The 56010-nt window shown below is 59.4% G+C and overlaps 1 protein-coding gene across 1 annotated transcript; it reads left to right on the plus strand.

The window, feature by feature from the left end:
• The first annotated feature begins 10381 nt into the window (after positions 1-10381).
• Positions 10382-40659, plus strand: MUC5AC (mucin 5AC, oligomeric mucus/gel-forming). Its single transcript, XM_049096253.1, is given in 51 exon segments — positions 10382-10479; positions 11633-11704; positions 12325-12375; positions 12528-12789; positions 13065-13179; positions 13454-13544; positions 14215-14324; positions 14415-14628; positions 14724-14849; positions 15029-15146; positions 15410-15548; positions 15758-15868; positions 16553-16622; positions 16697-16834; positions 16930-17094; positions 17363-17457; positions 17960-18086; positions 18276-18531; positions 18610-18662; positions 18964-19064; positions 19239-19390; positions 19547-19685; positions 19789-19902; positions 20004-20183; positions 20886-21005; positions 21007-21126; positions 21332-21488; positions 21974-22102; positions 22321-22483; positions 22933-22976; positions 23066-23254; positions 23746-31045; positions 31574-32670; positions 32973-33181; positions 33598-33772; positions 34115-34365; positions 34459-34642; positions 34967-35174; positions 35477-35655; positions 36000-36087; positions 36194-36297; positions 36486-36517; positions 36864-37035; positions 37434-37535; positions 37786-37823; positions 38341-38463; positions 38546-38644; positions 39002-39121; positions 39317-39380; positions 39481-39595; positions 39979-40659. Coding segments are annotated over 51 exon segments (14973 nt in total). The 5' UTR covers positions 10382-10406; the 3' UTR covers positions 40298-40659.
• The last annotated feature ends 15351 nt before the right edge of the window (positions 40660-56010 follow it).

The following is a 56010-nucleotide window of genomic DNA, read 5'->3' on the forward strand; positions in this document are numbered from 1 at the left end:
GATCTCCAGCAGTTATGCTCTTGGGTGTTTGTCCCAGACAAAAGCGAATGTTCTCACAATGTCTATAGCAGCTTTATTTCTGGAATAGCTGAGAACAGAAAGCGGCTCAGTTGTCCTTCCACAGGTGATAGGTTACACAAGCGGTGGGATGTCCATACCACCCGATGCCACTTGGCAGGAAGAAGCCACAGCTCTCAATCCACAAAACAATCTGAGGTGAATCTCCGGAGAATTATGCTGGATGAAAAAGCCAATCCTTGAAGATTGGGGACTATTCTTGAAACAACAAAATGATCGAAATAGAAAACGGAGGTGTGGTTGCCAGGGGTGGTTATGTAGCTGGTGGGCGTGGGTAGGGGTTCGGTAGAGGAACGGCATGAGGGTTCCTTGTGGGGTTGGCAAGGTTCCTTGTCCTGAGTGTCAGCGTCAGAGCCTGGCTGAGACCTCCTGCTACGGTTTTGTCACCATGGGGAGAAGGTTGGGTAGAGGGGACATGGAACCTCTGGATTATTTCTTACAGCTCCATGGGAATCCACAATTATCCTTGAATAAATGGCCTCACTGAAAAAAAAAAACGTTGAAATATCTTAACCTGTCTTTTCAGCAAATGGTGTGGAAATAATTGGACATTGACGTGTAAGAGAAAGAAGAAAGAAGGGAGGTGAGACACAACTCCAGCCCTACCTCACACCACGTTCACAAATTCCCTCAACATGGACCTGGACCTAAATATAAAACCTAAAGTCATAAACTTCTAGAAGATCTTGGTGGCCCGGGTAAGGCAAGGTCTGTTAGCTGCATCTCCAGAAGCAAGACCCATGAAAGGAGTCTGGAAACAGCCTCCTCGTGGTGAAACCTGCTGCTTCTTGGCTGGGCCCGTGAAGCGGATGCAATGAGCGGCCATTGACGGGAGACGTTGTTGACGGGTCTCAGATCTGGGAAAGAGCTTGGATTCAGAAGCAAAGATAAAGCCAATGGCTCAATTTAAACATCAGCAGAAGTTTTGATGGAGGCGTCAACAGAGAAAACATGCTCCTTCTGGAAGCTCAGGGGAACCTGCCCCCTGCTCCACCCATCTCCTGGAGGTGATCGTGTTCCCTGGCTTGCGGCCTGTCCCCCATCGGCACCCCCGTTGATGGGTCTTCTCCCCCCGACCTCGCTTCCCCCACCTTTTTCCTGCTGCTTCCTTTCAGGTCTTCCTGCCTCCTTCATATAAGGGCCGTGGACCTTGTCACACTGAGATCCTGAGACCCTCCAGGGAAACCCCATGCCCCATCCCATGAGCTTTAATAACACCTACAAAGTCCCTTTCACCCACAGGTCGCATGGACTGGGGCCTGGGTGTCTTTGGGGTCAGGATCCAGCCTAAGACTGTCAACACACAGGAAAGTATTCCCCGACAATAATGCTGAAACCAGCGACTGGAAATTAGCGCTAAAAACTCTTCAGATATAGGGCATCTGGGGGGCTCTGTCTGTGAAGCGTCTGCCTTTGGCTCAGGTTATGATCCCGGAGTCCTGGGATGGAGTCCCACGTGTGGGCTCCTTGCTTCTAGGGGAGACTGCTTCTCTCTGCCCTTGCCTCCCACCAGCTGTTGCTCTCTCTCTCTCTCTCTCAAATAGAAACTACAGAACACTTCTGAAGGAAATGAGGAAGACAAAAAGAAATGGAAAAATATTCCATGCTCATGGATTGGAAGAATTAATATTGTGAAAATGTCAATGTTACCCAGGGTAATTTACACATTTAATGCAGTCCCTATCAAAATACCATGGACTTTCTTCAGAGAGTTGGAACAAATCATCTTAAGATTTGTGTGGAATCAGAAAAGACCCCGAATAGCCAGGGGAATATTAAAAAAGAAAACCATAGCTGGGGGCATCACAATGCCAGATTTCAGGTTGTACTACAAAGCTGTGGTCATCAAGACAGTGTGGTACTGGCACAAAAACAGACACAGAGATCAATGGAACAGACTAGAGGATCCAGAAGTGGACCCTCAACTTTATGGTCAACTAATATTTGACAAAGGAAGAAAGACTATTCACTGGAAAAAAGACAGTCTCTTCAATAAATCGTGCTGGGAAAATTGGAATCCTCATGCAGAATGAAACTAGACCACTCTCTTACACCATACACAAAGATAAACTCAAAATGGATGAAAGATCTAAATGTGAGACAAGATTCCATCAAAATTCTAGAGAAGAACACAGGCAACACCCTTTTTGAACTCAGCCACAGTAACTTCTTGCAAGATACATCCACGAAGGCCAGACAAACAAAAGCAAAAATGAACTATTGGGACTTCATCAAGATAAAAAGCTTGTGCACAGCAAAAGAAACAATCAACAAAACCAAAGACAACGGACAGAATGGGAGAAGATTATTGCAAATGACATATCAGATAAAGGGCTAGTTTCCAAGATCTATAAAGAAGTTATTAAACTCAACAGCAAAGAAACAAACAATCCAGTCATGAAATGGGCAAAAGACATGAACAGAAATTTCACCGAGGAAGACATAGACATGGCCAACAAGCACATGAGAAAATGCTCCGCATCACCGGCCATCAGGGAAATACAAATCAAAACCACAATGAGATACCACGTCACCCCAGTGAGAATGGGGAAAATTAACAAGGCAGGAAACCACAAATGTTGGAGAGGATGTGGAGAAAGGGGAACCCTCCTGCACTGTTGGTGGGAATGTGAACTGGTACAGCCACTCTGGAAAACTGAGTGGAGGTTCCTCAAAGAGTTAAAAATAGACCTGCCCTACGACCCAGCAATTGCACTGCTGGGGATTTACCCCAAAGATACAGATGCAATGAAATGCAGGGACACCTGCACCCCTATGTTTATTTTTATTTTTTTTAATTTATTTTTTATTGGTGTTCAATTTATTAACATACAGAATAACCCCCAGTGCCCGTCACCCATTCACTCCCACCCCCCGCCCTCCTCCCCTTCCACCACCCCTAGTTCGTTTCCCAGAGTTAGCAGTCTTTACGTTCTGTCTCCCTTTCTGATATTTCCCACACATTTCTTCCCCCTTCCCTTATATTCCCTTTCACTATTATTTATATTCCCCAAATGAATGAGAACATATAATGTTTGTCCTTCTCCGACTGGCTTACTTCATTCAGCATAATACCCTCACCCCGATGTTTATAGCAGCAATGTCCACAATAGCCAAACTGCGGAAGGAGCCTCGGTGTCCATTGAAAGATGAATGGATGAAGAAGCTGTGGTCTATGTATATAGTGGAATATTACTCAGCCATTAGAAATGACAAATATCCACCATTTGCTTCGACGTGGATGGAACTGGAGGGCATTATGCTGAGTGAAATAAGTCAATCGGAAAAGGACAAACATTATATGGTCTCATTCATTTGGGGAATATAAAAATTAGTGAAAGGGAATAAAGGGAAAGGAGTGAAAATATCAATGAAGGTGACAAAACATGAGAGACACCTAACTCTGGGAAATGAACAAGGGATAGTGGAAGGGGAGGTGGGCAGGGGGTTGGGGTGACTGGGTGATGGGCACTGAGGGGGGCACTTGGTGGGATGAGCACTGTGTGTGTTATGCTAAATGTTGGCAAATTGAACTCCAATAAAATTTTTTTAAAAAAATTAAATAAATAAATAAATCTTTAAAAATAAAAAACTTTCCAAATACTTAGGAATAAATCAAACAAGATATATGCACGATCTCTCTGGAAAACCACAGGGCATTGCTGGGAGTGACCTCAAAGGAACACAGTAGATGGCGAGACACATCACGTGAGCAGACTGGAGGACGTGGCGCTGGTAGGATTCTGCTTCCCCTCCGACCCGTGAACTCCGTCCTCATCCAAATCCCAGCTGCTTTTTAGGCCTCGACAAGCTCGGTCTAGGGTTTGCTGGGCCACATAGAGACCTCGCGCAGCCACGGGAGCTTCAAAGGGCCACCCTGAGGAATTACCACCATTCCCTAGACTTTGTTAATCAAGATCGAGGGACAGGGGTAGAGAGGCAGACCACAGGTGGGTGGGACAGAGGGGCCCAGAGCCAGACCCACGCACGCGGCCACTCCATCTATGCCAGACGCACCAGGAATGCCAGCAGCGCTGGGGCAATTGCAGGTGGGACACACGTGAGGCTGGCATCTGTGACACACCACACGTGAGGAACGTTTCCAGGCGGGTCGCTGTCCTACATGCAAAGTGCGTGGTATAACTTGTAGAAGCACTTCTGGGAGCATATCCTTAGGACTTTGAGGCAAAGGCTGCCAAGCAGGACACAGACACATCAATTACAGAAGATAAAATGAATAAATTTGGCTCCATCAGAATTAAAATTTCATGAAAAGATGCAATGAAAAAATATTCACGGTGGAAACTTAAAAAAAAAAATTATTTACTCAGGCAGCCCGGGTGGCTCAGTGGTTTAGCGCTGCCTTTGGTCCGGGGCATGATCCTGGAGACCCAAGATCGAGTCCCACATTGGGCTCCCTGCATGGAGCCTGCTTCTCCCTCTGCCTGTGCCTCTGCCTCTCTCTCTGTGTGTGTCTCTCATGAGTAAATACAAATTTTTTAAAGATTTTATTTATTTATTCATGAGAGACACACACACACACACACACAGAGAGAGAGGGAGAGTGGCAGAGACACAGGCAGAGGGAGAAGCAGGCTCAATACAGGGACCATGATGCGGGATTCGATCCCAGGACCCAGGATCACACCCTGAGCCAAAGGCAGATGCTCAACCGCTGAGCCCCCCCAGGCATCCCACAAACTTCCGACAAATAACTTGTATCGAGTATATAAAGGCATCCCTACAAATTGATTAAAAAAAAAAAACCCAATCTAAAAAAATCCAAATGCCACGGACACACAGAAGTGCTCAGTCTGAAGGTCACCAGGGTGTCTCGAATGAAAATTCAGGACCCCACCTTGCTCCCACCAGAGTGGCCCAAACCCAAGCCTGATGGGAATGCAGTTGCCCAAGGGGGTGGACTCCATGGGTCCCAGGACAGAGCCCCTGGAGCTTCCTTCTGCCCAGGCCCATGGGTGTCGGCAGGGTGGGCTGGGCTGACCTGCCCCACTGGAGCCGAGGGCCACGCGTCTGGGTCCTGGCCACCGGCTTCAGAGCAGGGGACTTCTCCCGAGGTCCCCAGTGCCTGCCTGCCCGGCACCTCGTGGCTTTCTGTGTGGTCGGCATGAGTCCGCATGAGTCCCGTGGGCAGGGCCAGGGTGGCTGGCTCTCCTGGGTCCTGGGGAAGAAAGAGAGTCCTGGGACTTTCAAACTGAAAATTGGGGCAGCCCCAGGCAAAGGGGAACTGTTGGCATCCTGGGGGAGCCGAAGTGTGGAAGGGGGAGCGCATAGGGTCTGCCCCAATGTGGGCTCGTTCCCCCCCCAACTGGAGGCCAGGTGGAGGGAGGTGGGGTATCACAGCCCAGCCGTGGTGCAGCGTGGGGGGCGGGTGCCGAGCAGGTTGGCACAGAGCACCGGGGCTGTTCGCCCTCAGGGACGTCCTCAGGGTCCCGGGGCCTGGTTTGCTGAGCGGGAGCCCCAGGCAGGGTGGTTCCTCAGCACCTCCAGGCTTCTAGCCCTCACGGAGGGTGCCCCAGGGGCGCTGGTCCAGCCCCCAGCCTGGCTCAGCAACCACCAAGCCATTGCTGTTGTGAACATACCCAGAGACACAGCCTGTTTATTTGTATTTTATACAAACCTGGGCAACTGGGGCAGCCGAAGCCCCTCTGGCTAGGACGGCGGGAGGGGCCGTGGGGCAGGAGGACCCCTGGGCTCCAAACAGGCTCGGAAAGTTTGCTGCAAATGCCTCCTTTAGATCTGCCAAGGTCTACCTACATTACTCACGGGTGTTTTCTCAAGGCGGGGATTTTGCTTTAGTTTTTATTCCAATTAGAAAAATCACGCGTAACAAAATGTACCGTCTTCACCGTCTCTAAGCCACAGCTCAGGACCACTATGCACATTCACACTGGTGTGCAGCGTCCCCACCATCCGTCTCCAGGACTATCCATTGTCCCAAACGGAGACTCTGGCCCCCTGAGACACTGACCCCTATCTGTTCCCCGGCCCTGTGACCATCGTCCACTCTCTGTCCCTAGGAGATGCTGACCCCATCCCTCCCCTGGCCCTGTGACCACCATCCACCCTCTGTTTCCAGGAGACACTGGCCCCCATCCCTCCCCGTGACCACCGTCCACTCTCTGTCCCCAGGAGACCCTGACCCTGTCCGTCCCCCAGCCCTGTGCTCATGGTCCACTCTCTGACCCTGTGAATCTGGAGACTTTAGGGACCTCGTGTGGGTGGAATCCTGCAGGATGTGTCTCCCGGTATTTGGCCCGTGTCATTCAGCATCACCTCCTCCAGGTCCACCCACACTGTGGCAGGTGTCAGCGCGTCGCTCCTTGTTCAGGCTGAGTGACCGTCCAGCGTGTGGATGGCCAGGTTTATCCCCTCCTCTGTCGATGGACACTTGGGCTGCTTCGCCTCTTTGCTGCTGTGACTAATGCCGCTTCGAATGTGGGTTGCAAACATCTCGAGACCCTGCTTTCAAGTCTTTTCAGGACATACGCAGAAGTGGTGCTTTAATTACTGCAAATACGATTTTATACTGAGAAAAAGACTTTTTAAATGTGCTGATAGTATTAGACGGACCCTCGCCCCCACAGCCCCGTGCAGCGCTGGTGTTCTTCTAGTCCTCACATCAGAGGGGCTGACCGGTGGCCCCCGTGCCCTGGGGAGCTGCGGAGAAGGATGTGAGGATGACAGTGCATTCTGTCCCCGCTTCCTGTGACCAAGTGGCCTGGCAGGTCCCCGTGCCCGGGGTTGGGTGGGGGACAGCACTGCCAATGGTGCTTGGTGGGGCTGGTAGTCCCTGGGGGCAGAGGAGGGGGAACGTGTGAGCCTCTCCCTGACCCCTAGGACACAAACATGCTTGCCTTCGGGGAACAACCCCAGTGGGTGGTGCCCCCTGCACTGTCACTGACCCCTGGGGCTCTGGGGTTAACGGGGTGGGAGTGGGGGTGCGAGGCCCTCACCTCACCGGGCGTGGGGGTGCAGGGGAAGCTGGTCCTTGCGGGCCAGCCCAGCTTTCTGGAGGAATTCTATTTGTCCAATGATTCAGATAAATAAACACACGCACGAAGGTTTCAAATCAGTGCGGCCCCACCGTAAAACCAAATTTACTCTCCGCTCCCTTTCTCTCGCGTGGAGAGAGCACGCCCCTGACCCCCAGCCCATCGGGCTGTGAGATTCTCACCCTGTCAGGCCCAGGACGCTGACCCCCACTGCGGGCATTGCCCGATGCCTCTCCTGGGGCCCCCAGGGCAAAGCAGGGACGGCCGGGGTCGTCTCTGTCCTTATCAAGGAAGCTCCTGGCCTGGAGACAGCGGCTCAAGCCTGCCCTTTCTGTCAACAGCACCCATAGATAATCCGGCCTTGGTATCAGCGGCTCCCAGAGCCCCAGCCCACTTCCTCTTCACGGCCTGTCCCTGCTGAGAAATCCTTCCCTATCGCCCGGGACGCGCGGTAACCCTCCTCCAGTGCCCATTTCCCCATCTGTGACGCCAGCGAGCATAGCACCCGCTCCCTGGGTGGGGGCTGCCGGCGCCCCACCCGCACCCTCAGGACATCCTGTGCAGCAGGCTCGGCCGCAGGCGGGGCCGCAGGTCCCTGAGTGCTGGGCCGCCGTGGGCCGGGAGCTGCACAGTGATTTAGGTACCGCCTGTTTAACCTCCACAGTGCAGGGCGTGACATCCTTCGGGGGTGCCACCATCCCACACTCATTAATGTGCAAAAGTCCAAGAAATGACACAGCACAGGGTTGTCAGGTCGTTTCAGGGATGAGGAAGTGGGAGCTCGGCCAAGGCCCTGCTAGCCCAAGTCTCAGGGGCCGGGCTGGGGTGGCGGGCCCACGGGGCAGTGGGGACACTTCTGGGGACCAAAGGAAGCCGAGCGGATGCTTCTCTGATTCACGTCTCTGAGCAGCTGGTCCCGTGGTCATTGTTTCCCAGAGGAGGAAGCTCAGGCCCAGGGAGGGTGACGTGCAGGCCTGGGGCACACAGCTGGGGGGTGACCACCTTCTCCCCAAGTCCAGATCGCCAGCCCTGGCCAGGTGCCCCCCACCTGTGTCATCCTCAGAGTCGGGTAAACACCTCCTGCCACGCTGCATGCTCTCCGTGTGTTGGAGCAGCCAGCCAGACTTGGGACCACCCGAGAGGGGGCTGGTGAGCAGGATCCTGTGGTGTCTGAGACGCTCTCCACTCCCCTGCACAAAGTGGGAATGTGACCAGCTCTGCTTTGAGATCATGGGAGGTCTGGCTTGACTCCTGGGGGGAGAGGGGTGCCGACTTCTGGGTTGGAGGGTGGAACTGGGGTGTTTCCCCACAGCAGTCCCTGGAGGGCACCAGGCTGTGGAGGGAGGCCTGGCTCCCAGCTGCCTGGGCGCCCTGGCAGGACTGTCTGTGCTCACCTCCTTGTCCTGGCGGGAGAACACCAGCCCACGGGGCCCCAGTGGGGAAGAGCTGTGAAGCTGCCCCCTTTCTTGCCCAAAGCTGGGCCTGGACAGAGCACCTGCTGAGGCCCCGTGGAGAACGGCTGGGGAGCAGCCGCAGGGGTGCTCTGAGTGACTAGAACCGAGTGGGTCACCTGCTATGGGGCCCTGGCTGTGCCCTGAAGGAAGTGACAAGCCCAGGGTAGGAAACCCGACGTTCCTAGAAGGGGGGACAGGCAGCATGGAAACCAATGTCCTCTGTCCTGGTCACCTTGTTTGAGACACCTGGGCTGGGCAGGGGCGGGGTTGGGGTCAGGCCAGGGCTGGGTGCCCAGAGTTCCAGGACCGTGGAGAAGTCAGCTCCAGTACCCAGCACCCTAAAGGACCCAACGCTCACATGCGTGTGGCCTGGGGCTGGGTGTCCATGACACCACCCTGCCTCTGAGCCCTCTCATTAGGGCGATTACTGGGGTAAGCCAGTCAGCAGCTCCCTAGCCCAGTGGGTGCGGCCACTTGCACCCCTGGTGGCCATGGGCTGGCCCGGGGCTGCCACTGCCCATCTGCCTGGGTGACTCAGCCCAGCCTTGTCTGTGCAGAGCATGTCCCAGAGGGCCAGGCTGGTGACTCAGAGGACCTAGGGTCGCGTGTCCATTCAGGCTTGTGTCCAGTGCTGGCAGGGCACTGCTTGACCGGTTGCCTCCCTGCCTTTCTGGGTGTGTGAGGAGGGCAGGCCTGTGTGTCCCTCACCCTCCCCTACCAGGGTCTCGCCCACGGCCTGTTTCCCACCGTTCACTCTCCTGACCATCAAAGAAAGACCATCACAGTCCTTTGGAGCCAGACCTGTCCACCCTGCCTGTTCCTGGGGACCCCCCCACCAGGCTTTCCCCTTCCAAGGCTGAGCAGGGAAGCCTGGTGGGCACACTCCCCCCCTCAGGCTCCTGCTCCCACACGATCCATCACTCATAACCCCACTCCCCATACTCCCCCAATGCACACACGCGGTGCTCTCTTCTAGGTTCCAGGGCCAAGCCGGGGTACGGGGAGGGGATAGGTCAGAGACAGAAAATCAGGTGACCATGAGGAGCTTGGGACAGGCCCCCAGAGCAGGAAACCGGTGCTGGGAATGGCCCGGCCCAGCTGCTCCCACTCCCTTTGCAGCTCCCCGCCGTGCCCGGCTGGGACTTCCGGTTGGGCTGCTCGCAGGCAGTGGAGCTGCTGGTCATGGTGGGTGTGTGGCCTCCCTGTGGGGGAGAGTTCAGTCCAGTGTCCAGCACCCCTACAGACCCGACCCTCATATGTCCGTGACACCACCCTGTCTTCTCAGCCCTCTCATTGGGATGATTTCTGGGGTAAGCCAGTCAGCAGCATCCCAGCCCAGTGGGTGCAGCCACTTCCACCCCTGGTGGCCATGGGCTGGCCTGGGGCTGCCCACTGCCCATCTGGAGCCAGGAACTGGAACATGGCTGGGTCCAAGGCCAAGCTGAATGGAGGTCAGGGTCCTGTCACTGGAGGTGCTGCCCCCTGAGCCCATGTCCAGAGAGGGGGTGGCCCTGGCAGTCCCAACAGCCCAGGGAAGTCCAGGCTTTCGAGGTATGGGGATCTCAGGGGTCCGGCCACACAGAAGCCGTCCAGGGGCATGGCATGGGGATCCCTCCAGGCCAGGCCTCAGGAAGCCCTCGGGAAGCCAAGCCCACCTGGCAGCTATGCCCGTCTCTGCCAGTCTTGGGCTGCTGGCCAGCCCCGGGTGAGTGCCCACTGTTTACCTGGGTGGGGGGAACGGCAGGCCCCGCCCCACCCACCCACTGGGGCCTGAGCCAGCTCTGAGGCTACAAAAGGCTCCTGCCCACTCAGGTCCTTCTTCAGACGCTGCCCCTGGGGACCGCTCTCCTCCATCCGCAGGATGGGTGTCAGCTGGAGGAGGCTGGCCCCACTCTGGGCCCTGGTCCTCACCCTGGCCTGTGCCCGGGGCACAGGTAAGGCTCCCGCTGAGAGGCTTTCCCAGGCTGGCCGGGCCCTGCCCTGGCCTCCCTGTGGATTCCCTACATCCTGGGGCAGCTCTGGCCCGGGGAGGGCAGGAGGCAGCTCAGAGTCCTGCCCTGGCCTCCAGACGAGCTACAGCATGTCTGGGAGCGGCTCCTGGCTGCGTGGCCCCTGGCCCTCACATCTTGGGGGTTCTGGCTTGTGGGGCCGGGGAGGAGCTCTCGGGGCTGCAGGGGTCCGAGGTGGGGCAGGGACCCCTGAGGTTGGGCTGCTCCCCTGATGTGGAGAAGCAGGAACCTGGTGTCTCCAAGCCCTGGCCTGCCTTCCCAGTGAGCAGGCTGGCCTCCGGCTGACACGTCCATCCACGTGTGTTTTCCAGCTGCTCGCTGCCTCTGCCCCCTGTTCCGAGCAGGTCCTGGGGCCCCTGGGCCAGCAGAGCTGCCCACCTGACCCTGGGAGCCTCTCACCACGTGTCCCCATTGGGGCCTCAAGGCGGGGCTCCCGGGGATCTCGGGCTTGGGGGAAGGTGTCATAGTGAGGTCCATGACATGAGGAGGCAGGGAAGAGGCTCACAGACCCTCTGAGGTCCCTTACCACCAGGGTCTGCACCTTGTGGCCTCTGCGTCCCAGGGGACAGCTGGGTCCTGGGCAGGTGTTGGGGGGACTGTGCCCCAGGGGATGCTGCCTGGGCCGAGGGGGCACCGTTCCCGAGGTGCTCAGCCTCCAGCCACCGTGTGCTGGGGGGTTCCCTGGGCACCTGCGTCAGGGACAACTGTAGACAGTCCCTGCAGGGCCAGGCTGTGGGCCAGGCCACCCCTCCCGCTCCACACTCTCCCCCAGAGCCCTGGTGACGGGTCGGCTGACACGTGGCAGCCAACCCATTGCTTTTACCGTCTGATCCCCCCATGGGCTGGGTCTCCCATGTCCCAAGTGGGGAGATGTTCAGTATGAATGAAGATGGGAGATGCTGTGACAGGGCCGCCAGGCAAGCTGGGGGAGCTCACAGAGGGTCGTGGCCCTGACACGGGCAGTGTCCCCAGCCCTAAACAGACAGGACCCCCACCTGCCCCGACCCTTCCATCTGCCCATCCTTCTGTCTGTGCCCTGTCCGCCTGGCTCAGGCCCCGCATCCTCTTCTTCCCATAGGCCGGGCCCAGGACAGCTCTGCGGAACATGGCAAGTCCCAAGTCCTCCTTCCCGGCCCCCAGGTGCCTGGTGGTGAGTCGATCCCCACCTGTCAGGGCTGCCCTGCCCCACTCCCCGGGGGCCAGAGTCTGGGGGGCCGGAGGACACCTCAGTCAGTCACCTGGTCACGGTGCCCCCCTGAAGGCTGCTTGTCTCTGCATCGCAGCTTCAGACGGGCAGACAGGCGAGAGGCCCGCTGACCTCACAGCCATGTCCTCTCATCTGCCCACGACTCCTGATGTTGTGGCCACATATGCGTGCTCTTGGCCTGGGCGGGGCTGGCGGGGTGGCCTCCCCAGGTGCTTCTGTGCCACCACGCTGGGCGTGCCGCTCCAGGAGAGTCATTTCCCCAGCTGGGCTCGGGAAGGCTGGCATGTGCCCAGAACCCCAGGTGTTGTCCTGAGCCCCTGGAGTTGCCTCAGGTGTTTCTGAGACTCTGGATGCAAGGACGGTCCACGAGCAAGGAGAGTCCCGGGCCTGAGGGCTCACAGCCCCTTGGGGTGCCTGGGAGGGGAAGCTGCTGCCCCTGTGGACCTGATCCAGACTCGGAGCTGGGCCTGCAGCCAGCAGGGTTGGCGAGGGCGGTGGAGATGCCCAACTGCAGCCGACACTGGGCGGGCAGGTGCTGTGACACCGTGTCCCTGTTCCCACAGGCCACTCGCTCCACTTCCTCCCCCCGTTGCGGATGGCCCCCGTGGTTCGAGGTGAGTGAGGGTCCGTGAGGTGAGGGGGCTGGTAGCGCAGCCTGGAGGGGTCCCCATTCCCCGGAGCATCCTCCCTAGACGCCCAGCTCTTGGGTGGCAGCGTCCCTGGCGTGGGCACAGGGCAGCACTCTGAGGACCACCTCGGCCCGCAGCCCTGAACCCAGCGCACAACGGGCGAGTGTGCAGCACGTGGGGCAACTTCCACTACAAGACCTTCGACGGGGACATCTTCCACTTCCCGGGTCTGTGCAACTACGTCCTCTCTGCACACTGTGGGGCTGCCTATGAGGACTTCAACATCCAGCTCCGCCGCGGCCTCGAGTCCAACGCCACCACAGTCATCAGAGTCACCATGAAGCTCGACGGCATGGTCATCCAGCTGACCAAGAATGCCGTCCTGGCCAACGGGCAGCTGTGAGTCTGGGGGATCGTGGGGGGATGGGAGGCTGTCCCCAGGCCTCTGTGCTGGGCCCCCGGCCCCTGCAACGGTCCTCTTCCCAGGCCCTCATGATACCCGTGCTCCAGGGTCCCCTGTCCTTCTCACACCCGCTGGCACCATCCGAGGGCACAGTGGTCTTGTCCCATCTGCCTGTAGGCGCCCCCCCCATGCCTGCCTCCAGCCAAGGGTCAGAGCTCCATGGCCCATCCCTGTGAGCCCTCGGGGCCTCAGTTGGACCCTCTCTCCACAGAATTCAGCTGCCCTTCAGCCAGTCCGGGGTCCTCATCGAGCACAGCAGCAACTCCCTGAAGGTGGTGGCCAGGCTGGGCCTGGTCTTCATGTGGAGCCAGGACGACAGCCTCCTGGTGAGGCTAGGGCCCAGGGTTGGGGTGGGGGGCACTGCCAGCCCCACAGCCTCCCCAGAGAGGGAACCAAGTGCACTGGGCAAAGGTGGGTGGGCCAGTGAGGAGGGGTGGCCCAGAGGCTGGGGGAGAACTAGGATCCCCCACCCCCACCATGAGACCCCACAGGCATGCGGTGGGGAGCGCGGGGAGGGGTGGAACATCCCATACCTCGTCCGTCCTCCGCATCCTGAGATGTCTCTGTGGGGTCGGCGTCTGACATGGGCTCTCACTGCAGCTGGAGCTGGACGCCAAGTACGCCAACCAGACCTGTGGGCTGTGTGGAGACTTCAATAGCGAGCCCGTGTTCAACGAGTTCCTCTCCCATGGTAGGCCCCTCGCCATGGCTGCCCAGTGGCTCCTGGGATGTTATGGGCCCACGTCCTGGTCAGATGTCCCCAGCTTACATGCTATGCACACACACACACACACACACAGAGCTGCACACGGACACTGTAGACATGCACACAGGTACACACAGAGGCACCTGCACCATCCCCGTGCACACACGTACCCACCTGTACACTTGGCCACCAACCTTGACGCACGGCCTTTGCATGGCCTCCTGTTCCCATCATGACCACACATCCCTGTGGGGAGTGGCAGTCCCGCCTCCAATCATACCCTGTCACTGTGTCCTGGGCCTCTGGTCTTTGTGGCCAAGACGTGGCATTTCATGTGACCCACAGCAGCCCAAGTCCCCAGCCCCATCCCCTTCACCTGGCCCGTGAAGCCCATGAAGCTCACCCATAAGGCGCTTTTAGCCGTGGGGGAGTGGACCTGCGCAAGTGTCCGGTGGCCCTGGCCCGGCAGGCTGGGCTCCAAGGGCTGCCTGCCTCAGTTACCAGGCCTTAGGCCTCTGCCTGCCACCCCTTGTGGCCACTGGCTAGCCCCGCAGTGTGGAAGGTGTGTGTGGGGGTGCGGTGGACAGCCCAGGTGTCTTGGGGGATGGTGCAGAGGGGCTGGGAACCCAATGGCCTGACATCGGGCTTCCCGCAGGTGTCAAGCTCACCCCAATCCAGTTTGGGAATCTGCAGAAGATGGACGGCCCCACAGAGCAGTGTCAGGACCCTGTCCCTGTGCCCATGATGGACTGCTCACCTGGCTCTGTAAGCCCTGTAGTGAACGGGCGCCTGGAGGGGCCAGACTGGGTGGGGCTGAGTCCAGGACTCAGTGTGGACTCCCGGCTCCGCCCCCAGAGCATCTGTGAGGAGATCCTGAGCAGCAGGCTGTTCTCGGGCTGCAGCGCCCTGGTGGACGCCAGCAGCTATGTGCAGGCCTGCCGGCACGACCTCTGTGCCTGCGAGCACGCCAACCCAAGCAGCTGCATCTGCCACACACTCGCCGAGTACTCCCGCCAGTGCGCCCACGCTGGGGGGCTGCCCCTGGACTGGAGGGGCCCCGACCTCTGCCGTGAGTGCCCGAGCAGGCCCCGGCCCCGTCGTGTCCCCTGCCCTGGCCCGGAGGCGGGGGCAGGACATGACGTGGCCCCGCACTCTGCCCTGCAGCCCAGACCTGCCCCCTCAACATGCAGTATCGGGAGTGTGGCTCGCCCTGCGCCGACACCTGCTCCAACCCAGAGCACTCCCAGCTCTGCGAGGACCACTGCATGGCTGGCTGCTTCTGCCCCGAGGGTGAGAGGAGCCCCCAGCCTCGCCCGCCCCCCTAAGCCTCACACAGATGTGCTCTGGGCCCCTGGGTCTGAGGAGCCCCTGAAGGTCAGGGTGACCTTGGGCAGAGGGCCGGCCCCCTCCACCTGTCCAGTGGTGGACACAGCCTGGCACCTGCCATACTGGCCTGCCTGCTTCTGCAGGGATGGTGCTCGATGACATTGGCCAGACCGGCTGCATTCCTGCCTCCCAGTGTGCCTGTGTGTACAACGGGGCCACGTACGCTCCGGGGGCCGTCTATTCCACAGACTGCACCAACTGGTAGGACCCCAAGCCCCTGCCCTCCTGTACCCCCTGGACACATCCTAGGAAGGTTGCTCTGGGGGCCATGGCCCCATGCTGGCTGTCACCTCTCACTCGGGGCCCTGGGCATAGGCCGGTGGCTCTCCATGCAGATCCTGATGGGCCCTGGTCTGTGCAGTGATGTGGGTGGGCCTCGGCAAGACCCCTGTCCACCTGCCAGTGCGGAGGTTGGGGCTGGATGCTCCAGGGGCCGCACACACATGGGCTGTACCTGTACTCAGCACCTGCTTGAGAGGCCAGTGGAGCTGCCAAGAGGTGCCGTGCCCAGGCACCTGCTCAGTGCTGGGGGGCGCCCACTTCTCCACGTTTGACGAGAGGCGGTACACAGTGCACGGGGACTGCAGCTACGTGTTGGTCAAGGTACGGGCCCCAAGGTCCTTGCTCCCGACGGAGTGGCTTTCGGCCACGAGTCTCTGACCAGCTCACCCCCTGCCTGGGCTGCATGTAGATGCTGCGTCTGCGGCCACCCTGGGAATGTGCCCCCTAGGATCTTGGGGGGAAGGCGGGGAGGCGGGGAGGACTCCGTGGGCTGGCACCTCTGGGCAGAGGGTGAGGACCCGTGTCTGCAGCCCTGTAACAGCAGCACCTTCACTGTGCTGGCGGAGCTGCGCAAGTGTGGCCTGACAGACACTGAGACTTGTCTGAGGAGCTTGACGCTGAGCCTGGGCGGGGGACACACGGTGAGCATAGCCCTGGGGGGGCTGGGTGGGGGGCACAGTGAGAGCAGACCCGAGGGGGTGGGGGTCACAGTGAGAGCAGACCCAGGGGGTGGGGGGCAGTGAGAGCAGACCCGAGGGGTGGGGGGCACAGTGAGAGCAGACCCAGGGGGTGGGGGGCAGTGAGAGCAGACCCAGGGGGTGAGGGGCACAGTGAGAGCAGACACAGGTTGGGGGAGTCTGTGCCCCTCATGACAAGTGCCCTTTGCCCAAGCCCTTGACCCTGGCTTGGGTGGCGAGTGACCAGGGTGCAGCCTGAGGACCCTCCCACCCACGGGTTCCTGCCTGGGGAGGGCCACCGGGGTGTCCACGCCTGCCCCAACCAGGCCTGGAAGGAGGGACCAGGGCACGTCCGGTAGCTCCACTTCATTGAAGACAACTTCCCTATTTTATTTTATTGTTTATTTATTTTTGTTTTTTCTTTTTATTTTTCCATCTTCCCTATGTCATAAAATGACTTGGGTTTTTGCCAGAGAGAGTGTGTGATCCTGAGGGACACAGATAAGCTGAGCCCGGGGCGGTGCTTGGGTCGTCAGCCCCTCCTCATGTGTACCTGGGGTCCCCATGGGCAGGGGTCACGGCCTCTAGAGCCCCCCGGGGGTGCTGGTGGAGCCCCAGCCACCCTGACCCCGCCCCCTGCTCTCCCAGGTCATCACAGTCAAGGCCAGCGGGGAGGTGTTTGTGAACCAGATCTACACCCAGATGCCCATCTCAGCAGGTGAGGGCACCGCCCTGGCCCCCCAGGGTCCCGCCCCTCACAGCCCACTGAGGCCTTGACCCCTGTGTCCACAGGCAACGTCACACTCTTCAGACCCTCCACCTTCTTCATCATCGCCCAGACCAACCTGGGCCTGCAGCTGGACATCCAGCTGGTGCCCATCATGCAGGTGTTCGTGAGGCTGGGGCCCGAGCTCCGCGGGCTGACCTGCGGTAAGAGGCACCGCCGTCCCTGGGAGCCCGGAGCCCACCCGGGCTGCAGGGCTCGCGGGGCCTCACACCGCCCTCCCGGCCCCTCCCGCCCCCAGGCCTGTGCGGGAACTTCAACCAGAACCAGGCCGACGACTTCCGTGCCCTCAGCGGCGTGGTGGAGGGCACGGCCGCCGCCTTCGCCAACACCTGGAAGACCCAGGCCACCTGCCCCAACGTCAAGAACAGCTTCGAGGACCCCTGCTCCCTCAGCGTGGAGAATGGTATGTGGGTGCTGGTGACCCCTGGGGCCACAGAGGTCCCCTCTGGCCCCAAAGGAGGGATTCAGGAGGTAAACAGGCAGACCTTCCAACGCATTGCCCATTACGGCCGTGGTAACTTCTGCAAGAACAGGAACAGGGTGTTTCTGGGGCGGGGGAGGCCCGGCCTCTGCATGCCTGCCGACCTAGCAAGGGTGCTTGGGAAGGAGCCGGGACCCTGCAGGGGGCTGACCACCCGGCCCGCCGACCGCCCTGGTTCCTCTGTCCACAGAGAAGTATGCTCAGCACTGGTGCTCCCGGCTGACGGACCCCCACGGCCCCTTCGCCCAGTGCCACACTGCCGTGAACCCTGGCACCTACTATTCGGTAATCTGCGCCCACCGGCCTCAGCCCTCTGGCCATGCGGCTGCCCTCAGGAGGCGGGGGCATCTCTGCGAGGACCCAATGATGTCCCGAGGCCTCGCCTTCATCTGTGCTTCCAGCCGGGATGACATCCCCTGAGGGCTCGTGGCCCGTGGACCCTGGAGTCCAAATGGGACCCCTTAGTGGTGGCTGAGATGCTCTGGGCTCTGAGCTGGCACCTGTCCAGAGATGAGGGGCCATGGTCCTTCCAGCACCCACCTGGAGGGGGGTCAGGTGCCAAGACGGTCTGCTGAGGGCATGGGGCCCTGGCGCAGACTTGAGGAGGGGTCCTGGGGGTCTGCAGGCTCTTGGGGGATGCTCACCATGTCCTCAAGGCCCCGGCCTCTTGCGTCCATCCTCGGGGCGGAGCTCCCAGCCCAGGTGGGGGTCCCAAGAAGGACACACAGGGAGAGGAGGGGCCTGGGTGTGCGGGGGTCCCTAATGGCTCCTGCGTCCCTGTCCCTAGAACTGTATGTTCGACACGTGTAACTGTGAGAAGAGCGAGGACTGCCTGTGTGCGGCCCTGTCCTCCTACGTGCACGCCTGCGCTGCCAACGGGGTGCTGCTCAGCGGCTGGAGGGACAGCGTGTGCAGTGAGTGTCCCCCTGCACTGGAACATGTGCTGCATGGCCTCCTCCCCGCGTGGGGCTCAGAGGCCCAGAGCACCCAGCCAGCACAGCCTGGGACCCTGCGGCAAGGGGCAGGCCTGCTGTGCACAGGGGTGGGGTGTGGTGACGGCTCCCCTTCATCCTGACTGCCTCTTCCTGCCTGGCGTCCTACAGCAAAGCCCATGGCCACCTGCCCTAAGTCGCTGACCTACCAGTACCACATCGACACCTGCCAGCCCACCTGCCGGTCCCGGAGTCACGAGGACATCACCTGTGGCATCAACTTTGTCCCTGTGGACGGCTGCACCTGCCCCACTGGCACCTTCATGGATGACACGGGCAAGTGTGTGCCGCCAACCAGCTGTCCCTGCTACCACGGAGGCTCCATGGTCCCCAACGGGGAGTCGCTCCACGAGCGTGGGGCCATCTGGTAAGAGCCCCTGTCGGTTGGGCCTGGTGGGCAGGGCAGTTGGGGTGGGCAGACCCTCTGACCACCCTCTCCTCCCAGCACCTGCACGCAAGGCATGCTGACCTGCATCGGAGGCCAAGTTCCCACCCCAGGTGAGCCCGCAGAGAGGGAGGGGCTCTCATTATCTCCAAGCTTCTGGGTGACCCCCACCCCCCACCCCGTCAGTGTGTCTGGTGGGTGTGCATAGGTTTCCCTGTCTGCGGTCTGTGCCCTCTGGGCTCAGTGAGGAGGTGGTGAGCATGTGAGCACTGTGCACAAGCACACACCCCGCTGGCCGTGCCCCAAGGAGGCACAGACTCGGCTGCTGGGAAACACACTGTGTGCAGCTGTGTGTCTCAGGGCCAGCCTGGTGGGTGGTGTTTGGGGACCCCTGAATGGCCTCTTCCTCCCCAGTCTGCACCCCACCCATGGTCTACCTCGACTGTCGCAATGCCACGCCGGGGGCCACTGGGGCCGGCTGTCAGAAGAGCTGCTTCACCCTGGACATGGACTGTGTGAGTCCCCCACACCCCAGGGACCCTTCACGGGCACCTGCCGAGTGGCTGTCTCAGGCTGGTCCCTGGAAGACGGCTGACCGAGTGCTCTCCAGACTCACTGCAGGTCGTGGGAGGCGGGGGGCTCTGCTGTTGATCCCCAGCCCACTGAGCTGTGTCCCCTGTGCCCCACAGTACAGCTCCCAGTGCGAACCTGGCTGCGTGTGTCCCGACGGGCTGGTGTCCGACGGTAAAGGTGGCTGCGTCGCTGTGACAGACTGTCCCTGCGTGCACAACGAGGCCAGCTACCTGCCCGGCCAGACCATCTGGGTGGGCTGCAACACCTGGTAAGCAGGGGGGCCTTCCCTGCACCGGGTGGTGCAGCCCCAGCCCCCGAGGCCTGCTTGAAGACCCTGCCCCAGTCAGGCCCCTGCAGGGGCTCGTCCCCGACCCCAACTCCCCGCGCCCAGCCTGGGCCTGACTGGCCCTGTCCCTGCCCCTAGCACCTGTAAGAACAGGATGTGGAAGTGTACGGACGAGCCCTGCCTGGCCACCTGCGCAGTGTACGGGGACGGCCACTACCTCACCTTTGACGGGAGGCGCTACAGCTTCAGTGGGGACTGCGCGTACACGCTAGTTCAGGTACGTGGTCCCTGGGGCTCCCCAGCTGTCCCGTGGTCCTGCAGTGCTGCTTTGGGTGCCCCCCAGCCTCCTTGCTGCCGGCACAGCCTCCCCCTCTCCCCAGGACCACTGCGGCGGGAACAGCACCGCCAATGCCACCTTCCGCGTGGTCACTGAGAACGTCCCCTGCGGGACCACGGGCGTCACCTGCTCCAAGGCCATCAAGCTGTTCCTGGGGGTGAGTGGGGCTGCCAGGCGGGGATGGGGCACCCCTTGGAGCACCCCTGGGAATGTGGGGAAGGGAGCAGGGACAGGTCCGAGTGACCCCTTCCCGCACAGAGCTACGAGCTGAGGCTGAGTGGTGGCAGTGTGGAGGTGATCGAGAAGGGTGCAGGGCAGGCGGCTCCCTACTCCATCCGTCAGATGGGCATCTACCTGGTGGTGGACACTGAGGTTGGCCTGGTGTTGCTGTGGGACAGGAAGACCAGTATCTTCCTCAAACTCAGCCCTGAGTTCAAGGTAGGCCCCCACCCCCACCCCGGGATGGCCCTCCCTCGCCCTAGACCAGCTGGGCCAGCTGGGATGGGTGTGGGGTGACTGGGCAGACGCAGAGGGGGGAGTCAGCTGGCGAGCCTCGAGGGGTGGTGGGGAGGAGGCCCTTCACCGTGTCCTGGGGCTGTTGGGACACCGGCAAAACTCGCGGCTCCTTCTAATGGTTCTGGATGCCGGAAGTCCCACCAGACTGTCCCAGCGCTCACTCCCTCCAGAGCCTCTAGGCCCCAGGTGTCCCCCCAACCACTGCCTGCACAGACTGTCTTCACTGTCTGTGCCCGAATGTCCCCGGGGTCACAGGCCCTGCGCTGTCAGCCCACCCCAACCCAGGACATCCTTGTGGGAGCTGGATCCCCACCTGCAGTGGTCCTGTGTCCACGTGAGGCCGTGCTCACGGGTCAGGACTGGAGCTGGTCTTCAGGGGACACCAAGCAGCCTGTGGTGCCGTCTCGCCTGTGCCCTTGTCCCCCAGGAGGGATGCCACTGTGACCCTGTGTGCTGTGGGCAGCCACACACGGTGAAGGCAGAGAGCCCCCCTGCACGCTTGGGCCCCCCTCCTCTTGGGGACGTGAGGGCCAGGGACAGCAAATGGGGTCACAGGAGGCAGGGGAGAGCTCCGGCCCCTCCTGCACAGCCCCAGCGCTCTGTCTCCTGTGCCCCCCTCTGCAGGGCCGGGTCTGCGGGCTGTGCGGGAACTTTGACGACAATGCTGTCAATGACTTCACCACGCGGAGCCAGTCCGTGGTGGGCAGCACCCTGGAGTTTGGCAACAGCTGGAAGTTCTCCCCAGTCCTGCCCCGATGCCCCGGCCCCCAGGGACCCCTGCACCGCCAACCCCTACCGCAAGTCCTGGTCCCAGAAACAGTGCAGCATCATCAACAGCGCCACGTTCGCTGCCTGCCATGCCCACGTACGCAGCTGTTCCCCAGGGCACCCAGGGGGAGGGGACAGAGGTCGGGCACCGGCATGGCCTCCTACCCTCTTGGCCAGCCTGTGGTCGGCCCTCGGCTCCCCCTGAGCTCTGGGGGAAACCGGCCCAGGTCGGGGCACACTGCAGGCCTGACCGCCGGGTGCCCCGGGCCCCGAAACCCAAGCCTCTTCCCCTCACCCCCCAGGTGGAGCCCGCCAAGTACTACGAGGCCTGTGTGGGCGATGCGTGTGCCTGTGACTCAGGGGGCGACTGTGAATGTTTCTGCACGGCCGTGGCCGCCTACGCCCAGGCCTGCCATGATGTGGGCGTGTGCGTGTCCTGGAGGACCCCGGACATCTGCCGTGAGTATACACGATGCGTCAGGGTGGAGCGGGCCCACGGGGAGTGTGATAAGGCTGGTCACCCATGGGAAGGGAGAGGATGGTGGAGAGGAAACTGAAACGGATAGGTGTCGTCGGTGGGGAGAGGGAAGGGTGTTCTGGAACTGAGAGGGGTAAGCAGAGCCCCATCCCCACCCAACTGGAACCTGGCTGGGGGGAACGTGCCTGGGGAGCTGCTCTGGCCGTTGTCCCCCACCCCAACGGGTGGCCTCCCCAGGGGCCAGGCGCCCACGCTGCAGGTACCGCGGGCATTTGTGGCCTATGCCCTCTGAGGCCCTATCCAGGAGGTAGAGGGGAGCGAAATGGCTGGAGAACAGCCCGCGGGACTGGGTCGAAGGTCGGGGTGCAGGGGGAGCTTGTCCGGCCCGTGTGCTGTCCTGCCTGGGGCCGCTGGGTGGCTCGCTCCAGGCTGGTGCTGGGCCACTGAGCCCCCCACCTGCCTGCAGCCTTGTTCTGCGACTACTACAACCCTGAGGGCCAGTGTGAGTGGCACTACCAGCCGTGCGGGGTGCCCTGCATGAGGACCTGCCGGAACCCCAGCGGCCGGTGTCTGCACGACCTGCATGGCCTGGAAGGTAGGCTGCTGCCTTGGTGGCCAGAGGGGCGGTACTGGGGGTCCTGGGACCCTTGGCTGGGCTGGACTCTTCCCGCACCCTGAGGTGCCTTTGTGGGTGCTGTCCCATGCTGCCACCATGCTGCGGGTGAGAACTAGGGCTGGGTCTGAGCCGAGGCCATGGGGCCGAGGCGGTCAGAGAGGCAAGCTGGCTGGGACTCAGGCCTCGCTGGGCTGCAGGCTGCTACCCCAAGTGCCCGCCGGAGGCCCCCATCTTCGATGAGGACCAGATGCAGTGTGTGGCCACATGCCCAACCCCACCCCCGCCGCTGCCCTGCCGTGTCCAGGGCAAGTCCTACTGGCCAGGCTCAGCTGTGCCTTCTGAGGAGAACTGCCAGTCCTGGTGAGTCCTGGGGCAGAGGGGTGAGGAGCCGGGAGAGGGAGGGGGTTCCACTGGCTCCTGCTCTTGGGGAAAGGCCCCCCTGGCCACCTTTCCCCAGGGCCTCAGCCCTCGGGACAGGGAGGGATGGGTTGCCACAGCCTGGGGGTCCTGGGGTCCAGCTAGCCGCCTCCCTGTTGCAGGGTGGGGGTGGGCAGGGGTTGCAGTGAAGCTGAGTCATGATGCCACCCCGAGGACCCCCCAGGCAGCTGCCCTGGAGCAGAGATATCTGTCAGAATGTCTCCAGGGTGTGTTGTGTGCTAGACGCCTGCCTCCGTCACTCACTGATTGTCAGGGGCTCCCTGAGAGGGTGTGACCTCGGGCCCCATGTCCACCATTTGGGCTGAGGGGCGGCTCTGGCACAGCAAGGGTGCCTTGCACCTTCGGACTCACCTCTTCCCTCCTGCCACCAGTGTTTGCACTGAGAGCGGCGTGCAGTGTGTCTACGATGCTGAGGGTGAGCAGTGGGTGGCCTTGCTGGGGTCTGGGGTCTCAGGGTCCCCACCTTCCCCCCAGCCCCTCATGTGCCCAACCCTCCCCCCACAGCCTGTGTCTGCACCTACGACGGGTCGCACTTCCATCTGGGGGATGTCATCTACCACACCACTGACGGCACAGGCGGGTGCATCTCCGCCCGCTGCTCGGTGAACGGCACCATCGAGAGGAAGGTGTACACCTGCAGCTCCACGACCCCCGCACCGCCCACCACCTTCTCCTTCTCCACGCCTTCACTCGGTAAGGCAGACACACTGGGCACCGTGCAGGGCTGTCCTCTCCCCGAGAGTCCAGGAGGGGCCCAGGACGGGCAGCCTGCCGTCCCTGCGGCTGGGAAGGGCCAGCTTTTTCAGTCTCCCTGGAAGGATGGGCGTCCTCAGTTGTACCATCAGAGCCAGGGCTCTCAGCACAGGGCAGAGGCTTGAGTGAAGGCACCTCGGCTGGCCTCCCTTCTTTGGGGGGCATGTTAGAGCCTTATCAGAGCATCCCCCAAGAGTGCAAATTCTGCTCAGGGCATGCCTGGGGAGCCAGGTTCCCCCTAAATGAGCTCAATTCACCTCTATTCAACTGCCATGAGCTCCACACCTGCCCTGTGCCAGGATTGTCTGCACAGGTGGAGACAGTCACACAGATTGACCTGGTGAAACCTGCAAAGCAGCTGGTGGACAAGGGGACAGGGATGACAGGGACCCCAAGAGACTTAGCCCTTCCTCCTTCTCTTCTGTCCTCAGGTGTGAGCTCAATACATCCGCCCCGCACATGCCACAGATCTACCAAGAGCACAGTGCACACAAATACTCCAAGCAGTGCCCTGTCCTCCACTCTGGTCACAGCCTCTAGTCCAATGTCTCACAAAACCTCCGTCCAGCCCCATGTGACCTGTGGAGAGGAGTGCCTGTGGTCACCGTGGCTGGATGTCAGCCATCCCGGACGGGGCATTGACAGTGGTGACTTCGACACACTGGAGAACCTCCGTGCCCACGGGTACCACGTTTGCTCAGTGCCAAAGGAGGTGGAGTGCCAAGCTGAGGGTGCCCCAGAGGTGCCGCTCCAAGTCATGGGGCAGCATGTGGAGTGTAGCCCGACCGTGGGGCTGGTGTGTTACAACCGCAACCAGACATCCGGGCTCTGCTACAACTACCAGATCAGGATTCTGTGCTGCTTCCCTGGGACCTGCTCCACCTCCAGCACTCCACCTCCACCACCAGCTTCCACTCCTACACCTTCCAGGATTACAGAAATGGTGCCCACATCGGGGGTTATCAGGGTTACACCTGTGCCAACACACAACAAACCTTCCCCAGCCACTGTCACCGCAACTGGCACAACCACTCTCTCTACAACTAGCAAAACACATGCTCCAGGTACCACTACACCTACTCCAGGTACCACTACCCTTGCCCCGAGTACTCCTACACCCCTGCTGGTTACCTCTACGATTATCCCAAGTACTTTTACCCTTGCCCTGAGTACTCCTTTATCTGTCCCAGTGACCACTGTGACCATCCCAGGTACTCCTACACATGTCCCAGGTACCACCACCACCACAACAGGTACTCCTACACCTACCCAAAGTGCAACTACAACCACCCTAGGTTCTCCTACAACTGTGAAAAACACTACCTTCACTCTGAGGTCAACGCCAGCTTCAACAACCCCTGCGCCTTGTTTACAAAACTTGTGCAGCTGGACCCACTGGCTTGACGGTAGCTATCCCGAGCCTGGTATAAACGGTGGGGATTTTGACACTTTTCCTAATTTGAGAGCCACAGGATATAAATTCTGTGAAAAACCCAGCAATGTGGAATGCAGGGCGGCATTCTTCCCAAACATCCCACTGGATGAGCTGGGGCAGGATGTGATTTGTGACAAGAGTGTGGGGCTGATGTGCCTGAATAAGAATCAGTTTCCTCCAATCTGCTATAACTATGAAATCCGCATCCAGTGCTGTGAGTTGGTGGATGTGTGCACAAGCACAACATCTCCTGTGACAGCTGAGAATACACACACCACCCCAAGGACAACCCAGACTCATACGCAGCTTACCTCAACTACTGGAATTCCTTTGTCTCCCACACAACACAGTGAGGTCAGCTCAACGCAAGTGCACTCTTCAACCAGCAATGTGCTCAGCACAAATTTGGTCTCTGTACCCACAACTATCAACTGCCAGCCACGATGCACGTGGACCAAGTGGTTTGACGTGGACTTCCCATCCCCGGGGCCCCATGGAGGAGACGTGGAAAGCTTCAGCAACATCATGAGAAGGGGAGAGAAAATCTGCCGCCGGCCAGAATACATCACACAGCTGGAGTGCCGAGCTGAGAGCCACCCTGAGGTCAGCATCGACAAGCTGGGCCAGGTGGTGCAGTGCAACCTCACCAAGGGGCTGGTGTGCCGGAACCGGGACCAGAAGGGCAATGTCGGGATGTGTCTTAACTATGAGGTCCGTGTGCTGTGCTGTGAGACCCCAGAGGGGTGTCCTCACACCAAAACTGTCACAGTGTCTCACACCCCAAGTGTGAGCACCAGTAGTCTAAAAGAGACCACCACTCACCTGGTGACATCCCACTCAACATCTGTGCCAACAGCCAGCCCAAAAAGTGTGTCAACAACAACCTCAACCTCTATGCCAACAACAGGCCGAACATCTGGGCCAGAAACCAGCTCAACCTCCGTGCCAACAACTGCCCCAACCTCTGTGCCAACAACGAGCTCAACTTCTGTGCCTCCATCCAGCCCAACGTCTGTGCCAAAAACCAGCTCAACCTCTGGGCCAACAACAGGCCCAACAACAGTTCCAACAACCAGTTCAACTACTGTGCCAACGACTGGCCCAACCTCTGTGCCAACAACCAGCTCAACTTCTGTGCCAACAACTGGCCCAACAACAGTTCCAACAACCAGTTCAACTACTGTGCCAACAACTGGCCCAACCTCTGTGCCAACAACGAGCTCAACTTCTGTGCCTCCATCCAGCCCAACATCGGTGCCAGAACCCAGCTCAACCTCTGGACCAACAACAGGCTCCACAACAGTTCCAACAACTGCCACAACCTCTGTGCCAACAACTGCCCCAACCTCTGTGCCAACAACGAGCTCAACTTCTGTGCCTCCATCCAGCCCCACGTCTGTGCCAGAAAGCAGCTCAACCTTTGGGCCAACAACTGGCCCAACAACAGTTCCAACAACCAGTTCAACTACTGTGCCAACAACTGGCCCAACCTCTGTGCCAACAACGAGCTCAACTTCTGTGCCTCCATCCAGCCCAACATCGGTGCCAGAACCCAGCTCAACCTCTGGACCAACAACAGGCTCCACAACAGTTCCAACAACTGCCACAACCTCTGTGCCAACAACTGCCCCAACCTCTGTGCCAACAACGAGCTCAACTTCTGTGCCTACATCCAGCCCAACAACTGTGCCAACAACGAGCTCAACTTCTGTGCCTCCATCCAGCCCAACATCTGTGCCAAAAACCAGCTCAACCTCTGGGCCAACAACAGGCCCAACAACAGTTCCAACAACCAGCTCAACTTCTGTGCCAACAACTGGCCCAACAACAGTTCCGACAACCAGTTCAACTACTGTGCCAACGACTGGCCCAACCTCTGTGCCAACAAAGAGCTCAACTTCTGTGCCTCCATCCAGCCCAACGTTTGTGCCAGAAAGCAGCTCAACCTCTGGGCCAACAACCGGCCCAACCACAGTTCCAACAACCAGTTCAACTACTGTGCCAACAACTGGCCCAAACTCTGTGCCAACAACGAGCTCAACTTCTGTGCCTCCATCCAGCCCAACATCGGTGCCAGAACCCAGCTCAACCTCTGTGTCTACCACAGCCCCAAGATCTGTGCCAGCAACCAGCTCAACCCCTATGTCAACAACCCGCCCAATACCTGTGCCAACAACTAGGTCAACCTCTGTGCCTACAACCAGCCCCACATCTGTGTCCACAGTCAGCACCACCTCTGTGCCAAGAAGCAGCTCAATTTCTGTGCCAATAACCAGCCCAACCTCTGTGCCAACAACCAGCCCAATCTCTGTGCCAAAAACCACCAAAACCACTGTGCCAAAAACCAGCCCAACATCTATGCCAACAACTAGCTCAACATCTGTGCCAGCCACCAGTCCAACATCTGCACCAAAAACCAGCTCAGCCTCTGTGCCAACAACCAGTGCGACCACTGTGCCAACAACCAGCCTCACATCTCTACCAGCAAGCAGTCCAACGTCTCTGCCAAAAACTACCACAATGTCTGCTCCTACAACCAGCACAATCCCTGTTCTCACATCTGAGACAACTCACTCCCCATATGTGACTGTCACTTGCCAGCCACAATGCACGTGGACCAAGTGGTTTGATGTGGACTTCCCATCCCCAGGGCCCCATGGAGGAGATGCGGAAACCTTCTGCAACATCAAGAAAAGAGGAGAGAAAATCTGCCGCCGGCCTGAATACATTGCACAGCTGGAGTGCCGGGCTGAGAGCCACCCTGAGGTCAGCATCGACAAGCTGGGCCAGGTGGTGCAGTGCAACGTCACCAAGGGGCTGGTGTGCCGGAACCGGGACCAGAAGGGCAATGTCGGGATGTGTCTCAACTACGAGGTCCGTGTACTGTGCTGTGAGACCCCAGAGGGGTGTCCTCACACCAAAACTGTCACAGTGTCTCACACCCCAAGTGTGAGCACCAGTAGTCTAAAAGAGACCACCACTCACCTGGTGACATCCCACTCAACATCTGTGCCAACAGCCAGCCCAAAAAGTGTGTCAACAACAACCTCAACCTCTATGCCAACAACAGGCCGAACATCTGGGCCAGAAACCAGCTCAACCTCCGTGCCAACAACTGCCCCAACCTCTGTGCCAACAACGAGCTCAACTTCTGTGCCTCCATCCAGCCCAACGTCTGTGCCAAAAACCAGCTCAACCTCTGGGCCAACAACAGGCCCAACAACAGTTCCAACAACCAGTTCAACTACTGTGCCAACGACTGGCCCAACCTCTGTGCCAACAACCAGCTCAACTTCTGTGCCAACAACTGGCCCAACAACAGTTCCAACAACCAGTTCAACTACTGTGCCAACAACTGGCCCAACCTCTGTGCCAACAACGAGCTCAACTTCTGTGCCTCCATCCAGCCCAACATCGGTGCCAGAACCCAGCTCAACCTCTGGACCAACAACAGGCTCCACAACAGTTCCAACAACTACCACAACCTCTGTGCCAACAACTGCCCCAACCTCTGTGCCAACAACGAGCTCAACTTCTGTGCCTACATCCAGCCCAACAACTGTGCCAACAATGAGCTCAACTTCTGTGCCTCCATCCAGCCCAACATCTGTGCCAAAAACCAGCTCAACCTCTGGGCCAACAACAGGCCCAACAACAGTTCCAACAACCAGCTCAACTTCTGTGCCAACAACTGGCCCAACAACAGTTCCGACAACCAGTTCAACTACTGTGCCAACGACTGGCCCAACCTCTGTGCCAACAACGAGCTCAACTTCTGTGCCTCCATCCAGCCCCACGTCTGTGCCAGAAAGCAGCTCAACCTCTGGGCCAACAACTGGCCCAACAACAGTTCCAACAACCAGTTCAACTACTGTGCCAACAACTGGCCCAAACTCTGTGCCAACAACGAGCTCAACTTCTGTGCCTCCATCCAGCCCAACATCGGTGCCAGAACCCAGCTCAACCTCTGGACCAACAACAGGCTCCACAACAGTTCCAACAACTGCCACAACCTCTGTGCCAACAACTGCCCCAACCTCTGTGCCAACAACGAGCTCAACTTCTGTGCCTACATCCAGCCCAACAACTGTGCCAACAACGAGCTCAACTTCTGTGCCTCCATCCAGCCCAACATCTGTGCCAAAAACCAGCTCAACCTCTGGGCCAACAACAGGCCCAACAACAGTTCCAACAACCAGCTCAACTTCTGTGCCAACAACTGGCCCAACAACAGTTCCGACAACCAGTTCAACTACTGTGCCAACGACTGGCCCAACCTCTGTGCCAACAAAGAGCTCAACTTCTGTGCCTCCATCCAGCCCAACGTTTGTGCCAGAAAGCAGCTCAACCTCTGGGCCAACAACCGGCCCAACCACAGTTCCAACAACCAGTTCAACTACTGTGCCAACAACTGGCCCAAACTCTGTGCCAACAACGAGCTCAACTTCTGTGCCTCCATCCAGCCCAACATCGGTGCCAGAACCCAGCTCAACCTCTGTGTCTACCACAGCCCCAAGATCTGTGCCAGCAACCAGCTCAACCCCTATGTCAACAACCCGCCCAATACCTGTGCCAACAACTAGGTCAACCTCTGTGCCTACAACCAGCCCCACATCTGTGTCCACAGTCAGCACCACCTCTGTGCCAAGAAGCAGCTCAATTTCTGTGCCAATAACCAGCCCAACCTCTGTGCCAACAACCAGCCCAATCTCTGTGCCAAAAACCACCAAAACCACTGTGCCAAAAACCAGCCCAACATCTATGCCAACAACTAGCTCAACATCTGTGCCAGCCACCAGTCCAACATCTGCACCAAAAACCAGCTCAGCCTCTGTGCCAACAACCAGTGCGACCACTGTGCCAACAACCAGCCTCACATCTCTACCAGCAAGCAGTCCAACGTCTCTGCCAAAAACTACCACAATGTCTGCTCCTACAACCAGCACAATCCCTGTTCTCACATCTGAGACAACTCACTCCCCATATGTGACTGTCACTTGCCAGCCACAATGCACGTGGACCAAGTGGTTTGATGTGGACTTCCCATCCCCAGGGCCCCATGGAGGAGATGCGGAAACCTTCTGCAACATCAAGAAAAGAGGAGAGAAAATCTGCCGCCGGCCTGAATACATTGCACAGCTGGAGTGCCGGGCTGAGAGCCACCCTGAGGTCAGCATCGACAAGCTGGGCCAGGTGGTGCAGTGCAACGTCACCAAGGGGCTGGTGTGCCGGAACCGGGACCAGAAGGGCAATGTCGGGATGTGTCTCAACTACGAGGTCCGTGTACTGTGCTGTGAGACCCCAGAGGGGTGTCCTCACACCAAAACTGTCACAGTGTCTCACACCCCAAGTGTGAGCACCAGTAGTCTAAAAGAGACCACCACTCACCTGGTGACATCCCACTCAACATCTGTGCCAACAGCCAGCCCAAAAAGTGTGTCAACAACAACCTCAACCTCTATGCCAACAACAGGCCGAACATCTGGGCCAGAAACCAGCTCAACCTCCGTGCCAACAACTGCCCCAACCTCTGTGCCAACAACGAGCTCAACTTCTGTGCCTCCATCCAGCCCAACGTCTGTGCCAAAAACCAGCTCAACCTCTGGGCCAACAACAGGCCCAACAACAGTTCCAACAACCAGTTCAACTACTGTGCCAACGACTGGCCCAACCTCTGTGCCAACAACCAGCTCAACTTCTGTGCCAACAACTGGCCCAACAACAGTTCCAACAACCAGTTCAACTACTGTGCCAACAACTGGCCCAACCTCTGTGCCAACAACGAGCTCAACTTCTGTGCCTCCATCCAGCCCAACATCGGTGCCAGAACCCAGCTCAACCTCTGGACCAACAACAGGCTCCACAACAGTTCCAACAACTACCACAACCTCTGTGCCAACAACTGCCCCAACCTCTGTGCCAACAACGAGCTCAACTTCTGTGCCTACATCCAGCCCAACAACTGTGCCAACAATGAGCTCAACTTCTGTGCCTCCATCCAGCCCAACATCTGTGCCAAAAACCAGCTCAACCTCTGGGCCAACAACAGGCCCAACAACAGTTCCAACAACCAGCTCAACTTCTGTGCCAACAACTGGCCCAACAACAGTTCCGACAACCAGTTCAACTACTGTGCCAACGACTGGCCCAACCTCTGTGCCAACAACGAGCTCAACTTCTGTGCCTCCATCCAGCCCCACGTCTGTGCCAGAAAGCAGCTCAACCTCTGGGCCAACAACTGGCCCAACAACAGTTCCAACAACCAGTTCAACTACTGTGCCAACAACTGGCCCAAACTCTGTGCCAACAACGAGCTCAACTTCTGTGCCTCCATCCAGCCCAACATCGGTGCCAGAACCCAGCTCAACCTCTGGACCAACAACAGGCTCCACAACAGTTCCAACAACTGCCACAACCTCTGTGCCAACAACTGCCCCAACCTCTGTGCCAACAACGAGCTCAACTTCTGTGCCTACATCCAGCCCAACAACTGTGCCAACAACGAGCTCAACTTCTGTGCCTCCATCCAGCCCAACATCTGTGCCAAAAACCAGCTCAACCTCTGGGCCAACAACAGGCCCAACAACAGTTCCAACAACCAGCTCAACTTCTGTGCCAACAACTGGCCCAACAACAGTTCCGACAACCAGTTCAACTACTGTGCCAACGACTGGCCCAACCTCTGTGCCAACAACGAGCTCAACTTCTGTGCCTCCATCCAGCCCAACGTTTGTGCCAGAAAGCAGCTCAACCTCTGGGCCAACAACCGGCCCAACCACAGTTCCAACAACCAGTTCAACTACTGTGCCAACAACTAGCCCAACCTCTGTGCCAACAACGAGCTCAACTTCTGTGCCTCCATCCAGCCCAACATCGGTGCCAGAACCCAGCTCAACCTCTGTGTCTACCACAGCCCCAAGATCTGTGCCAGCAACCAGCTCAACCCCTATGTCAACAACCCGCCCAATACCTGTGCCAACAACTAGGTCAACCTCTGTGCCTACAACCAGCCCCACATCTGTGTCCACAGTCAGCACCACCTCTGTGCCAAGAAGCAGCTCAATTTCTGTGCCAATAACCAGCCCAACCACTGTGCCAACAACCAGCCCAAAGTCTGTGCCAGAAACCAACTCAACCTCTGTGCCAACAACCAGCCCAATCTCTGTGCCAAAAACCACCAAAACCACTGTGCCAAAAACCAGCCCAACATCTATGCCAACGACTAGCTCAACATCTGTGCCAGCCACCAGTCCAACATCTGCACCAAAAACCAGCTCAGCCTCTGTGCCAACAACCAGTGCGACCACTGTGCCAACAACCAGCCTCACATCTCTACCAGCAAGCAGTCCAACGTCTCTGCCAAAAACTACCACAATGTCTGCTCCTACAACCAGCACAATCCCTGTTCTCACATCTGAGACAACTCACTCCCCATATGTGACTGTCACTTGCCAGCCACAATGCACGTGGACCAAGTGGTTTGATGTGGACTTCCCATCCCCGGGGCCCCATGGAGGAGATGCGGAAACCTTCTGCAACATCAAGAAAAGAGGAGAGAAAATCTGCCGCCGGCCTGAATACATTGCACAGCTGGAGTGCCGGGCTGAGAGCCACCCTGAGGTCAGCATCGACAAGCTGGGCCAGGTGGTGCAGTGCAACGTCACCAAGGGGCTGGTGTGCCGGAACCGGGACCAGAAGGGCAATGTCGGGATGTGTCTCAACTATGAGGTCCGTGTGCTGTGCTGTGAGCCCCCAGAGCACTGTGGTCACACCTCTGTGACGCCCCATGTGACTTCATCTACCAATCGCTCGCCTCCTCCTGAATTTACCTCCGTGGTGTCCACTGTGTCGTTTCCCAGCTCCGTGGCACCATCCACCACGACATGCTACTGCAGCGTGTCTGGCAAGCTCTACCCTGCAGGTATGTGAGTACTGATTCCAGGTGTGGTGTGTCCTTCCCCCGGCCTCTGCTATCTTGTCCACAAAAAAACAGTGGCGTATGGAAGAGGAGAGGGGTCCCTATCTCTGTGACTAAGCTACAGAGTGGGACACTGAGTGGGACACTGAGCCCCCTTTGAGGATGTATTCTGTTTATTTCTGGGTAGGAATAAGTCCTACCAGGTCCGTCCCTGATGTCAATGCCAGGCTGGAAGTGCCCCTCTGGGCTGTGACTATTTCCCCAGCTCAGGTCTGCTCTTTGCTGCCTGACCCTTTCTCTTGCAGGATCCATCATTTACCAACAGACGGACCTCGCTGGTCACTGCTATTATGCCATGTGCAGCCTGGACTGCCAGGTGGTCAGGTGGTCGGACCAGTCCTGCTCCAGCAGCGTGCCACCTCCTGCCCCAACCACCTCCCCACCTGGACCCTCCTTGTCGGCTTCTGTGCCTGTCACTATGCACGGATGCCCAAATGCAATCCCCCCGAGAATGGTAACTGCCCCTCTCTGCCCTTCTCAGAGGCTGGTGCCATGACCCTCCGCTTCTTTCCAGTTTGGTTGAGAGCAGGAAAATCAGTCACTTATGGGCCGAAGCAGGCTGACCATTGTGAATTGGCTAATTCTGGTCCCACCTAATTGCCAAGAGGGGTACCGGCCTGGTAGCTGGGAGTGTGTGCCACCAGCAGATGATGGGGTGCCCAAGAGTGTGGGCAAGGCTCCAGACCAGGCCAGGCAGCTGGGGAGGGGGTGTGTGGCCCATGCAGAGCACCAGGAGAGGAAGCCACATGTGGCAGGGGGTAGGGAGGGCAGGGGAACCCCCTAGCCAGGCCGGCCCCCTCTTGTTTCCTATGGCTCCCCTCTTGGGGAGACTGCAGCATCATGAGGCTGAGAGCTGTCCTTCTTCCACAGAAAGGCGAGACGTGGCCCATGCCCAACTGCTCTCAAGCCACCTGTCAGGGCAATGGTGTCATCACCGTGCACCCACGATCGTGCCCACAGACACAGCCACCCACCTGCACCAACGGCTTCCCTCCTGTGAAGGTGACGGACCACGATGACTGCTGCCCGAACTACCAGTGCCAGTGTGAGCTGGGAGCCAGATGGGGCGGCTGGTGGGATGGGTGGGGATTCCCCTGAGGGGGCAGCATGGACTTGGGTCAGACACCAGGAAGGACTTCCCAACGGTGAGGCAGGGAATGGTTCGCGCCAGGCCCCACCAGGGTGCCAAATGGAATCCTTCCTGAGCCCAGGGCCTGAGCCCCAGGACTCCCGGGGCCATGCCAGGTGGGAGGAGGCCAAGAGGGCCTGGCCACATCACTCAGGCCTTATCAGGCACCCACTGGCAGAGTTCAGTGCTGGGCACATGGGTCCTCAGGGCCGACACACCCGTTGGGAGGCCCCACGTAAGGCTGCTCTATGCCCGCAGGTGTGTGCAGCGGCTGGGGCGACCCCCACTACATCACCTTCGATGGCACATACTACAGCTTCCTGGACAACTGCACCTATGTGCTGGTGCAGCAGATCGTGCCCGTGTACGGCCACTTCCGCGTGCTCATCAACAACTACTTCTGTGGGGCCGAGGATGGGCTCTCCTGCCCACAGTCCATCATTGTCGAGTACCAGCAGGCCCGGGTTGTGATGACCCGCAAGCCCATCCTCGGGGTGATGACCAACGAGGTGGGGATCACCCCCACGAGACAGCTCCACACGGACCAGGGCCTGCGGGGGGCACTGCCTCATTCTCACTGTCTCATCCTCGGCTGTGTCTAGATTATCTTCAATGATCAAGTGGTCAGGCCCGGCTTCCAGAAGGACGGTGTGAGTGTGTCCCAAATTGGCATCAAGATGTATGTGACCATCCCTAAACTTGGCGTCCAGGTCATGTTCTCCGGCCTCATCTTCTCAGTGGAGGTGCCTTTCAGCAAGTTCGCTAACAACACAGAGGGGCAGTGTGGTGAGTGCCCGTCCCCACCGGGCTCTGGGGACACTGGGCCCTCTCTCTGCTGGTCGCATGTAGCTGAGATGCTCGGTGTGGGAAGGATCTTGCTGGGGGTGTCCCCTGGGGACCACGTGCAGTTGGCACACCACAGGGCCCTGGGCAGGGGTCCACATGACCACCCTCCACGGGAACTGCCTGGCTCTGGTGGCCAGGGTGGGGGGAGTGCTACAGTCGGCTCCCTCAGCCACCCCATCGAGTCCCCACCCCCCAGCTCCAGGGCCCATGAGTGGGGGGAGCTCTGCTGTCGCCGTCAGCCTGACACCTGCCTTCCCACCCCAGGCACTTGCAGCAACGACAAGAGGGATGAGTGTCGCCTGCCTGGGGGTGTGGAAGTGGCCTCCTGCTCTGCTATGTCCAGCCACTGGAGGGTGACCACACCCGACCAGCCGTACTGCTACGGGCCTTTGCCGACACCCACCGCAGCCTGGCCCACGCCCTCGCCCTCCTCGTGCCCGCCTGCGCCAGTCTGCCACCTGATTCTGAGCAAGTGAGATTTTTGGCGGGGGGGGGCGACAGTGACTCCCGGTGGGGAGGAGAGCCACTGTCCCTGCGTCTTGAGCAGGGTGGTTGCTGGTACACTGGGTGCAGGGCTGGACGGGCGGGTTGGCTTTGGTGAGCTCGCGGTGGGTCTGCGCCCGCTCAGCACCCCAGGACAGAGTACTTGGGTTTCTGGGCTGAGGGGGAGGCCCAGGGGAGAATCCTAGGGAGAAAAGCAGGCCGTCCCCCAGGGCACACAGACCGTGGGAGAAAAGCCCGAGCTGCCCCACGACCTGGTGTCGCTGGCCGTAGGGTGTTTGGGCCGTGCCACGCTGTGATCCCCCCGCTGGCATTCTACGAAGGCTGTGTGTTCGACCACTGCCACAAGACCGACTCGAACGTGATGTGCTCCGCCCTGGAGCTGTACGCGTCGCTCTGCGCCTCCCGCGGCGTGTGCATCGACTGGAGGAGCCACACCAACCACACGTGCCGTGAGTGCCCACCGAGCCTCGGGCACCTGGTCCCACCATACAGCAGCCGCTGCCAGCGTGTGGCCGGGGGATGGGCACGCTCGGCTGGCAATCAGCAGCTGGACTTCCTGGAGGAGGGAGGGAGGGGGAAGGGGAAGGGAGTAAACCCCAGGGCCCAGTGCACTCAGCTTCTGGGGAGAAGGTCCTGGTGCCCAGCGTCTGGGGCTCAGGACACGCAGGGGTGGGGCCCGAGGGTCCGGCTTCCCAGCTGCAGAGCCCCAGCAGGTGTCAGGCCCAGGGTAGGTCTGGGAGGTGGCTCTGGGCTGGTGCCCTTGGCCTCAGCTGTGGCTTCTGTCCCCACACAGCATTCACCTGCCCTGCGGACAAGGTGTACCAGCCCTGTGGCCCCTCCAAGCCCTCCTACTGCTATGGGAGTGACAACACCAGCCTCATGTATGCACCTGCCCCTCCCTCCTGGACCTGCCCCAGAGCTCCCAGGCTCGGCCTCTCCTGCCCTGGGAGGCACGGGGACCAGACCAGCCCTCTGTTGTCCCCACAGGGCTCTACAGGACTCTGGGCCCATCACAGAAGGCTGCTTCTGTCCAGAGGGCATGAAGCTTTTCAGCAGGAGCTCCGAAGTCTGCGTGCCCATAGACTGCCACAGTAGGTTCCCGTGGGTGGGGCTGGGGGCTGACGGGAGCACGGGACCAAGTGCCCCCCAGGAGCTGTCCCTGCCAGCCAGATCCTGGGGCTTTCTACATGGGACTACCTGTGCCCCCAAACTGGGTCCTGCCCCTGGAAGGCCAGGGGCCAGAACTGTCCCCCTGTGACCTCAATCTCTCTCCCTCCAGAGTGCCTGGGGCCCCACGGGAAGCCTGTGGAGGTGAGTGTGGCCAGCTGGGGTGGGGGCGGGCACCTTCTCAGTCCAGAGGGTCAGAGGAAGGGCAGGGAGGGGTCAGGGCTTCTCTAGGCACACTGTGGGGCTTCCACATGGGGGTGCTCACCCCTGGGGTGGCTCTGCCCCGTTCTCTCCTGGGATCCCCTTCTGTTGCACTTGGACACTGTGAGAATGGAGGTGGTCAGGCTGCTGCCCCATCTCTGTCCCCGTGGCCACCACCTGCACACCCCCTGGCTCCCCTGCCAGCCATCAGTCGTGGGCCCCCGGCACCCTCTGTCCTTGGGCCAGACAGCCTCCTCCTGCAGCCTGGCCACATGTACCTCCTCTGCAGCCCGGCCACTCCATCACCGTGGACTGCCAGTGGTGCACGTGTGAGAACCACACGCTGACGATGAGCTGTCAGAGGCAGCCCTGCCCTCTGCCACCAGCCTGCCCCTTGCCAGGCTTCGTGCCCGTGCCTGCGGCCCCACAGGCTGGCCAGTGCTGTCCTCAGTACAACTGCGGTAAGCCTGGGGTGGCTGCCCCCCATGCCTACTAGGGTCCACTTTTGCATGGTACCTTTGGCCAAGTGCCCGGGGACAACTTCCTGGGAGGTGCTGGGGTGCTGGCAGGGGGTGGGCAGCACAATCAAGGGGGGAAAGTGCCCTCCCGACCCCCACTAAGACCTCGTCCAGTGATCTTCCCCAACAGACATGCTTGGGGGAAGGTGGCAATGCCAGGAGGGCAGGGGGCCATCCAGAAGCTTCACCTCCCAGAGTGGCCATGCGCCCCTTGGGGAGCCTGCCACCTGCCCACTGGGCAGTCGGTACTCCTAGAGACCCGGGGGGATAGCACATGGGTGGGGGCGGGAGCGCACGGAGCCGGACACTGGCCCTGAACGCCTCCTTCCCATCTGCTGCAGCCTGTGACACCAGCTACTGCCCCAAGCCTGTGGCTTGTCCCGAGGGCTCCCGCCCGATCCTGACCTATGAGGAGGGCGCCTGCTGTCCGAGCCAGAACTGCAGTGAGTGTGTCCCCCCTCCTCACCACCGGCACTGGGTGCTGCAGGCTGGGGGGCCCAGCTCCCTCAGGTTCTTTGTGGCTTGGGGTAAACCTGGGTGAAGGTGCGGAGGGAGCACTCCTGTCCAGAGCCTGGGGGCTAGGCCACTGTGGTGCTAAGTGCCATAAGAGGCTGGGGGCGGCGGTGGCCGGGGTGGCGGGCTGGGCGGCAGGTGAGGGCGGGTCCATGAGACGGCGTGTCTCCTCTCCAACAGGCTGGAGTGTGTGCAACGTGAACGGCACCTTGTACCAGGTAAGAGCCAGGTGGACGTCAGGATCCCCATGGCACACAGGAGGCTGAGTGGTCCCCGCCTCTGCCCGCTTCTCCCTGCACGGCCTCCGGGCTGTGCCAGGGCCCCGTGCCAGCTCATATGGACCTCGAACAGCTGTGAGCTCTCTGGGGACCACCACCCACAGGCCCATGTGGCTGATGCCCAAGGTCGGCCCTGTGGCTTTGCCCCTCCTCAGCATCAGCGGGGTGGGAGAGGCACCGATGCCCCGGCTCTCTCCTGGATGTGATGAGGACCCCGACCTCAGTGTCCTCTAGCTGGGCTGTCTAGAGCATGTGACCTCCCTGGGCACCCTGGCCACAGAGACACAGGCTTTGGGCTCCCCGCAACCCCCCTACCCACCAGGAGGCACAATCTAGGGTCACCAGAGGAACCGGTCTGCCCAGCGGGGGCCAAGCTTGGCGGGGGTACATTCTGGAAGGCAGGGGGCCCTGGCACGGCCCTGAGCTCACCGGCTCTGGCCACCCTGACTCTCCCCAGCCTGGCTCCGTGGTCTCCTCCAGTCTGTGCGAAACCTGCAGGTGTGAGGCGCCTGACGGTCCCCACTCGGACACAGTCATCATCAGCTGTGAGACCCAGATTTGCAACACCCACTGCCCCGTGGTGAGTGCCTGCCGCCCCCGGGGCCCTGCGGCCCACGCAGCGAGTGCCGGGGCTCAGGCGACACATCTGGCTCTCCCCGCAGGGCTTCGAGTACCAGCCGCAGAGCGGGCAGTGCTGTGGCCTGTGCGTGCAGCAGGCCTGCGTCGTCAACAGCAGCAACAACTCCACTCACCTCTTCTACGTGAGTAGTGGCGGCGGGGCCTGGCTCGGGGGCCCCAGGGCCGTGGAGGGAGTCCTGGGGTAGGGGTGAAGCCACCACGCCCCTCCCAGGAGCTGCAGGGAGGCCGGGGCTTAGGGCCAGGGTCCGCCCCTGCCTGGACAGAGTTGCTGGGAGGTGCTCGGTGACAGCAGGGCAGGGGAGTGCCGAGCCAGCCGGGGGTCCTGGGGCCCCTGGGGAGCCGTCATGTCAAGGCAGGCACCTGGCGGAGGCCGGGAGGGCTCTGGAAGCCCACAGGCTGGGAGGCCCACTCAGACGCACAGGTGCACGAGGTTCGACCTCTGCTGCCCACTCACCCCGCTGGCTGGCTCCTCCTTGCAGCCCGGCCAGTCCTGGCCAGACCCCGGGAACCCCTGCATGACCCACGAGTGTGAGAAGCACCAGGACGGGCTTGTGGTGGTGACCACGAAGAAGGCGTGTCCCCCCCTCAGCTGTCCTGAGGTGAGCCCACCCTGGCCTCACAGGGGGCCACGGTGAGATGCGCCCGGGTTGGGGGTGGGGCTGGGGAGCCAAGGCTGCCCTGCGTAGTGCCCGCAGGGGCACCACCCCCTGTGTGGGGCCCCGTCCCCTCCAGTCCGTTCCCCCACATCCGGCCCAGCTGCTCTGGCCCTCAAGGAGGCCCCTTTGTCGGCACAGGAACAGGCTCTGCCAAGCAAGGACGGCTGCTGTCTGTCCTGTCCTCTACACCCACCCCACACCAGTGAGTGCGGGGTGTCTACAGGGGGTGGCTGGTCCTGCCCGCCTGGGGGGCCAGGGGTCCTGGCCGGTCCTGACCCCTGCACTGCCTCCTGTGGCCCCAGGTTCAACGTGCGCAGTGTACCACGAGCAGCAGGTCATCAGCCAGCAAGGCTGCAGCTCCCCCGGGCCTGTGCACCTCGCCTACTGCCAGGGCAACTGTGGAGACAGCTCCTCCAGGTACGGACCCCCACTCGGCCCGGGCAGGACCAGCTTCCGTGGGGCGACGTTTGTATGGGGTGCACCCAGGCCTCAGGGTGCCCAGGCAGACGGGACGTGCAGGGCGAGGGAGGAGGGACAGCAGGGCCCTGAGGGTCCGCCAAGGCACTGGGACTGGGGGTTCAGAGGCCGATGGCCCACTGACCATGTGAAATCAGACTCAATGGCCCCATTGGTGATGTGGCTGGGGGTCAGCAGTGGCACCCTAGTGGCTGGTCGGCCACAGGAGTAATGATGCCCTGCGGTGGCCAGAGTCATTGGTCAGAGCGCCCCTGAGTGCAGCTGGTGGTGGGCCCCCGGGTGGCGCGCTGGGGGCACCAGCGCTGAGCAGCCCCCCTCCACAGGTACTCCCTGGAGACCAAGGCCATGAAGCACACCTGCCAGTGCTGCCAGGAGCTGCGCGTGTCACTGAGGAACGTGACCCTGCACTGCGCGGATGGCTCCAGCTGGGTCTTCAGCTACCCGCAGGTGGAGGAGTGTGGCTGTGTGGGGCAGCACTGCGGCTCAGAGGAGTCCAGGCCTGAGCAGAGTGGCGAGGAGCAGAGCGAGGAGATAGAGCGCACGGGCTGGCGGAGGAGGCCCAGGACCACAGGCTCCCCCAGCAGACTGACCCGCACCCGTCCTCGGGGCTCCCGCCCACCTTCCTCTGGAATTCAAGGATAAGACCATCCCATCCCATTTCCTACAACCTTGGCTCCAGGGGCCTGAGCCCTGGTCCAGGTGGCCCGAGACCAGGATGCCCTGCCCACCCACCTCTTCCCTCCCAGGGTCCACTTGGCCCTTGGACGAGTGCTGGTGTCCAACCTGCAGCCTCTGCTCAGGACCAGCCTGGGGTGCATGGGCTCCTCTTGCCGCGGGTCCAGCCCACTCTTCCCAGGACTGAAGTTCCACATAAGGGTCCTATCAGTGACGGTCACTTGGACTCGGTGCCGGTGGTTTGGCCGGCCACCAGGAGGCACGGTTTCAGCCCTGGGCCTCAGGAAATGACCAACTGGATTGACAAATACACTTGGAGCATTTTGCAACGTGTGGACTCTGTGTGATTTTTAAGCTTGTCCGTAAGACCCAGGAATGAGGTGGGGACAGACTGGGTGCCAGCAGGCTCACGCCACACTCTCGGCCGGTCACTCAGGACTGGGCAGGCCAGGGAAATCCACCTGGGGGTGCCTGCTGCCTCCCACGGCTGGGTGAGAGCACCTATCCATTCAAAGGATAGATGGAGGGTGGCCCTGCCCATCCACTCAGCTGGCCACACTGCACACCACAGACCTTATGGGAAACCTTCTAGAAGAGGGCTCCATCTTTTTCCCACAAAGCATCAGACCCCTCATCACACTGTCACTGGGCTCGGTGTGTGTGTGCAAGGGTGGGTGTGTGTATGGGTGCGTGTGCACAAAGGTCCACCACAGACCAAACCCTTGCCCCCCCATCCTCCCTGCCACCCTCAACTCTGCCCTGAGCACCTCCAGGGGTGCTCCTAAACCCCTTCCTTGGAGGCCCCGGGGAGCCCCCAGACCCTCCCACCTCCACCCTGTACCATGCAGACCTCAGGCTGGACTCAGCCCCACAACCTGGGGGGTGGCTGGGCCGGCCCTTGCCCTAAAGGCCTGGCCAGAGCAGTCCTGGGTGGGGGGCAGCCCACATAGTGTATGTGGTGCACCCACTTGCACGGTGTTGCCCCTGCCCCTGTGAGTGGAGCCCGGGTCCAGCGTCCAGCCCTGCCCACCCCAGCTCTTGCTGCAGCCACTCAGCAAGGGGAACCGACCTCAGAGCCTGACCCCTCCTATCAGTGACCAGCTGGTGGGGAGGGGTCCCTTGGGTTCAGGAGACCACCTGAGTGTGAGATGTCAGGGCCACACAGGGGCAGGGAAGGGGGAAGGGGACACCCTCCGTGGGAGCAGCAGGTTCTCGGCCCTCTGGCTTCGGGAGCCACTGTTCCACTGACCGGTTGACCCCATGCTGTGGGCAGCGCCCACTGACTCCCTGGGGTGGATCGGGTGTCGGAAGCAGCCGCCTCTTCCTCAGGGTGCAGGGCGTAGAGACTAATCTCCCACCCCCTGGGGAGAACACAGCACCCCTCCCCCCGCCTGGATCTGTGGCTGGCGGCAGGAAGTAACCAGATAGCGGGCCCTGCCCGCCAGCCCCTGCTGCAGCCACCCTGGCCAGATTACGCAATGGGTTTCTGGAAAGAGCTACAAGCTGGGTGTGGTCAGCAAGGCCACCAGGAAGCTCTTTCCACAGGGGATGCTCCTCCAGGCCACAGGAGGCCGTCGTGGGCTCCAGGACAGTGTGGGGGATGAGCTGTCATCTCTGGGGTGGGGTATGTGACTGGAAGGGGCCCCCATGGGCCTGGGCTGTCCTGGGCAGCTTGAGACCCCACCTCCTGCAGCCTCTGTCAGAGTCTGGCCTTGGAGAGCCTTCGAGAGCTGGGTGAGATGCTCATGGCTCTGGCAGGGAAGGGGTCCTCCACCCTCACACTTGGAGAGGCCAGACTGTCCAGAGAAAAGGATGCCAGGTGCTCCCAGAGATGGACACGGGGAGCTGGGGAGCCCGTGACCGTGCAGGCAGGTCGGGCGGTAGCTGCCTCCAGAGCCTGAGCTCCAAGGTCCCAAGGCTGGGCCTGGTCCTGGGAGCACTGGGGCTGCGACTCTGACCTTTTGGCCACAGACCTGGGCCCTGGGTGTTGGGCTGGCTTCCCGGAGAGATCAAGGGGCTTGGGCAGCTGTCTGGCCCAGGGGCAGAGTGATGGACACAGTGGCCTTGGGGGCGACCACCTAAGCTTTGGGAACAGAGACCAATGAAGGATGATTTGGGGACAGAGTGAAGATTTCTGGGTGTGGTGCTTAGGCAGGAAGGTGGCTGGTGGGCACAACTCCTGCTAGATGCTGGACACACAGGTGCTGCCCTCGGGGTGCCCCCTTCCAGATGGGCAAGGGAACAGGGGACGCAATGTGCCAACGGTGGGCTGGCCCCTGTGTAAGACGGGGTGACATGCTATGTGGGCAAGAAGTGTCACCTGCAAGAGAAAATCCAGTGGAATCAACAGAAGCCACCAGAACAAACTGGGGCAAGGGGCAGTTGTGTCTGGCTTGGCGATTGGACCCACAACCCTTGACCCCTCTGGAAACGTCTGCAGCGTCAGGGCTGTGCTATGTCCTGGAGCGGATGGCCGCACCCTGGACAGGGGACACGGGGGACATGGAGCAGGCTCGGAAGGTGCAGCGTGCACAGGGGTGCACCCAATCGGAGCCGCTGCCGGCTGGCCTGGGGAGGACGTTGGCAAATGCATCGAGGCCCTCAAATGTCTGGTGTAAAGTGACTAAGGTGACCGAGAGGGCGCCGTGATGTCGGACCCAGGGGCGCATGCTGTGCCAGCTGGCTGGGCTTTGGGGGGAACCCCGAGGGAGCCCCTCCTGCTCCGGGTCTGGCTGAGCTGTGCAGAGTGCACAGACTAGTCAGGAATAAGGCGGAAAAGCCCAGGAGGTCGAGCTGGGGGATTCTGGGGTCTGCGGGCAGGGGACCGGTGTGCCCGAGGTGAGCCAGGAGAGGGGCAGCCGAGGGGGGCGCAAGGGTCGGAGAGGACCAGGTTCTGGTCCTGGGGGCCTGAGTAAGGGGGCGCTGGGGGTCTGGGCAGAGGTGGCCCAGCCCTGCCTTGTTGTTCAGACCCTCACTGCTATTTGAGGTGGGAAGAAGTGGGAGCCCAGCTGGGAGCTGGCTCAAGGCGGGTGGGGGCAGTGAGGAGGGTCAGAGGTAAAGGTGACAGGTCAGCCGATGGACGGCGGGAGGGGCGCTCGAAGGCAGGAGCTCTACGGGGCCAGGCTGCCTGTGACCATCAGTCGCCTGGTGGGGGTGTCAGATGGCAGGTGGGTGCGTGGGGCAGGCACAGGGTGCGAGCCGCCCTTGCTGACCTGTATAGATGGGGTGGCCTCCAACTGGGGAGTCAGGTCATCAAATCAGTGAGTGAGGATAGAAGAGAAAGGGTGCTGTGGAGGGGAGAGAGGGCAGGGGGAGAGGAGAGAGGGAAGGGGTCAGGGGTCACCTCGCTGTACTCCGGACACTCAGGACCCTGGAGGGGAGGATGGGGAAGCCAGAGGAAGACATGGACATGGGCCACATTTAAGCTACTTGTGCCCAACCGCCGAGGATGTTCGTGGCGTGAGTCTGGATCCCCGCCCACGTGGACAGGTGACCAGAAGGGGAGAGGCCGGGAGAGGGTGTTGGTAGATTTGACAACCGGCGCAGGACACCCGCGGAAACGGTGGCCTCTCACAGCTCGTAACACTCACTAGAGGGTCACACCCAGGTTTTTATTTCTTTAGAGGATGGAGTTAAAGCAAGACATCAGGGTCACCGTTATAAAGCCCATGTGCCTGGTCTGGGAGGAAAATGCATGGATGACGCGGGCTTCCGGAGATCCCTGTCCACCCAGGGCCGGCCCCAGGGTCTCCGGGGCCTGAGCAGAGGCTGCCTGGCAGGTCTGGTGGGGGGTCCTGAGAAGGGCGCCCAGGACAGGTGGGAGCTGATGCAGCTCAGTGAGGACCCAGCGCTCCTCCAAGGGAAACAGCCTGGATGGCCCCACAGTGGTGCTCAGGGACATGTGCCTCCCTTCCCCCCATAGGTGCCCCTGCCAAGCTCAGGGCCGCCTTGTCCCCCTGTGAGCGCCGCAGCCCCCATCCCCCATGTGATGACAGGGCAGGTTGGGTGCCCTCAGGGGGACCCAGCCTGTCAACAGGCACAGCCCACTGCAGGGGCTCTGTCTGAACAGGGGGACCCAGAAAGTGCCCGCCTTGGCCCCTGCCCTTCATCCTCCCAGGGGAACCAGCCCAGGAGTACCCCACAGAGCTTGGAGCCGGAGCCCTAGGCAGCCCGGTGTCTGGAGTCTGTCCCCAGGCAGTAGCTTTGGCCTTGCATTTTGGGGATCCCAAGAAGAGCCCAGGGGTGGGAGGCTCCTCCCTGTGGTCCACCCCCACAGCCTGGCCCCAGGACACTGCCTAACCTAGTCTCAGCAGGAAGCCGGGGCCTGGAGCTCACGGGGCGGGGGGGTTCCCCATTCCCCAACAGCCCCAGCCTGGACAAGTGTCCTCCTATCCAGCAGACTTGCTCTGTCCTCAACAGATGACTCCTAAGCTTCCCCAGGTCCAGGAGAGACCAGTCAGCACTTCATGGGAGCTGACAAGAACCCAAGCTTCGCAGAGAGCAGCCCCGGGGAGGGGGGGCCCACACCCCAGTGGGTGCAGGACCTGCGCTGGCCCCTAGGGCCCAGTCACACTGCCGGCACTTCATCCACTGTAGCAGGAATACGCTCTGCTCAGGAAGCCGACTGTGCTCTCCCTCCCCACCAGGGTCATCACAGACAGCTGTCCCCGGGCAGTGTCCACACCTCCAACTCCGGACATCAGGGAAACTGAGTCTCTCCAGCAACAGCTGGGCTGGTTTTCAGCTCTCAGGAGAAACGGAGCTGCTCATTTGTCTGCATGAGGGTGTGCATATCACACACACAGTACATGGGTGTGATGTGCACATGTGGGCACAGGTGGGGGCACCAGGACCCTGGGGCAGCAGAAGGGCCCCCTCTGGAGAGGCCTTGGCTGGGCAGGGGACGAGGCTCTGACCCCCACCCCCACCCACACACAAGTCCAGCTCACTGTCTGTGCCCCCAGGGGCCCTTCCTGATCGCCCAGACCTTGCTCTGCTAGGTTAACAGGTCAGAGTCAAGTTCAGCCACCGCTGACCTGGGGGCAGCTCCAGCCCCAGCCTGGGGCTTCGTGACCCAAGCCTGGGATGTAACCTCGCGTCCCCACAGGAGCAGCAAGGACACATTGACCCCTACCATGGTAGCTCCACATGCCCCACACCTACTCACCGAGCGCGGCGGCCACATCCCCAGCGTCGGGACGCAGCAGGGACCCTGACAGAACACAAGGAGGAAGATATCCAGGCACGAGGGGACCCCTGACAGCCTCCCCAAGAAAACGTGACAGGGTGCAGGGGGCCCTGCATCTGCCAAGAGGAATGGGCCTTACGAATGCTCCGCTGCTCAGCCTCCTCAACCCTGGGGCCTGAGCCAGGATGAGGCTGGCATGCAGCAGGGGGGTGTGTCCCCCGTCCCTTCTCCAGGTCTCTGGTCACTGCTGGGCCCCCAGGGCCAGTGGGCGGGCCTGGGTGTGGATGCCCCGCTGCCCCAGCCGCCCGGACGGACGCCTCTCTCGGCACGTAGTGGGGAAGTGACCCCAGGTTGCGTGGCTGCATCTGGGCCCCTCTGCCAATCTTGTGGGTGCTGAGTCAACACTGGGGTTCCTGGAGGGAAGGGAGGGTCTGTTTGCCGGTTGACACTTGGTCATCTCTGCCTTCCACCAGGACGTTGCTGCCCGGCCTGCTGTTTGCTCTGCCTCTGCTGCGTTAATCCTGAGCAAACCGGGCTCAGAGGCTTGCCTCTGACCTTTCCTTCCGTGCACACCTGCCCGGCCCACAGTGGGCCATGCCCACCCACAACAGCCATGCTCTGGAGACTTCCCAAGACCCTGCATGGGGGAGCTGCGTCTCCTGGAGATCCTCCAGGGCTGGGGGAAGGAGGAGGGAGAGCAGAGATGGGGAGGAGGAGGCACCGGTTGCATCGGCCTTAGGACCTGCCACAGGGTGGGGCCCCTGGACTGTGGGGCCCCTCGTGCGCCCATCTGCTGAGTCTTCATGTGGCTCTGCCCCACTTCCTCCTCCACTCCCCTCATCGTCTTCTCCCCCACGCTGCTCACTCATGCCAGCCTCCCTCAGGTCCATTCCCCAGACGGCAACCAGAATGAAGCTTTCTGGAGAACCTTTTATTTTGATGTGGTTTCAAGTTTATGGGTAAATCACAGAGTTGGTATAAAAAGCTCCTGCCTGCCCTTTATCCAGATACATGGATGTTTGCATCTTGCTCCCTTCACTTTCCTGTTTGCTCTTGCGTGTGTGCGTGCACCTGTCCACCCTCGGTAGCCACGTGTTTTTTTCTGAGCCACGTGGGTTTAAGAGGCATGCCCCTTCATCCCTACATAGGTGGGTGGGTGTCTCCTGGATACAGGGCAGGGGTCACCCTCAGCAGAGTCAGCAGTGATATGTGGCACCCTCTGAACCATGGTCCTTGGTCGTCCTGGTCCCAGTCCTGGATTTGACCCAGGACCACGTGTCTCGTGAGCGCCATCCCTCTTTCACCTGGAATCTGTCCTCAGTCTTATTCTATGTTCCTTAACTGTGACCTTTTAAGGGGTGCAGGCTGATTGGGCCGTGCACCACCTCCAAATCTGGGTCTGTATGCATCTTCCTCACCTTCGGCTGGAAAATAACACGTAGCAAGCTGCATCCTCTGCATGTCACCTCTGGAGGCACCCAACATCGATTGGACCCATTGGCGGGATGGATATCCACCTGTGTCACTGAGTTCAAGGTGTGTCTGCCTGGTCTCTGCCCTGAAACCAGCCACTTCCCCCCACCCTGGAGCCAAGAAGGGTCTGATGGAGATGTCGGGGGTGGTGGGGGCCTGCAGGTATCACACCTCAGGCAGTCACTATGACCTTTCTAGTCACTTCCACTCTTCCTGGTTGGCATTCCGCCACAGGAACAGCTTTCTCTTCCTTCCCATTTATTTATTTTTCATTTATTCATTTACATCTGTACAGTCTTGTGAACTTCCATTTTCAGTATGAACCTTTTTAAAAACATAAATCAATCAGGAGAACGGTGGAGTGGGAAGCTCTAAGATTTTGTTCCCCACAGAAACACTGGGGGAAGAAAACGAAGACAAATGGTCTGAGCCAACTCTGTTGGAGCTCTATGCACAGTAAAGGTTCACAGAACCCAAGCTAGTGTGCATCCTTGCCCCACCCCAGCCCTAACCCCAGTGCACTGGCAGCTTTGTCCTTGGATTAGCAGCCCACTTCCCATTCTTCCCCCCGAAACCAGAAGTAGACAATGCCACGTCTGCAGATTGTTGTGCACGTCTCTTCTAAGCTGCCTGGTAGGTGCCCAGAAGACTGACATGAGGTGTTCAGTTCTGTTTGCTTAACTTGGAACTCACGCGACCAAAGCAGCAGGCTCTGCTCATACAAGGTGCTAGGTGGCTGCAGACCCATGGATTTCTGGAGCAAGCCATCACGGTTGGGCGATGGGGGAGACATACAGTTGTCTACCTTCAGTCCACACAGGTTGAGGTCGGGCTTTTTGGGAAATTAGGAAATCTGAAAGCATGTACGTGCAAATGGAGATTTGGAAAGCCAGGACCACGCTCAGGTAAGACCCCCCAGGCTCAAAGCAAGCCTTCCTGAGTGCTGAAGGACCGTCCCAGCACAGAGCCAGCCTATAAGATTGGGGGCCCCTGAGAGTCATGGAACCCTTGCCAGAACGTTAGCTGAACACGAGCTCAGGGAGCAGAGACAGCAGTGATCATACCAGGCAAGGAAGAGTCTTTTTTAAACATCATCTGGAGAAGTCTCAAAACAAAGGGATGCATCAGCCTTTGACAATAACGGAAGGAAGGAGAGGAGAAAAAAGAAAAAGCCCCAGCAAACACCAGAGAGGGGGAGAGAATCTAACTTCCAGAGCTACTATATTATAAAAGTCAAATCCCCAGTTTTCAACAAAAATCACAAGGCTCACAAAGAAACAAGAAAGCATGGCTATGAAAAGGAATAAAGTAAACTGACCAACATGGTCCATGAGGAAGTCCAGATGTTGGAATTGCTGGATGAGGACTTGGCAACATCTGGGTCAGGTGTGGTCTGAGGGCCAGAGCAAAGCCCAGACGGATGCATGTCCAAGACCAGAAACAGACAAAACAGATAAAAACCAGGTATATATATTTAAAAAACAGGTATTAACAAACCTAGAATAAATAAATCTAGATTTATTTATCTAGATTCTAGATAAACCTAGAATAAAAAACAAACAAACAGGAATTCTGGAGCTGAAACGCATGGCAACTGGAGCAGGAAATTTGCTTCAAGGCAGGAATAAAGAAAAGCAAGCAGGCAGGACACCACCAGGCGAGCTGACACATGTGTGACAAGTATCCCAGAAAAGATGATAAAGGGGACATTGTTTGAAGAAATTAAAGCAAAAATTTCCAAGAAGCCAAAAAAACTCCAAGTAGGATAAACTCAGAGAGATCAACACCGACATGTTATAATGAGACTGCTGCAAGACGGAGCGGGGGTCCTGAAAGCGCCATGAGAGAAGTGGCCCAGCACCTGCAAGTTCTCTCCAGCGACACTGTTAGAGGACGTAGCATCCGAGATCTTAGAAGGCAGAAGGCTGAGGGCAATGGGCTTTGACACCCTGAAAGAAGCAGCAGTCAGTCACGAATTCGCTTTTTGGTAGAGCCAGTCCTTCAAAAATGGGGGAGAAATTAGGAACTTTCCAGATAAACAACCACCAGGGGGGTGCTTTATCATAAGGCCTCCTTTACAGGGAACACTGAAGGGAGCCCCTCAGGCTGAGATGAAGGACACAGGATGGTAAATCGCAGTTGTGCAAGGAGCTAAAGTTCTGCCGTAAAGCTGAGCCTGTGGCAAATACAGACATTGATATTACTGTAATTTCGAATAGTATCTAAAACATAGATGCACCGAAACAATCATAAACATGTGTTGCTGGGTGCCCCTCCACCCTGTGGCAGGTGTGATTTGTTGTGACAGGACAAGGAGGATGGGGCTACACAGGAGCATCTGCTGCAGGAGCTCAAGTGGCACCACATCCCATGCAAGTGTGTGGTGTTAGGTGACCCCACAGCCAGTGCACAGAGAGGGGCTGCACACTAGGCAGAAGATGAAAGGAGAAGGAGATAAAAAATCATCATAAAAAAACAACTCCACCCAAGAGATGGCAGTAATGGAGGGAACGAGGAGCAAAGAAGCCAGAAGACATGTGGGAGGCATGCAGTCCATGCAGACACAGGTCTGCCCCGGTCAGTCATCCCTGTAAACATATAGATGTTGGCAGAAATGATCCAGAAAACAATCCAACGACATACCATCAGCTTAGGTCAAAGGCGAAAGGTTAGAAACATATATCCCACACATGCCATGACCAAAAGAGAGGTGGGGTGGCCCCATCAGTACCACATAAGGTATACTTTAAATTCCAAGTGATTAGGAGAGACAAAGAAGGGTATTGTTTCTTTTTTTTTAATATTTTTTTTCAATTTTTATTTATTTATGATAGTCACAGAGAGAGAGAGAGAGAGGCAGAGACACAGGCCGAGGGAGAAGCAGGCTCCACGCACCGGGAGCCCGATGTGGGACTCATTCCCGGGTCTCCAGGATCGTGCCCTGGGCCAAAGGCAGGCGCCAAACCGCTGCGCCACCCAGGGATCCCGGTATTGTTTCTTTTAAAGATTTTATTTTTTTATTATAATAAATTTATTTTTTTATTGGTGTTCAATTTGCCAACATACAGAATAACAAAGAAGGGTATTGTTTCTCTTAAATATTTTATTTATTTATTCATGAGAGATGCAGAGAGAAGCAGAGACATAGACAGAGGGAGAAGCAGGCTCCCTGCAGGGACCCTGACGTGGGACTTGATGCTGGGACCCCGGAATCATGCCCTGAGCCAAAGGCAGGTGCTCAACCGCTGAGCCATCCAGGTGTCCCAAAGGATATTATTTACTGAGAAAGCAAATACTGCAATTATAAACACGCATGCACCGCACCACACAGACACAGCTGCAGAACGGGCACAGGACAGCACAGGGGGCAGAGGCTCCAGCCCCACGCTCTCTGTGACGGGCAGAACCAGCAGGCAGGAGGCTGACCAGGAAACAGAGGACTCGCATGCACCATAAACCTGTCCTACCTGCAGACATACGTAGCATTCATGCAGCAGGAGATCCAAGTTCTCAGGTGTGCACGGAGCGATCTCCAAGATAAACTATGTGTTATGCTCTAAAACAGGTTTCAATACATCTTTATTAAAATGTTAAAAGTCATGCAAAAAATTTTTCCTGACTACAAAGGAGCGAAGCTACAGGTCAGCAGTAGAAGTAGCCTCGTGGGGGGCGCCTGCGTGGCACGGTCAGTTCCGCGTCTGGCTCTTGGTTCTGGCTCAGGTCAGGATCCCCGGGTCCTGGGATCGAGTCCCTCATCAGGCTCCATGCTCAGTGGGGAGCCTGTTTAAGATTCTCTCTCCCCCTGCCCCTCGCCCTCTGTGTTCTCACTCTCTAAAACAAATAAATCTTTAAAAAAAAAAAAGGAGAAGAAAAAGTGAAATTCACAGATATGTGAAAATTAAACAACAGTCTCAACCAACAATGGGTGAAGAAGAGATTAGGGAATACATAACAGTCAGTGGAAATGGTGAAACAGGAGATGCCAAAACCTGAGAGGCTTGGCCCTGGGAGCGCTGGGGGGGTGGGGGTGGGCAGCATGTTGCTGTGGGCACCAATGCACACCCCAGGGCAGAAGCAAGGGCAGCGAGAGCTGAACCCGGAGCTCCTGGAAGGAAGGCACCAGTAACGCTCAGAGTGGGGATAAATAAAACAGAGGACAGGAAGCTATAGGGAAAACCAGCAAATCCAACAAATGTTGGTTCTCTGCAAAGACCAGCAGAGCTGACGAGCTGCGGGCTGTGCGGGCATGAGGGAAGACTCAAAGCACTGACATCAAAAAACAGAAAGGATGTTGCCACTGATCCGACACAAATAAGTGATCTTAATACTGTGAATGATTTTACCAGATTTGCTGAAGACACGGACAAGTTCCTGGAAACTTACAATCAACAAAGCTGCCTCACAAGATGGACGAAGCACACGCACCTGTCCCTAGTATGGAGGTAAGTGGGCAATCACAGCCGCCCCCACAAAGATCTTGGGATGAGAAGCCTTCCCTAGGAGAGCCTGGGTGGCTCAGTGGTTGAGCGTCTGCCTTTGGCTTGAGTCATGATCCCGAGGTTCTGGGATCGAGTCCCACATGGGGCCCCCTGCATGGAGCCTGCTTCTCCGTCTGCCTGTGTCTCTGCCTCTCTCTCTTTCTCTGTCTCTCATGAATAAATAAATGAAATCTTAAAAAGAGAGAGGGAGAAGCCTTCCCTGGTATTTAGAGAAGAAGCAGCACCAATACTTCCCAAACTCCCCCAAAGCACCACAGAGGAGGGAACCGCCCCACTTGCTCTGTGGGGCCAGCGCTCCCCCAACACCCGCCAGATATGGACACGACAAACACGCATCTGTATCCCTTGTGAACATGGGGGCGGAAGTGCTCACAAAGTACCTGCAAACCAAGTCAGAAGCACATCAGAAAATTATACACCGCAACCAAGGTGGGTGGGTGTATCCCCAGGGCGCAAGGGCCGCCCGCATGCAGGACAGCCCACACGCAGGAATCAGCATTGATAGAATGACGGGGCTCATGACCATCTCAACAGATGCAGGAAAGGAATTTGCCAGAACTGGCTTTGATGATAACAACACTCAACAAGGCGGGATTAGAAGGAAACCATGTTGGTAGTAAAGGTAACATGTGACAAGCCCACCCCCCACGGGCTTCCCAGTGGTGAAAAATGAGAGCTTTCCCTCCGAGATCGTGAACGAGACAACGATGCCCATGCTCACCACTCCTGTTAGTTCGGGCCGGAGCAATCAGACAAGGAAAAGGAACTACTGAGGTACCTGGTTTGGAAAGGAGGTCATGGATGACGCGATCTTACACGTAGAAAACTCTAAAAACTCCACCAGAAGAGAGTTGGAGCTTACTTTGATCGGAACACAACCTCCCCAAATCCACATGTTGAAGTCCTCACCTTGAGAGGTGATGGTGTCAGCAGGTGAGGGCTTTGGGAGGCGATGGGGTCATGAGGGTGGAGCCCACGTGAATGGTCATCCCCCAAGACACTGCAAGCAGGGACTTGGGGAGACACTTGCATACCCATAATGACAGAGCCAACAGGTGGAAACCAGCCCAGTGTCGGTCAGCAGATGACCCGGGAAACAGACTATGGTAACATCCCCACAGCGAGACACCCCTGAGCCTAAGAAAGGGAGGGCCTTCTGACAACTGCCACTATGTGATGCCAAGCAAATAAGCCAGACCCAGGGGTGGGCACTGCCTGGCCTCACTCGTGTGGTCGGGGGCCGTCAAATCCAGAGACAGAGAGGAGATGGTGGGCGTCAGGGGCCAAGGAGTTGTTAATGGGTAGAGTCTCCTTTTGCAAAGAGGAGGGGTGATCCGGCTGGGCAGTGCTGAAGGCTGCGCCCCACCCCACACAGTGCCATCACTCTCTTGGTCTCCCCAAGTCCCTCCCCACATGGCCCCATGCATGGTAAGCTCCGCAGGGGCAAGACTTTTGTTCTCCTCATCCAAGGTGAATCTCTGAGTCGAGGGCAGGACCACCCTGGGGCTCAGAATTTGATAGAAGGAAGGAAGACAGGAGGCAGAAAGAGAGGACGCAGGTGAGGAAAGGGATCTGTGTGAAGAGCAGGAAAAAGTAGAAGAGATTGGGTGGCCTGCGGTCTCCTCCTGGGTTTGGGGGTGTCCCTCGGGAGGCTCTGTTCTTGCAGCCCAAGGACAAGGTGGCAGGCTCTCTGCTTGCAGCGGGGTGGCTCCGGGGCCCAGCCCAGTCTCACCCCTTACCACCATGACTCGCCACTTCCAGTGGGACTGTCAAGGCTACTGGTCTGCATCCCAGGTGCCTGGCATGGGCACAACCTGGCAGCCTGGAGGGGTCATGATGGCCCAACGCATCCTCCACTTGTTTCTTCTGGACCTAGGCTGGTCCCTGGAGCCTCGCAGGAGGCACCCTGAGTGTGTTGGGGGCCCAGGAGAGAGCGGCGTGTTGCCCACATGTGGGGCCTGGGGTGCGTCTCTGCCTGAGTCACCCTCCTCACCCTGGCCACCCAGCCTAGGTTGTCAGTCCATCACTGGGCGCCTTAGCTAAAGGAGCATAAGCCCCGGGGGCTGTAGACCGGGGCAGCCAGGGTGCCCATGGCTGCGGCCACACAGCTGTCTGAGGAGCAAGAGGCAGCAGGTGTGGACAGCCCACCCCCAGGATGGTCCAGGGCCAGGCTGTGAGCAGACCTAGAGTTGCTTGCAACTCCCAGGACCAGGCCCCAGTCCTCCTGGACCCTCCACGGTGTCCAAGGTGGAGCCGCGCAAACTGGCAGCACTCCATAAATGCCGAGTTTTGACGCATCCTGGGAGCCTCCCCCGAGCCTGCGCTGCGGTGCTAGGGTGCAGGGAGGGGTGAGCTCAGAAGGGGCCCTGAACACCTACCAAGCCCCTGAGGGGCGGGGGCCATCCGCTCTGGCTCTGCACCGCCCCGTGTGGTCCCCCCCCACGGCCCCCAGTCTGTGTGGGTGAGGGCGGGGTGGACCCAAGGCGGGACAGGCTCCTGGCACCGTCCCTGGCGAGCCCGCTCCTTCCCAGCAGCCGCTTCCCTTCTCTCCTTTATCTCCGTCCTCAGCTCCATCAAGTGTGAAGAGGTAAACTGGCTGAGCAAACAGGCTCCTGAGCCGCATCCGGGATGTCTCAATAGCTGCACCCCGGCGGGCCCGCCACTTGCCTCCACCCAGGGGACAGCACTCGCGGGCACTACCTGGGCCACGCCAAGTCTCCACCTCGCGTTTGACGCATGTGTTGAGTGCCTGCTGTGTGCCAGCCGTGAACAAGAGGCAAGGCCCCCGCGCATGAGGCCCTCCTTCCGAGGTGGTGGGGTGGGGGTGGGGGGAAGATGGCAAATTCCAAGCACTGAATAACTTCTATTGGAGTCCGGCGTCCAAGGAGCCCACGGCTGCTCGTGTGTGCGTGGGGCTGGCAGGTGGGGGCACGGCCTGAGAATCAGGACCCTCAGGGATGCAGAGGGGCCAGCCACGGGGGTCGGGGCCAAGGGCAGCCCGGAGGTTTGCAGGGCGGTGGACGTAAGCAGGCACCAGGCCAGGCCCATCCGCGGGAGCTCTGATGCCAGGAAATATGGGCCAGCTTCGGGGCGGGTGCACCCTGCTCCATAGACGCCGGGAACCAAATGAAAAGCAGATCCCAGGTGTCCACCGTGAGCCTCCAGACACCTGCCCCCGGGGGCCGCCAGCCAAGCAGAGGGGGCACAGTTTGGAAGGTGGTTTTCCGGTTGTCCCAGCAAATCCACTTCTACGAACTCATCCTCAAAAAGAAGTGCAGGGACGTTACCAGGCAGGGGGGTACCAGGCAGTAGGGGGTACCAGGCAGGAGGTAACCAGGTACCTCTTGCTATTTATCACCCAAATCGATGGAGGAGCTGCCCAGCACCTGATGAGCTGGTTACTGCCTGGGGGCCCCTGCTTCCCACCCAGGGTGTGCCCCCTGGGATGCTCTCAGACACACTCAGGCATGGGGTAAGGACCAGAGAACAGATGCCTGGAGTGTGAGTCACAAGGGGATGGCCGGTGAGGCTTCACTGACAGAAAAATGTTCCCCTGTGGCCAGCAGCCAGGCAGCTGGGCCCTCTGTGGCTCCCACTCAGGGCAGTACTGGGGTTGAGAGATCCTCAGCCCCCGAGGTGACCCCATCAGCCCTGCCAGGGGCCATCAGCCCCGGTGAGGATCAGGGGCCCCTGAGGAACAGCAGCTTCCTTTGTGCTACCCAGCCTGGGGTCACTGAGCCATCCCAGGATGAGGGGAGGGTCAAACCCACTGTGCTGGGAGCCCCCGGACAAGGGCCAGCCTGGGTGTCCACTCTCAGGGCTTCTGTGCCCCCTTAAAATGAACTTGGTGACAGAGAGGAGTGCAGTCTGAGTCCTCCTGGGTGCAGGCTGAGCACCCCTGGCCAGCACCTGGGGCAGACCGATGGCGGGGGCCTCAGCCAGGTTCCCAGGAGCTTTGGCACCAAGCTTAGGGGCTGAGTGTGGAACTGAGTGTGGGGACTGAGCATGGGACTGAGTGTGGGGACTGGGCGTGGGGGCCGAGCATCGAGCCAAGCATGGGGCATTAAGCATGGGACTGAGTATGGGGGCCGAGTATGGGGGGGACTGAGTGTAGGGATGGAGCATGGGGGACTGAGCATGGGAGCCGAGTGTGGGGAGAACTGAGCATGAGACTGAGTGTGGGACTGTGCATGGGGATGGAGAGTGGGGGACTGAGCGTGGGGACTGAGCATGGAGACACTGTGTGGGGGACTGAGTGTGGGGGCCGAGTATGGGGGACTGAGTGTGGGGACGGAGCATGGGGGCCGAGTGTGGGGGGGATTGAGTATGGGACTGAGCGTGGGGACTGAGCATGGGGACTGAGTATGGGGACGGAGAGTGGGGGACTGAGCGTGGGGACTGAGCATGGGGACTGAGTATGGAGGTACAGAGTGGGGGGACGGAGCATGGGGAACTGAGCGTGGGGGCCGAGTGGCGGGGGGACTGAGTGTGGGACTGTGCATGGGGATGGAGAGTGGGGG

The sequence above is a fragment of the Canis lupus genome, chromosome 18, assembly GCF_003254725.2.
Source record: "Canis lupus dingo isolate Sandy chromosome 18, ASM325472v2, whole genome shotgun sequence".
Lineage (NCBI taxonomy): Eukaryota > Metazoa > Chordata > Mammalia > Carnivora > Canidae > Canis > Canis lupus.